This window comes from Salvelinus sp. IW2-2015, linkage group LG31 (assembly GCF_002910315.2).
Source record: "Salvelinus sp. IW2-2015 linkage group LG31, ASM291031v2, whole genome shotgun sequence".
NCBI lineage: Eukaryota > Metazoa > Chordata > Actinopteri > Salmoniformes > Salmonidae > Salvelinus > Salvelinus sp. IW2-2015.
Window position 1 is genome coordinate 9979171 of NC_036870.1, and position 72089 is coordinate 10051259.

Below are 72089 nucleotides of genomic sequence, written 5' to 3' on the forward strand. Positions count from 1 at the left end.
CAACAGCTCTGGTGGACATTCCTGCAGTCAGCATGCCAATTGCACACTCCCTCAAAACTTGAGACATCTGTAGCATTGTGTTGTGACAAAACTGCACATTTTAGTGGCCTTTTATTGTCTCCACACAAGGTGCACCTGTGTAATGATCATGCTGTTTAATCAGCTTCTTGATATGCCACACCTGTCAGGTGGATTGTTTATCTTTTTGTGTTTATATTTGTATTCAGTATAGAATAGATGTGACCTTTTTAGTCTCGAAGTTACTCAATAGTTTATTATGATAGTCTAGCATGAGTATATCTTTATATCTTTGTGTATGTAACAAAGATCACACATCACATGACAGCCACTAAGATCAATTTGTTTATGTATTCGAAATCTATGATGAATATATTATAATTCTGACCAGATTTCTCTTGTACACATAATGATTCAGACATTTATTAATTAACTTGTGACTTAAGGAACTCAGTTGGTGACCCCTGCTCCACAGAGTCCATTCGCACGGTCAGAGCAGGTAGAGCACAGCGTCACGCTAACGTCAAAATGACCCACCTAACCTTCCCTCTATCCACAGAAGCCAGCTGCCCGCTGAAGTTCCGGCCTGGCTGCTGTTTCATACCCTCACCACCAGCAACAAATGGAATAGTTTACATACTTGCTGCCTCTCATCTTTCATCCTTCACAATGGAAACCCCTACAACAGGATTGTTTTTCAGTACAGCATCATTTAATTCTAAAATGCTACATTCATGTTGGGAACATGAAAYGGTCTCCCGTGCTACAAAATGTAAGTGTACACCAATGACAACACAAACGACACAAATGACAAAAGCAAAGTAACAACATAGCTATCAAACACCACACCCAGGCAGTAACATAAATGACTCAGAATTAGGCCCTATCCCCAGTCACCAAATAGCTACCCGGAATATCAGCATTGACCCTTTCTGCACAACAGTTTTTGACTAATCACATACGCTGCTGCTACTGATTACCGTCTATCTTGTTGCGTAGTCACTCTATTCCTAGTTAGAGTGCGTTCAGAAAGTATTCATACCCCTTGACTTATTCCATATTTTGTTGTGTTACAGGCTGAATTCAAAACGGATTAAATTCATTATTTTCCTCACCCATCTACACAAAATACCCCATAATGACAAAGTGAAAACATGTTTTAAGAAGTTTTTGCAAATGTATTGAAACTTAACACAGAAATATCTCATTTACATAAGTATTCACACCCCTTTGCTATGACACTCCAAATTGAGCTCAGGTGCATCCAATTTCCTTTGATCATCCTTGAGATATCATTACAACTTGATGAGTCCACCTGTGTCTCATTCAATTGTTTGGACATTATTTAAAAAGAAACCCACCTGTCTTTATAAGGTCCCACAGTTGACAGCGCATGTCAGAGCAGAAACGACACCATGAAGTCCAAGGAACTGTCTGTAGATCTCRGAGATTTATGAGGAGGCATATATCTGGAGAAGGGTATAAAACAATTTCTKGWGTGTTGAAAGWTTCTKAAAAGCACAATGGTCTCCGTCATTGGGAAAAAAKCAAGCCATGAGTTCGAAGGAATTGTCTGTTGAGCTCTGAGAAAAGATTGTGTGGAGGCACAGATCTGGGGAAGGGTACCAAAAGATTTCTGCAGCATTGAAGATCCCCAAYAACACAACACAATTAAATTGAKGAAGTTTGGAACCACCAAGACTCTTCCTAGAGCTGGCCACCCGGCTAAACTGAGCAACCGGGCCAWGAAGGACCTTGATCAAGGAGGTGACCAAGAAACCAATGACCACTCTGACCGAACTACAGTTTCTTGGCTGTGATGGGAGAACCTGCCAGATGGACAGCAGTCTCTARAGCACTTCACTAATCTGTGCTTTATGGGAGAGTGGCCAGATGYAAGCCACTTCTGAGAAAAAGGCACATGACAGCACYTCTGGAGTTTGCAAAAAAAGACACATGAAAGATAGAGAGCATAAGGTAAAAGGTAAAAGACTCTYTGGTCTGATGAAACACCCGTCTAGCACCATCCCTACTGGGAAGCATGGTGGTGGCAGCATCATGCTATGGGGATGCTTWWCAGCGGCAGGGACTGGGAGACTGGTAAGGATAGAGGGAATAATGAATGGAGCTAAATACAGGCAAATCCTTGACGATAACCTGCTAAGAGAGTGCAAACAACCTTAGACCGGGGCGAAGATTTAGTTCCAGCAGGACAATGTCCCCAAGCATACAGCCAAATCAATGCTGGAATGGCTTCAGAACAAGAATGTGAAATTCCTTGAGTGGGTCAGCCAAAGTCCAGAGTTAKATCCCATTGAAAATCTGTGGAAAGACTTGAAGATTGCTGTTCACCGCCGCTCCCCATCTAACTTAACAGAGCTTGAGTGAATCTGCAAGGAAGAATGGGAGAAAATCCCCAAATCAAGATGTGCAAAGRTGATACAGACATACCCAAGACGAGTCAAAGCTGTAATCGCTGCTAAAGGTGCTTCTATAAAGTATTGACTTAGGGGTGTGAATACTTATGTAACTGAGATATTTCTGTATTTTATTTTCAATACATTTGCAAAAATMTATATTGTGTGTAGATYGGTGAGAGAAAACATTTATTTAATTATAACAAAATGTGGAATAATTCAAGGGGTATGAATACTATCTGAAGGCACTGTATGTGTACATTTGTACCTCAATTACCTTATGCCCCTGCACATCGACTCAGCACTGGTACCCCGTGTATCTAGTCACGTTATCGTACTTATTGTGTATTTATTATTAATTGTATTACGTGTTATTACTTCCCTATTATTTCGCCACTTTTTTTCTCTCTGCATTGTTGGGAAGGACCTGTAAGTAAGCATTTCACTGTTCGTCTATACCTGTTGTTTACGAAGCATGTGCCGAATAACATTTTATTTGTGTATGTTGGGACAATAATCAAGGAAACAACTGAGGGCCACAGTTTACAGGAACAGGTACTAGGCCTGTGTTGAGTCTACCTGAGACACTCTAAAGGTCCACCATACTCAAGAGTGGACCTCTATGGTTCTGTTCTCATTGAGGTGAAATAGGTACTTCCCAATGGGACTGGTCAATATGGAATGCGATAGGGGAGGAGAGGGAATGTACCACTGGGGTGTTGTGGAAGGGGGTGGGGTGGCAGGGGAAAGGCAGGGAAAACAGAAGGGCCTTTTGTGAGGCAGGGCGCAGCAGAGACGGACCCAGTGGTACAGTAGAACCTTGGAGGAAGGGGAATGTAGAGGAGGAGAGTGACGAGAACTGTGGAGTCTTCATCCCATACAGCCTTACCCAAGACCAGCTGTACACTGGAAGTGTTCATGATTATTCAGGTGAACAACGTATATTGTTTAATATATGCCACATATTAAACAGCCTGATAAATTAACTTTAAGGGTCATTCCACCCACAGTCTACAACTTAATAACTTAACAGTGTTTCCCAAAGGGCCGGGGGGGGGGGGGGGGGGGGGGGGGGTGTTAAATAGTCTTCAATTCCCCCTTCACACATGATTTGAGGCTATACAGTCGAGCAAGAATTCGAAAATATTGGCAAAACAGGGACAACAAAGCAACTGTGAACAACGGATGAAATAGTATATAAAAACACGATAAAATATGAGGAGACCGGTGCAATTCCCACAGAAAAAAAGCAAATGTACTCAGCACCACAAGCAGCCAAAGTTCGTTGGTTTCAACACTCCATTCAAATCTAAATGAGATTCCACCTCCCCATTCAGTTTTGATCCTGCAAGGCCTGTTGGCAGCATTTGACAAATTAAACCATCAAATATCATTATTTTATTAATTAAAATAGGAAGCCGCTGAGACGGGCCCAGTGATCATGCTTGATGATTAGTTAATTATTTGAATCAGCTGTGTAGTGCTAGTGCAAAAAACTACATGTTTGAGAAACACTGATCTAAATGAAGTCCCTGGAGGCTATGGGTTGTTTTTGGACTGGGACTTATCTAGCTCTTAATAGGTGGCCAAGGGCAGGAATATTTCCTTACAATCAATGCATTTGACGATTGGAGTCCCTCAGGGCTCAGTGCTTGGTACCTCGTTGTGCTCTGTTCACATTCCTATGGTCACGTCATCAATGTTTATTACAAAATAATAACCAATCAGCAACCAGGCAGAGCCTGGCTGTGTGATACTAGTCACGGCACCACAGTAACAGATTATGTCCCATCCCTGGCCCCACCTGGGCACGAACTCGGGACCTTCTGCACAACAATACTTCACACTCACGAAGCAGCGGTCTAACCAATCATTCTACCAAAGCCATGGTTTTGGTTGAGCAAGGGCGACACTACAAGTCTCAGACAGGGTGATGTCCTCGCTTAATGCTCGCTCTGGTGCTCAGCTAAACTGCTAGTAATACTACATCTGCTACACATACCTTCATAGCCTCAACTGAGCTTTTCATACCACAAAGGCCTATCCATTCAAATAACTCTCCAATGCAAAGAACCTGAGCTTGATCTTGGACAACTACATTTCAGGGGATATCACTGACTTGATGTCATGCACATTCTTTCACTACAAAATCAATTGAATTTGACCAATCCTGACACAAACAGTACTCCTTCTGACTGGACCACCAACAAAACCCATTTTACCTTTGGAGCTAATCCAGCTGCTGCCAGTCTGGTCCTGAAAAGTCCTGCCTCCCGGTTCCAGCTTGTGTCAAAGTAAAGCTATCTACAGTCCTGCACACGGTGATCCGATCTTACAACCTAGAAAGACCAAAGTATAAATATAAATGAATTGAAGTGTACTGAAATAAATGGGTAACACAATGAAGCCACTTGAATTAATAAGACATTCATAATCATCACTCATTCCCTAATAGAATGTAAACTATACATATCTTATGAGCGCTTTGTCATTAAAGTTACCAAACAGCAGGCAAATTATTGGCCTATAAAATATCTCCTCAGTGATCCAAAGTGGTGAAACCCACAGTAACAAGAAATAGAGATTGGGTATGTAGTTAATCAGGTCAGGGAAAGAGCACAATAAAAACAATCCCAAAATTAAAGGAACGTTTGAGGTCAGCAATTCCTCCTAATGTTTGCCTTTGGAAAGCCATCAAAGCAGTTCCTTGCTTGGTCTCTGTTTGATTTTTGTTTGGCCGCATCCGGCCTAGGCTAACACACACAGAGAGCCAGTTAGATGAATACATAACTATGATGATACAGAATAATAATCCCTCACTTTCTTCCTTCCTTCCTGTTTGTCCTCTTCCCTTCCTTTCCCCATTTCCCCTCTGTGACACATTTCACCCCTCTCACATTCACTCCTGGCAAGGATCGATGTACTGATATCCTAGTGTTCTTTGCGGTGACAGTGCAATACATGATAGGCCTTCATGCCAAAATTATGTTTATTTCCATCTATCTATCCTGAAGAGAAATATAAACGCAACGTGCAACAATTTCATTGATTTTACTGCCTTACAGTTCATATGAGGAAATCATATTTTATAGGCCAAATTAACATTTCATTCTCTGGCAACAGCTCTGGTGGACATTCCTACAGTCAGCATGCCAATTGCATGCTCCCTCAAAACTTGAGGCATCTGTGGCATTGTGTTGTGTGACAAAACTGCACGTTTTAGAGTCGCCTTTTATTGTCCCCCAGCACAAGGTGCACCTGTGAAATGATCATGCTGTTTAATCAGCTTCTTGATATGCCACACCTGTCAGGTGGATGGATTATCTTGACAAAGGAGAAATGCTCACTAACAGGGATGTAAACAAATTTGTGCACAAAATTTTAAAAAAATCAGCTTTTTGTTCTCATGGAACAGGATCTTTTATTTCAGCTCATGAAACATGGGACCAGCACTTCACATGTTGCGTTTATATTTCTGTTCAGTGTATATTTTAGTCTACACCAGAATCTCATTGTTATTTTGTATAATGGGATGTTCATCAAGACAAATTCAATGTCGGTCTCTATGAAATTTCTGGTATTACTTAAAAAATATACATCATCACCCCATGGGCTCATTTCGGCAACTTCATCACATTGGATGGTATAGCCTCTAACTACGGCTGGCTTTGTGATGTGTGTACTTTTCTTTTTGGAGCAGAACGGTATTCTCTCAGATCTAGAATTATACAGGAGCAATTAGGGTTAAGTGACTTGCTCAAGGGCACATCGACAGATGTTTCACCTAGTCGGCTAAGGGATTCAAACCAGTGACCTTTCAGGTGCTGGCTACCTGCTGTTCCCCATGCTTTAACATATCATTAATTAAATGGTAAGTGGCAAAGGAAACATTGTTCAGTCCCTATCACTGTGCTGAAAGTGTTCCTACTCTTTCCAAGTATACTGAACAAAAACATAAATGCAACATGCAACAATTTCAAAGATTTTACTGAGTTACAGTTCATATAAGGACACTTAAATAAATTCATTTGTATTGCTTGTGTAACGTAACGTTTGACTCGGTATAGGGCAGAAATAACGCGAAAATAAAAAGTACAGAGCAGAAGGAATTTTTACAATTTCAGTCATAGCTGCTGTATGACAAAGTACTTTTTTTGGTATTTTATTGGGATCCCAATTAGCTGCTGCGAATGCCAAAGCTACTCTTCCTGGTGTCCCCACTAGACTTGACTCCATTGCCTAAGACGTTTACACTAACCTACCGCCATTTTTCATTAGGCTACTGGTTGTTACACTGACCAAGCCTGCAAAACGTGACTTTGAACAAGACATGTTAGAAACTATAATTTATTTTAATGGGGAAATCAATTATAATACTGTCGATACATCTGAAGAGAGGCTGTAGCCTCAATAACTGTGGACGATTACTGAATATGAGCTGTCTCTTATACACATCTAGATGTGTATAAGAGACAGGCACAAGATGAACCTGTGTAATGATCATGCTGTTTAAACAGCTTCTTGAAATGCCAGACCTGTCAGGTGGATGGATTATCTTGGCAAAGGAGAAAAGCTCACTAACAGGGATGTAATCAAATTTGCGCACAACATTTGAGAGAAATAAACTTTTTGTGCCAATAGAACATGGAGTATTTTTTTTATTTCAGCTCATGAAACATGGGACCAACACTGTACATGTTGTGTTTATATTTTTTGTTCAGTAGAAATCCAAGTCACTAAAGGATACTCCTTACATGAAGCCAAAAGCTACTATAAAACCCACTTTACTGCTTCAATTGTGGATTTACATTTGACTTCTGCACCCAACTAAGTGATCAAACAACATCAAAACAACTACAACCTTTACATGGGTATTTCTTTCAATAAAGATCGCATGTCTTTCTGTGCAACTGTTATAACAAATGCCTACTGCGTCATACTCCACAGCAATAACGGAGTATTAACAATAAAATACTCCATAATAACAAAGTCATAACTTGTCAGAAAATATATATTTATTTTTAAAGGACTATGATTTCAGATCACAGAGCTTGTTTTGAATCTAGGAAACAATTTCCCGTTACTCATTTTAGCTGAAGCTCATTTTGTTTTGGGATTTAGGGATCGTGTAAATATGTGTAATTGCACAAATCTCACAAACACGGAGAAGTGACAGGGTGTTCTGTAACAAACTGACCTACCAACTCTGTGAACTGTGATGGAGTGACAGAGACATGCCATCAAACACCCTAAAACACAATACATACTTGGCCTCATCGTCACCTTATAAAGCATAATGCATACAGGACCTTCAGAAAGTATTCACACCCCTTGACTTTTTCCACACATTTCCACACAATCCAGGTGTGCAAAGCTCTTAGAGACTTACCCAGAACAACTCACAGCTGTAATCATTGCCAAAAGTGAATATATCACGTATTGACTCAACGTGTGTGAATACTTATGCAAATCAGATATTTCTGTTTTTCATTTTCAAAAGATTTGCAAACAATTCTAAAAACAAGTTTTCACTTAATCATTGTTGGGTATTGTCTGTAGATGGGTGAGGAAAAAAATATTTTTTATCCATTCTGAATTCATATTGTGACACAACAAAGTGTTGAATAAGTCAAAGGGGTATGAATACTTTCTGAAGGCACTGTACCTTCTCCAGGTCTACCTGCATCTTTCACCTTTGACCATATATAGTCATAGAAAGAAACAGGATGGGACCGAAAGAAGAAAAAAACATGTAGGTTATGTGACCAATAACTGTATAGAATGAAGGAGGGGTTAATACTGACAGGAGAGGAACGGAGCCAGTGTTTTAAAATCGGATTATTTAGACAAGATGGAAAGGAACATGGGGTGATAACAGAAAAAAAAAAGATTTTAAAAGACACAGACACGCTGATTAAAATAGATTAGAGCATGACCTTCGAACCAAGTTCTTCAGTGATAGCGTGTTTAACATGCAAACATATGCTTTAATATCTTAAAAGTGAGTAAAGTGTTTCTTAATTGCACTGTGATTAAAGCAATCAAACAGTACAGAAATCTGAAGCCTTTCCACATGTTAATAGTCTAAGTGATCAGTTCACAAGTTCAATAAAGTTCTGTCTGCATGCAGCTAGGGGTGAGTTCTTTAACCACACATTGCCCACCAAACAAAAACATTTGATTTAATACTCAGCAATAATATTAATTTACAGAAATCAAACATTTGAGGCATGAGAGTTTAAAAAGAACGTGGAATTTTGTCCCTGCATAAAGGCCCCATTATGCCACCCCTAACACATAGGGGAATTGGACAAGGAGGAGACGAGGGAGATGGGTGTGGAGGAGAGGAACAGGATTGGGGAGGGACTGGGAGTTGGAAAGGAAAAGTGTTAAAACCTTTATTTAACTAGGCAAGTCAGTTAGGAACAAATTCTTATTTACAAGACAGCCTACACCGGCCAAACCCGGACGACGCTGGCCAATTGTGCGCCGCCCTATGGGACTCCAATCACAGATTAGGAGTCCCATAGGTACAGCCTGAGGAATGATTCACTGGACTTAACAGCCTTGTATACATTTCCTCATGCAATCATTTCAGCCAATGCATGTCAAATGTGACTAAACGTGAGTCAAAGATACATGGAGGTTCACACATAGGCCTACAATACAATTGAACCACTGCTTGACATCAAGCTCATCATGTCTCTGTATCAGGAGGTCAAGGTACGTACTCCCTCTGCTGGACACAATTGGAACAAACAGACGCAACATCCTCGGCGTTACTGTGCATCTTTGTTGTCGGTACTGAGTACTACTGACTGAGGACAGGTTCCACTCAATCAAAATCCAATGACTCACAATAAAGCTGTACATCTGTATTGCTTGTGTAACGTAACGTTTGACTCGGTATAGGGCAGAAATAACGCGAAAATAAAAAGTACAGAGCAGAAGGAATTTTTACAATTTCAGTCATAGCTGCTGTATGACAAAGTACTTTTTTTGGTATTTTATTGGGATCCCAATTAGCTGCTGCGAATGCCAAAGCTACTCTTCCTGGTGTCCCCACTAGACTTGACTCCATTGCCTAAGACGTTTACACTAACCTACCGCCATTTTTCATTAGGCTACTGGTTGTTACACTGACCAAGCCTGCAAAACGTGACTTTGAACAAGACATGTTAGAAACTATAATTTATTTTAATGGGGAAATCAATTATAATACTGTCGATACATCTGAAGAGAGGCTGTAGCCTCAATAACTGTGGACGATTACTGAATATGAGTTGTAGAAAGTTGGCCGGCTGTATAGGCCGAGAACTAGTTTAAGTAGTTAGGCTATTGACTTGGTCTGTGATTTAAATTCGCCATTTTACCAACCAATGAGTCAAAATCGAGGGAGGAGACAGGGGCGGGGGGAGAGAACAGAAAATATAACTTGTACAGAGAAGCGGTCATTACCAAACAGCGATGAGAGAAGGACGGACACACTTTCCGCGGCTGGGCAGTTTGTTACAGCAGGCCGGGGTAGAAAGGACACAGGTCGGCGCTCCCTCTGGTGGATTCATGGCTAAACTACAGCGCCACTGGGCACTCGAGGCCCGGGGGTCCTGCTGGACTGAGGACCATACCATCCCATTTCTTGACACGGGGGAGGCCAATAAAGAGATTCAATTTATTAGACAACCAGTTACTTTCTCTAAGAAGCCTGTTGAAAATGCTTAAACTGATTCATATCAAATCAGAACATCAGAATGTATAATTGATCTACAGTTGAAGTCGGAAGTTTACATACACCTTAGCCAAATACATTTAAACTCAGTTTTTCACAATTCCTGACATTTAATCAGAGTAAAAAGTCCCTGTTAGGATAGGATCAGTTAGGATCACCACTTTATTTTAAGAATGTGAAACGTCAGAATAATAGTAGAGAATTATTTATTTCAGCTTTTATTTCTTTCATCACATTCCCAGTGGGTCAGAAGTTTACATACTCAATTAGTATTTGGTAGCATTGCCTTTAAATTGTTTAACTTGAGTCAAACGTTTCAGGTAGCCTTCCACAAGCTTCCCACAATAAGTTGGGTTAATTTTGGCCCATTCCTCCTGACAGAGCTGGTGTAACAGTCAGGTTTGTAGGCCTTGCTCGTACACACTTTTTCAGTTCTGCCCACAATCTATGGGATTGAGTTCAGGGCTTTGTGATGGCCACTCCAATACCTTGACTTTGTTGTCCTTAAGCCATTTTGCCACAACTTTGGAAGTATGCTTGTGGGTCATTGTCCATTTGGAAGACGCATTTGTGACCAAGCTTTAACTTCCTGACTGATGTCTTGAGATGTTGCTTCAATATATCCACATCATTTTCCTACCTCATGATGACATCTATTTTGTGAAGTGCACCAGTCCCTCCTACAGCAAAGCACCCCCACAACATGATGCTGCCACCTCCGTGCTTCACGGTTGAGATGTTCTTCGGCTTGCAAGCCTCCCCCCTTTTCCTCCAAACAGAACGATGGTCATTATGGCCGAACAGTTCTATTTTTGTTTCATCAGACCAGAGGACATTTCTCCAAAAAGTATGATCTTTGTCCCCATGTGCAGTTGCAAACCGTAGTCTGGCATTTTTATGGCGGTTTTGGAGCAGTGGCTTCTTCCTTGCTGAGCGGCCTTCCAGGTTATGTTGTTAAATAACTCATTTTACTGTGGATATATACTATTGTACCTCTTTCTCCAGCATCTTCACAAGGTCCTTTGATGTTGTTCTGGGATTGATTTGCACTTTTCGCACCAAAGTACGTTCATCTCTAGGAGACAGAACGCATCTCCTTCCTGAGCGGTATGATGGCTGCATGGTGTTTATACTTAAGTACTATTGTTTGTACAGATGAACGTGGCACCTTCAGGTGTTTGGAAATTGCTCCCAAGGATGAACCAGACTTGTGGAGGTCTACAATTTGTTTTCTAAGGTCTTGGCTGATTTCTTTTGATTTTCCCATGATGTCAAGCAAAGAGGCACTGAGTTTGAAGGCAGGCCTTGAAATACATCCACAGGCACACCTCCAATTGACTCAAATGATGTCAATTAGCCTATCAGAAGCTTCTAAAGCCATGACATCATTTTTTTGAATTTTCCAAACTGTTTAAAGGCACAGTCAACTTTGTGTCTGTAAACTTCTGACCCACTGGAATTGTGATAGAATGAACTGTATCTGTAAACAATTGTTGGGAAAATTACTTGTGTTATGCACAAAGTAGATGTCCTAACCAACTTGCCAAAGCTATAGTTTAACAAGAAATTTGAAAAACAAGTTTTAATGACTCCAACCTAAGTGTATGTAAACTTCTGACTTCCAACTGTAAATCAAAATGTTGAATCCAATAGTGCATGGTTGTCAAGCTTCCAACAAGTCAAATGTTCCACATTGTTCTTTGAATGCTTATTTTGAAACATACACTGAAAAGCATGGACAGACAAAATCCACCAAGACAGGAATGGTACAGTATTAAAACCTTTACTCGGACATGATACAACAGAAACAGATTCKAAATTAAATGACAAAAAAATGCCTTTCCTTCCCCAAAACACACAAAACAGTCAATCATTTCCACATGTATGCTGGAGTCAGAGATAAAAACATGACAAAAAAAATAGACATGAGAAAAAGGAAGTTGAAGATCCCATGTGATATAACAGTTCCTGCATGTGTTTAATAGTCCTGAATACAGACAGATGAATAGCGCGGTCAAAGGAAAGAGTCAAGCACAACAAAGAAGCGGTGTATTTTGGCGGGAATCAACGACAGGAAATCTCGAGATCTAACGAAAACAGCTTTTCTTGATCAACAAAACAACATCTGATCAAGTGAAACCACCCTAAGCACTTATCCCACTTTGAACGCATTCTCCTCTGAGCATGTTGAGTTGGCCCTCCCCTCAAGTTCATCCGCGTAATGGGACACTATCCAGAGCCGTGACTTCAGCGCGCACCTTTGGGATCTATGCATTGGCTCCAATGTTTTTCTCAGCTTAAGCCAAGGTTTGCTGGCAGTGTCCAATGCATATTTTTCTACGTAAACACACTCCTGTTTGCGTTGGACACGGAAGACAAAACCGGGATCCAAATAGCCAAATTATCGGTGCACGTTCCTAGCTTGTAACTCTGCTCTCTTGGCCAGTTAAAAAAAACACCAATGCACAGTATAATCACCATAGGGACCACCCCGACTAGTGCCCTCCCCCTTGCTGTGGCACCTTTCTTATAAAAGGGGAGTTCTTTAGTGACAAAGCACAACACTCTGAATACTAAACAGTCAGCCATGGGACCTCAGCGTGGCACAGCATCAACGCTGGCCTTCACACCTGTGTTACGTCATCACAGGGGTGACACCAACCAACCGCATGGGGTGTTTTGATCATCACAGAGTTGACCTTTGCACCAGGGTGCCTATTAAATAAGTATTGCATCCCGCTAGATACCAACACATGACAGCTTCACAGCCTGCAAAATTTTAAGAGTTTTTAAWTTTTTTAAAGCAACTGATTTCAAAAGTAAGTTGAAGATAAATGAATGTAATCAAAAGGTCCAGGCGTCTGCCTTGAGTGCACGCGGTCACGAGGGACACGCATCTTTGGGCCGCACGCCGGCGGTCTGTCTCCAAGGGCGAAGACCGCCGCAGCACTGCCATCAAGTAATACCAAAGGGACACTGCACTCGGTTGGCAAGGGAAGAGAAGGGCTCGGGCAACGTGTACGCAAATTTACGCCCCACTTCGCTTGCGCCCTGCTCTTCTGTGCATCTTTCTGTGTTGTTGAAAACCTCTCTCCATGCTGCAGCACACCCGAGCTTGCTGGTATAACCAGATCAAGACTTCATTGTACACAGTGGATATAGTGACAAATCAACACAGGCACATAAACATAGTGTACAGGCAGTTCAAAAAAAATCTTCTGATAAACTGTCTGCCTGAACAACCTGAAAATGCTAGCTTATAGAACCTGTAGAATTCTTATAGGGCTGTTATACGTATACTGTAATCGCTGCTCACAGCTAAACTGAATTTTACAGGACAAGACACAGCATAACAAGGGATCTTTAAAATGCACTGTTACAGCACTAGAAGAGGCAAGTAAAGTCTTTTGGACTAAATATGAAATTTAAATATCTCTGCCATTTTAAAAGTCATGCCTCCCTCAGTCTGACTTTTCCTAAATACGTCTATTTAACACACGCATGTTAGCATTTTGTGTTATAAGCAGTTCTAAAGAGGATATATATTTTTCGGAGCGACAAGTGACTTTTTGAAATCCTCCTACACTCACATGCAGGTAAGACTGATTTCTATATAGTATTGGCTCTATTTCAAAATATCCCTTTTCCAATAATTACCTCTGTTCCATGAGCTCTACACTTGAGCATGAGAAAACAAATAGCCTACAGTAACAAACTAATGAAAATGCTATTTTGTTCTTTGAAATAATACTTTTTTGGCATTCTGTTACCTAAGTCCTTCATAAACACAAGCAAAATATTATTTTTCCAATAGCACATATGAAATTAATTTATTAGACTGTTAGAATGTTGGAGTCAAAGACTCGTTTTGGCTTGAAGAGGGGTCCCTCAAGGCCAGGCTTTTCTAATGTTAAGAAATGGGAGATTGAAATGCGTTCACATTCAACTGAGGAAGCTCCAACAAAAAAACGAGGGAATTACATGAGGGATTGTTGCCAACATCGTGACAAGATCGTGGTTCACACTGGGGATACACAGATAAGATACTCTACCCCGTGGGACTAAATTCCTTAAGACTGATCTCGAGTTCTAATCGTTCATTTTATTCTGCAGCGACTGATTCCGAATTCGATTCATCGCTCTGAAATCGGGATGCGACAACAAGCGACGCAGCTCTTCTCTGTACATTCACAATCTGGACACTGAGGAACAGAGCATGTGCATGTTCACATGTATAGACGTACATAAACCCGACGGGCATGTAAATGGTCTACAGTGCTCCCACGGCCTGTTCACAGGCTTGGAGTAGGACACCCTGTTAGACAGGTATCATCCTCCATATACACATTACATGGGGGAGGTGTTCCTCTCCCGCCAGAAAGGGCTGACTGCAAGTCAATGTAGGGGATCGGCTGAAAAGAGTACGGCCGAGTGGGAATCCTATTTTAAGTAGACCTCAGTTTCAAGAGGGAAAAAAGGTGGAGGGTGTGTACTTGCACACTCTTAGCGTTTTGTTTGTGTACTGTGTTTGCATTGGTGGGAGGAGCTATAGGAGGACGGGCTCAATGTAATGGCGGGAATGGAGTAAATGGAATGGTACCAAACACTTCAAACACATGGAAACAACGTGTTTGACAGCATTCCATTGAACGGGCGGCAGGTAGCCTAGCGGTTAAGACAGTTGGGACAGTAACCGAAAGGTCGCTGGTTCGAATCCCTGAGCCAACTAGGTGAAAAATCTGCCGATGTGCCCTTGAGCAAGGCACTTAACCCTAATTGCTCCTCTAAGTCGCTCTGTTTAAGAGGATCTTCTAAAATTACTAAAAATGTCAATTCCATTCCAGCCATTACAATGAGCCCATCCTCCTATAGCGCCTACCACCAGCCTCCACTGGTGTAAACAAGCACATCTATAATTGTAAGACCACATGAGTCGTGTAGCACCCAACTTTAGGACAGCTGAATTTCTGTCCAGTAAGCGATACAGCAATCTCTATTCTACATCCTAATTTCTGTTCTGAATCTCCAAATACTTCATAAACGACCAACACATCTAAATCCTTCTATGCACACAATATGGTCTCAATCGTTATGCATCCGCCAATACTGCTCACGTTGTGTGTAATGATGCTCTTTTAATATTTCAGTTCAAAGTTTGTATCTAATGTGTTGACAGCTAGTTCTGTTATGGGGGAGCTGAATCGGCCCCTATTGCTTAGCTTTGTGTAAGCAGACCACACAATACAGTCGCGGTAGATGGCTGGCAGGGTCATCGGCTGAAGCCAACCAATCAGCTCCACAATAAAATACAAAGTATTGTCACAGGCTGGGCAGGCTAAGGGGGCGGGGTCTATCGCCCTGCCCGTGACACAGCAGCCCTATAGAATACCATCCCTATAGAATACCATCGCGTCAAGAGTGACGGAACTACTAGCACAACAACTAGACCTAATAGACAGTGACAATGAGGTGAGGTTTTCAAGCTTAAAATCCAGTCTATGGGTAAAACCCTTTTACGATTATATCTATATTTTTTTACAGTACATATTGAATGTGTACAATATCTGTTCATATTGCTATCGGGGAATTTTTTGTTGTTGTTTGCTAACATGCTTGCTAACCCCTGTGTTTTCCCTACTGTATGCACATATTGGGATTGCCCAGTCGTGCTCTAGTGAAGGAGTAGATGTGTCATCGTATTTACATATTGTTAAAAAGTTAACGGAAAGAGGCTGCAAGCACTTGAATGACACAAACTGAGGATTCAGAAGGGGAGTTGTAGGGGTACAGTAGACCACTGGAACAAGATATCGAATGATATCAAGGCTTTCTTAGACCGGATGGCCATTTCACAGAACGAAGCACGGCCATTAACACCTTGGCTCTTAAGACTTTTAAGATGAGATGGAGAGATTCGMTGTGGTTGCCACAGTTTCTTAAAGATGGGCAGATATTTGTTGCAGAAACCTGTTTACTTACACAGTAATGTTTCACAGAGTGCAAAAATGACCATTAGCAAAGTAGAGGGTGTCAAACAAAAGAAACATCTACAACAGCACCAATGAACGCAGTGCTCTTGAACCAGGTTGCACTTCCTGTGCCCAATGGCCCTTGTTTGGAGAACAAACAGCTAAATGCAACAAAGAACACATCTTACAAGTCAGTTTCTCTCTTTGAAAGCCTGGTGTGAGCTTTAAGGGCCAACCAAAGTGCCCCCTCCTTGGATTTCAATGCCTTAAAAAAGGTCTCATTTTAAGAGTACAGTACTTCAGAATGAATTCAGCGCATTTAAGCATGATTAAAGCATAGTATTCAAATCACATTCGGATTGGTGAACTCAGAGGGGCGTGTCTGCCTCTATTGGCWGTGTCCTGACCAATAGAAGTTGGGTAACAGTTGATTGAAATATTACGCACCTGATCATGACGTGTTTGGGTTAATCCCAAGAGTAAAGCCTAAGACGGAGTAAGCCACTCGTCATATCTATGCGCACAGCAATGTATCTGAATAACTTACGAACCCCACAAGAAGCTGAGAGGTCTACCGGATTCGCAGAAGCGTTTACACTCAAAGCTGGAGGATACCAACTGAAGGCTAACTCATGATAAAAACTTGTTTAAGCAGTTAAAAAGGAGATATTTCAATGTGTCTTAACCCCTACTGTGAAAAAGTGTTTGCGCCTGTGTGTTTGACAGCATATGGTCTTTCGGAGCTGTATAAGCTTGGGGGGGTTATGGGTGAAGGGGTGGTGGGGTTGGTGTGAGCGGGACATCAAAACCAGCAGACATGGTGAAGCCCCAGAACCAGGGTGCCAGAACTAGAACCCCTGGTGCAAAATGGACCAGGGCAGAACCTGGTTCTTAGGTCAGCTGGTGGGGCGCCTCTAGCATCTCCATGAGGAACGTGTCGATAGGGGTGTCGCCAATCAGCTTGAAGAAGAACAGGTGCTCCAGGCACTTCAGGCCAATGGAGCGCAGCGCTGGCAGCCGAAGGAGGAGCTTAGCGAACCTGGGGCGATGGGGAGAACGAGTGAGGTCAATCATGGCGGTGACGTGGGAGTATTGTGTGGATAGGTGCTATAGTATGTCTGTGTGTTTCTCTTGTACCTGCCCTGCTGGTCGGGGTATCTCTGTTTACAATAGGACTCCAGCGATGCGTACACCTTCTCCCTCAGCAATTCCACTTCACTTGGGCTGGACAGTCCCTTGGCATCTGAATGCAGGAACAAACACAGGCACTATAGCACATGACAATAATTAACATGTGATTCTTCCTGACATCATGCTATATCTGGGATGAAATGACTGAAATCATAATCTAGTCTGAAACGGCTTAAATCGTTGTCTTGTCTCAAATCATTATTTGAGCGGAAATCATTACCTGGGTTGAAGAGGATGATGGCTCGGAGGCAGCCGAGCTCGGTCTTGTCCATCTGCATGTCTCTCATCTTACTGACCAGCTCAGTGAGAACTCTACAACCAGGGTCGAGGAGGGGGAGGTGTGACAGAGGGACGAGAGAACGGGAGGAGATGGGTTAGCATCTTCTCTAGGGTTCACCACAGTTCCACTCAACGATGCAGCAGTTAAATAAAMAAATTAACAGAAGGGCAGGGGGGCTGGGATACAGGTTTTACATCCTCTTTACATTATGCATTTAAACGTTACACTACAACCACACAATCTATAACTTACATCCAAGCCCAAACCACACTTTTCTTATTTACAAACTACTGCACATCGCAAAAATGTTGGGTAATGCAATAATTCAATAAGGACAGAAAGAAGATGAAGGGAAGGAAGTTAGCAGCTGGTGTTTTGTCGACGCTGCGCCAGCGACCAGTCGAGCCTGCGCTACGACAGAGAAGAGGAGAAACAGAACACAACACTCACTGAAACACGAGCTGACAAGATACACACGACCCGCTCTTTTACCTGGGCTAATTACAGCACTTTCTTTGCCAGATTCTCTCACTCAACAACTGGGCCAAGAAAAGCGTTTATTTTGTGGCGTTGTTTGTTTTGTTTTGTGTTCGTTGTTGATAGGGGAAGGTAGGCGTGTAGTGATGTCATTACCTGTCAAATATGGCTCCAACCTCTGCATTGTGCGCACTCTCCCTGTGTATTCAATTACAATGTGTTATTACAATGTTATTACACAGTTACATTGTTATTACATTGTCCCCCCCTGCGTTGGTTTGGGCCCAGAGGAACAGGTAAGTTAGACTCTACATTGCATTTTGGTGCCCAGTTCCACTTCTGGGAGTAACAAGCTACAGGCTCTTGTTGATGGAGACTTGGCCTGATGAAAATGTTTTAGATAGCATTAAAACTACGGGAAATAAAGCTTGAGGAATGACAAAAATATGCCAGTGTAACACAGCAATAAATAGATCCGAGACATTTGAGCACAGACAAGATTTAGAGGAGAAGATATTGGGTCTCATTGATATTGGGTCACATATTGGGTCTCATTGAAATAGGGCAAATAGTTATTTTTTATTTAATGTTGTTTTTTAATGAACCTTTATTTAACTAGTTCTATACAGTATTACCCAAGACCTCTGCTTATCTTCACTACCGTAGCGTTTTAGGCATACTTCATTGTACCCTCGATAATTAGCATATAAAACTTCCTGGGTAAGTACGTATCATTTAAAAAAATCCTTCATGTAAATGGTTTAACCAAATCAGCACAAAAGGGTTATAAGTATTAGCACGGGCCAATGACAGTAGAGCAGAGAAGCATAAGCCAATAGAGGAGCGTAATAAATAGTCAAAGGAACAATGCAGTAATATGATTTAATCATCTTAATCAAATCGATTTGGCATAAATCATAAATGAATGAAAGAAAATTATGTTTTTTTTAGGAAACAAAAAAGACACGTGAAGATAAAAAATGAGAATTGAGAGATTTCACACAACAACAAAAAAAACATTCAGCGGACCACATTTACGCAAGGATGTCTAGATGAATCTGAAACAAAAGCCTGCAACCAGTTAATCCAAGAGATGCTTAAGTTCCTGTGGGAATTGGGAGTCTTGCAGTTTACGAGCTATTAATAACAATGTAATTACTGTGTAATAAACAATGCATTCACACCATGTGATGTGGCGACCCTATTGAGTTGGGGTGGGCACGCTTGTTCCTTGAGAGCTGCGATGAGCGCAGGATTTTACTCAAGACAGGTGCCATGCCGCTTGATTAAAGGCTATTTTCTGCTACTGAATAAAATACTGACATCTGCCAAAGTAAAATGGAATAGATGAGTGTGCCCCGTGTGGGTGTGGCTGTGTTGGGGGGGGGGGTATCCTAGTGAAATCAACAGTGACSTCTACAGTACATTAAGCATTAGTCCCCAGCGTTCTAGCATGCTGCATTATTCTAGAGGCAGACTAAAGGCGTCAGCATGCTTCAGTTCGGCTGGCACCTGACCGAACTCAGCTAGTCGAACAGAACGAGTGTGCTCGCATACTCCCTTAAAAAAAACCTTTGCTTGAAAAATGAGGGGGAAAAAGCGCGCAATAGCACTGTTTGTCCATTTTGAGACGCCGTAGCCAGTGTACACTTCCTCAAAATAGTCCAAACTAATCTAAGATAACTCAAGAAATCTGTCATTAATTTAGACGTTTTTGCCCAAATAGATGTTAGTCTCGAATTTTACATCTAACTAAGATGTTTGGTGCATTTTCAATGAAAAAATGTACATGAAAACAAGTCGTCTCTTGTTGAATGACAACAAAGACTTTACTGAATAATCCCTACTGTTGACCAATTACCAATGAAAGGGCGTAGACTTCGTCTCCGAACTTCGGCTTGCCTCCAGAAAAAATGCTGGGTGTTCGAACAGCCGAAAAAAATCCTCACCGTAGTCCAAAATGAACAAAAACGTCACAAAATGTAATCCTAATATATGCACGAACTCTACCCGAAAGTGCTCCATTCTCCCTTTATTCAGGAAAATGATTCAGCTCATTTCAACAAACTCATCTGGACTCCAAAGAGAAATGGCCATTTAATGAATAATAACTGTAACAGGCATGACCATGACTGAAAATTATGTTCTACAAACACATGTATGGTAAAGTGTTTATATGACGGCGTGTATGATCAAATCAAATAAACTGCCATTACAAAAACACTAGACATTAAGTGTTGACTGTTTATGGAAAACTGAGCTTAAAACCAATGCAGAACGCTTAAATCCTTCAGGGGCACCTTTCTTTTTTCCAATCTTTCTCCCTGCAGTTTATAAGCTTTTCTTTGAAAATTAACATGTAAAAGGTTGCTTCTATGTGGTTCACCGAGGTCCATCGCACGTGTGTGTGTTACCTGTCGAAGATGGCTCCCACGCCGGCACTGTGGGCGCTGTTCCTGTGCACGTGTAGGCCGGTGGCCAATAGGATGCCGTCCTTCACACTGATGGAGCGGTGAGAGAAGGAAGCGATCAGCAGCTCGTTCCAACCTGGAGGGAGACAGGGTCATCAGCCTATCCATGTAGGGCTGTGAACAGCTTGGATTTAATGAGGTCAAAGCTGAGCAGGGCTGTGTTCATTAGGGTGTATGACAAAAAACTTTTTCCAACTAAAAAAAAGTAACGTTTTATTGGACATGTCCAGGTTTCAGTTTGCTTTCTTCCGTTTGGTGCCGATGAACATGAAAAGGCGAAGGCTTTTTGAGCGTACCGGCACGTAGCAGGATGACCTGGTCGTCCAGGGCCAGCTCAGAGAAGTGGGGGACCCTCTTGGCCCACTCCACCAGGGTAAACAGCTGCTTGTCTGCAGCCTGGCAGATGTTGGTGACCGGGTCATTGGGCTGGAGAGGAACAGAGGGAGGAGAGACTGGCTTCAACATAGGGCACAAAATAGAGACTGGAGACCTTAGGATCACATTTAAAACTAAGCGGGTCTGTTATCTCAGAATATATTCACAAATTGTTGGCTCAGTCGCACAATCAAATCTCTAGAAATAATAACAGACAGTGGAGTAAGAGAAGTTGGTATGTGTGCGTCGCGGGGTCAGACGGTGGGTCACACACACACATTTACCGAGCTGTCCCCGGAGCTCCCGTCGGCATGCAGCTCGGTCTTCTGCTCCACGGCCATCTCGGCCTCCAGGATCTTTTCCACGGGCATTTCCTCGTTGACGGCGCTGGTCGACTCCACCTCGCTCTCCCGCTCCTTGTTCCTCTGGCGCTCTTCCTGCACGGCTGCAGGGGCACAGGAAGGGCAGAGGGAAGGAGAGAGGGAAGGAGGGGACGAGAGAGTCGGGGAGCGAGAAGGAAAGAGGCACAGGAGGGGAGGAGGAGAGGGGAAAGTAGGGAGAAGGATGGAGGGGTAAAAGATAAAGAAAGAGCAGGACAGGGAAGTGAGATGGAGAGAGGGAGAGAGCAAATGGGAAGCAAAGTGAAAAGAAAAAAAAGAGAAAGGTGAGAGAGAAAGGAGGGGAAATTAAAAAAAGTTGAGAAAGAGAGGAATGTGAAATGAGGAAAGTAAACAATGACACAGGTAGAGGAAAAGGAGATACACAGATATGTACATTTCCCGTTTAGTTCAAACGACAAAGCTTTTTTTTTAACCTTTCACACCAGGTCTCAAACTCAAGGCCTAGGGGCCACATCAGGCTCGCAAGCTGCTTTCCTGTGGCCCCAAGACTGATATCTGATTCCCATCAGCCATCAAGAAAATGTTATATTAGAATCACCCCACAATAAGGTTTATTCCTATGGCACATTACAGGTTATACATCATTGAAGTCACCCCAAACCACATAAACTGGCACAATACCAATCATCTGTGCACCACTATCAGCGAATGCAGGGAAATATGTGAAATCAGCCCGACACCACAGTAATATGATGGTAATACGATTTTACATAATGTCAGCGATACTGAGAACAGTAACACTAACTCCACGATAAGCGTTGCGTTGCTATCAGCGGTGTGTCAATGTGATGTTCTACCTGCTACACAGAGCATGTTGTTTTGAGAGCGGAGAGGAACAGAGGGGAAGAACATCTTTTCTCTATTTTCCCCTACTGTACCTTACCATATTCATCAATTATGCGGAAGTACAATAGCTTTGGTCCAGTTTTACGCAAGTACTCATTAAAGTGTTGGTAGTGGTTGTACTAAATGATCCTCTAATTGCACAAGTTGCCTTTGTTTACATTGTGAAGTGTATAGTGGAGGCTATATGCAACCAAAATCAACTTTATTTCTCATTATTCCAATTTACAAGACGGAATGAACGCGGCGTAAAGAATTGAACCTTTGCGATTCTTGAGCTTGGGCGCTGCCATTGGACTTGACGCAACGTGAGCACAACAAGGGTAGTGAAGCAGCTTTCATTGATTTCAAAGGAAGCATTTCCTCAACGGCTGATGGCAATGTCGTACGCCCGATGGCTATAGTATATCAGGGCCTTAAGACTTACATTGCGCCTGGTAATTAGAGTTTCATACCAATACATTCTGCAACATACCTCACCCAGAAATAGACCATCACAACAAAACAACATAAAATATTGTTGTTTTACCTCTTGACCAAATAAAACATTTGAAAAATGCACAAACATTAGAAAAAGGATGATTGTTTCAAAGTCTTGTAGGCAAGAGAGCGCTGTCTTCCGTGTGGTATGGTCCATTTCTGAGCATTGACATAAAACTACATAAGTACTCTGCACTATTCCCCACCAACTATTTAAATGCCATTCTCCTTACATCTCTGTCGTTCATCTTGGACCACTACAGATGGGAGAGAGAAAACGAGGGGAAACAAGAGGGGAGAGAGAGGGGGACAGGGGTTAGTGTTTACAAGGCTCTCCATCCCCCTCTCTCTACCTCTTTCTCGTTCTTTCCATCCCCTTTGAGTACAATCAATACTCTCCCCTTAGAAATTCATATTACAATATTCAAAAAATCTTAAATGCTCTTAGAGAATCTTTATTATACATAGATTATTTCAGTGGATTTAAAAACAGCATTTGGAAATAGTTTTATAGCAAGTAGGCTATACAATCTTTCGGCAACAATGTCAACCAGTGTTATTTCAGCAGGGCAACAGGACGGTTGGTGAGTGGGGGTCTTTGGGTTAGGAGACACAAGGGGCCCCATCCCTCTTACTTCTACATTCTTACTGCAGCAAGTCAGACCCAATTTCAATAAGGATCCTAGCTCTCCCTCATTCTGTCTGTCTTGTCGCGGTCTCGCTCCTCATATCTCCAATTGCATCCCTCTCGGCCTCTCCCTCCATTTCAAGTCTTACCAGGTGATAGCGTTGCCCTTTAATAAGCCATATTGAATGCTAGTTGAGGACAGCAGACTGCTAGGCTCCCCCCTTACCTTCCCTCTTCATGCCCATAGCCAGACACTTCTGGTAGCGACAGTACTGGCAGCGATTGCGCTGGCGCTTGTCCACCAGGCAGTCCTTGTTGTCCCGGCAGGTGTAGCTCAGGTCCTTGCGCACCGTGCGCTTGAAGAAACCCTTGCAGCCCTCGCAGCTGTGCACTCCGTAGTGCTTACCTATAGAGAGAATGACAAGAAAGATGAATGTAAATTAACAACAATAGAGAGGGAATAGGGGGATAGCAAAAGGAGGGAAGGTTACATCAGTAACAAACCCCTTTCAATCCTTCAGGCACTAAGCCTAGAGCGCATAGTTTTTCAGGTGTGATGGTAATGAAAATACATGGAAGTGTTTCGGTCCCTTTTAGTAGAAACTGAACTGGTACAGACAAGGGATAGATGAAAAACAATTCCCTACTGTGTTTTAAACATTTTATGCAGATTTTTACAATTTTCTACACTACGGAAAGGTAACCCCAAATCTAGGGTTATATGACGTTTCCATACCACAAGGCTATAAGTCCATGTAGCCAATGCCATGTTGTGTAGATCCCACTATGCACAACACAAATCTCAGAGTGTCAATCCCAAATTCATGAGAAACATCCACACCACCTAACTAAATTTCATTCAACGCCTGTACAATTTTGGACAGAACTATCCTTTAATAAACAAAGCATATTGCACTACTGCTTCTCTCTCAGTCCCCCCCTGACACAGACCCTAAATCATCCCCCAGTCTGTACCATATAGATGGAAGAGTATATAGTTCAACTTGTCTTCTTACAGGCTGGGGTGGGGTTCTGGCCATATTGCATACACCATTCAATTCATCTCTGATCTCCACAAGAGCATAGGGTCTAGGGGCCAGTTTGGGATTGGGCCTAGACTTACCGGAGGAGCGGTCACCACAGATGGCACACAGGCGCTTTTGGGAGAGCATGGGGCCCCCTGGGCTGTTGCCTCCCAGCCCGAACGGAGGCTTCACGTCATCCGAGCTGCTGACCGCGTGCAGGCCCGACATGGACACTGTGGAGTTGATCTGGAGGCAGAGAAAAAGGGGGGAGGGAATAGGGACAGGAGTGAGAGGGGAGGATGTGTCATGAACTGACAGCACATCACTCCTTAGTTTAATTATTTGGAGTCATAGATGCAGAGCTGTCATATTTTTTTTTTTAAATGACAAAAAACATCAGTACTTTCATGCATCCAACAATCACAGCTATCTTTTTGAGTGGGCTGGTTGATCAGTATTAAAGCCACATTCAGTTACCCGTTCGCACGCCCAGGCATCATTGGTCGGAGAAAAGAGCCTCCCTCGCCCTCAAAGCAATAGAGATTACAGAGCACTTCTCGCCCTCACCAGTTCAAGCAGGTTAAGTCTCAAGGCATCCTCATAGCCGGATTAATTCGTGAGGACGTTTGAGGAGAATCAGAGGCAAAAAGTGAAATGGGGGGAGGGAGGAGAAAGAAAGAGAAAAAGCAAGGGAAGGAGAGGAGAAATAACACTGAAAAGGACCATCTGATGTGAGAGGAGATAGAGGAAATAAAACAACCAATATAGAGAAAGGCAGAGGTGGTAATAGGGGGGGGGGTTCTTACCTCTGCACTCCTGGTATACATATTGATCTGTGAAGTAAAAAGAAAGGGATGAAGTAGAGGGCAGGGGAGGAAAGAAAGAGGGATGGGTGGGCACACTCAGGGACGGACAGTACGGGTATTTGTTTGGATATTCACTACTATGCTGCCACTACGAGCCCCTTGGACAAATCAATTTGTGCCTGGAAGAAGAAAAGAAATCTACATAAAATGTTCGCAAACGCAGATAAATTAAATGTAGATTTAAAAACTGTACTTTGTGCATGTGAATTTATGGATTTTATGTACAGTACTAGTCAAAAGTTTGGACACCCCTACTCATTCCAGGGTTTTTCTTTTGTTTGACTATTTTCTACATTTTCTACAACTATGAAATAACACATACTGTCTTCTGTATACCAACCCTAGCTTGTCACAACATAGCTGATTGTCTCAAACGCATTAAGAAGGAAAGAAATTCCACAAATTAACAAGACACACCTGTTAATTGAAATGCATTCCAGGTGACTACCTCGTGAAGATGGTTGAGAGAATGCCAAGAGTGTGCAAAGCTGTCATCAAGGCAAAGGGTGGCTATTTGAAGAATCTAAAATATAAAACACATTTTGATTTGTTTAACACTTTTTTGGTTACTACATGATGTGTTATTTCGTAGTTTTGATATGTTCACTATTATTCTACAATGTAGAAAATATTGAAGATAAAGAAAAACCTTTGAATGAGTAGGTGTGTCCAAACTTGACTGGTACTGTATATATTTAATGGAAATATTGCAGAATGTGTTCCCTATTTTCTAGTCATACGCAGGAAGAGGACAGGGAGAGTTTGATCTTTTGATGTGTGGTTTTGAGGGCAACCAATGATTCATCCACTGGTACCCTTGATCTAAAATGTCAATTTAATCATTACTCAATTAATTTAATATTTTGTGAGGTTTTTAAAGTCAGAACACATTCAAAGAAAAAGGGCAACATGTTTAAAAAAGTACCCAAATAATGCTATTTCGTGGTTGATTTCACAGATATCAAATCAATGATTTACAATATTTAGATATGTATGGTTTCACGTTTGCCTTTGGTAGTTATCCACAACTTCACTTGACCTATAAGGCTGGGAATTGCCAGGGACCTCACAATACGATATTATCACGAGGCTTAGGTGTCGATACGATATGTATTGCGATTCTCACGATTGGATATGTATTGCGATTGGACACTGTGATTTTATTGCGATTTGATGTTCCAAACATATTGCTCACCATATGTCTGCTGCAGAGGGACAAGAGAGAGCCATGATAATAATAGTTTTGATCAACCATGGAAATAAAAGTGCTGAAAACAAATTGGCTCCCTATTTAAAAAATAATATGGAAAACAAGCTTTGAAGGGAAAATACTAGAGTTGATGCAGGTACAGCTAGCTCAAAAATAATATTGCGATATTGCCTAATTGCACATTTTAGGGGTCGTAAAATAGCAGCCAATTGTTTATTTACAATAAAAGTGAGCTCAACAAGTGATACTCTTCTCAACCAATCACCAGAGGATGATACTGGCAGATACACGCATGTTGACTGCAGCCTATGAAGTCACACTTGGTTCACACTGGCCACTACTGTAAAGCAGCATTTATTGACCATGGCGCCAACTTCCCATCTCTGAATGACCCTGAAAGGTGAAAGATGAGGCAGGAGAAGAGTGGTAGAACAGAACAGTGTTAGCTACCTGTCTGGAACTCAGGGCTCACCTGGGGGCTGCTGATGGGGCCGTAACCCACTGAGGGTGTCCCGGGCAGGCAGGGCGACCCCAGGGAGGAGCTGATGACAGAGAAGGGCGAGCCCATGCTGCTGATGGGGCTGTTGACGGCCGAGGTGGCGGGCGGCAGAGAAGTCATTGCGGCAGCTGTGGGGGTCAGGGGTGGCGAGCGCTGGCCAGAGGGAGGGGAGGACACAGAGGAGCTGTCTGGGCTGCGGGAATCTGGTGAGAAACGACAGGGATTATATGCCAGAAAGTGATGACACCCTACATACAACTCAAGTTTAAGAAAAAAATGATTGATAGTTCCCCTAGCTACAATGAAGTTAGTTTTGTGTGTGCTTACTTTTACCAGGGTCATGCCCAGGGGTGTCAATTGGGTATGGCAGGTGCAAACCCTAGATCAACACCAATTTAAAATAGGTCACTAAAATCATTCTAATCCCGATTAAAACGCAAATGCAGTGTAGCAGTATCAGAGAGATGGCTTTGGGATCATGCAGACGGCTCAGAACCAGGGCAGGAAGGCTGCATTCGCGGCTGGCTGGCTTTGGGACAGCGCATCAACGCAGCTCCGCAGTGAACAGCACAACTTTTTTCTCAAAACAGTGCACAGGTGGTAGATGGTTAGTTAACTGCTGTTTGACATAACATGAAACTAGAGTTTTTTTAACCTGGTGCTGGGCTAGTGTGTAGCAGCTAATTGTTGTAAGACAAGTGTTTGTAGAATGTCCCCTATCTACTAAGGTGAATGAAGTTACAGCAGCCAAGGTGATAATGGCTAGAGTCAATTTTGGTTGTTTTTGTTGTTTAAAATTGCATTTAGAGTTTTTAAACTATGTTCGAAATGCAGTAAATGACCCCTTATATAGCACTTGGAATAATTCTGTATAAGCAATAATTAATACCAATAATAATGAATTTGTAAAGTGTATTTCCAAAGTTCAAATGCACACCTTCAGAAAGTATTCACACTCGTTGACTTTTTCCACATTTTGTTGTTACAAAGTGGGATTAAAATCTATAATTGTCATTTACTCTAATGTCACTGTAGAAGAAAATGTTTGAAAAATGTATTAATATAAATAAATAAAACACTATATCTTGATTAGATAAGTATTCAACACCCTGAGCCGATACATGCTAGAATCACCTTTGCCAACAATTACAGCTGAGTCTTTCTGGGTAAGTCTCTACAAGCTTTGCACACCTGGACTGTACAATATTTGGCCATTAATCTTGAAAAAAAAATATTCAGGCTCTGTCATGTTGATTGTTAATTATTGCTAGACAACCATTTTTAAGTCTTGCCATAGATTTAAGCCGATTTAAGTCAAAACTGTAACTAGGCCACTCAGCAACATTCAATGTCGTCTTGGTAAGCAACCCATCTATATTTGGCCTCGTTTTTTAGGCGATTGTCCTGCTGAAAGGTGAATTTGTCTCCAAGTGTCTGGTGGAAAGCATGCTGAACCAGGTATTCCTCTAGGATTTTGCCTGTGCTTAGCTCTTTTCCGTTAATTATTTATCCTAAAAAACAACCTAGTCCTTGCCGATGATAAACATACCCATAACATTTTTATTTTATTTTACTAGGCAAGTCAGTTAAGAACAAATTCTTATTTTGAATGACGGCCTAGGAACAGTGGGTTAACTGCCTTGTTCAGGGGCAGAACGACAGATTTTTACCTTGTCAGTTCGGGGATTTTATCTTGCAACCTTTTCGGTTACTAGTCCAACGCTCTAACCACTAGGCTACCTGCTGCCCCATGTTGCAGCCACCAACATGCTTAAAAATATGAAGAGTGGTACTCAATGTTTTTTGTGTGTTTTTTTTCAGTATTACTTTAGTGCTTTGTTGCAAACAGGATGCATGTTTTGGAAAATGTTTATTCTGTAAAGGATACCTACCCTCTTTTCACTGTCATTTGTTAGTATTGTGGCGTAACTACAATGTTGTTGATCAATCCTCCGTTCTCCTATCATAGCCATTCAACTTTGTAACTGATTTAAAAATAATTTGGTGTAATTGGTTCAGAGTTTGTTTTGATATTTTAACCTGCGTGTCGTGATCGCGTTTGGTGTGGGGGGACAAAATAAATTGATGCTCGATGGCGCAGCCGGTTTGGGTTCCGTGTAAGTCCCTGCGATAGACTAGCGTCTTGTGCAGGGGGTGTACTTGTACATCAAGCTGCCTCGCGCTACAGAAACAGGAGATAGGTTCCTGCCCTAATGAGCTGTTCCGGATCGCACAAGCCAAGGCTACTTACTTACCGGTTGCCCAATACCATGCTGGTCGAAATTTGAAACAAATTATCCACAGGAAAGTATTGTTTAGCTGACTTTTTAGAGCGCCGGTACTAAAGTTTCTATCATCACCTGGCACATGCGCAAAACCATGTAAATACCTGCTGACTTCAGTATGCATGCCTCGCGTGTTTGCTCATGACCGAAAGGCACGTGCACAAGACGGAAGTACATGCAGGCCAACTAACTGAAGTCCAGTTTTATTAGTCGTATGTACGGGATACACATGGTATACACGTCCAACTAAATGCTTACTTTAACAATACAACAGTAAGAAATAATAAAATATAAGAATATGAAAAAAGTAAATGGCTCAGTAGAGTAGAATAAACATTTTAGCATAATTATAATACAGTATTTAGCAATCATCATAAGAGTCGGGTAGCAGCAGTTGTGATGTGTGTGTGCCAAGGTGTGGAGAGTCAGTGCATGTGGTCAGTCCAGTTCAAGTGTTCAGTAGTCTGATGATGGATGTAGATGGAAACTGTCTGAGCCTTTTGATATCAGACCTCATGCTCCGATACCGTCTGCCCTGACGGTAGGGGAGGGAACAGGTCGTGTTTGGGGTGTGATGACCGCTGCAGGCCTTCCTCAGGCACCATTTTGAGTAGATGTCCTGGATAGGTCCCAGTGATGTACTGGTGTCAGCAGGTGTTGACATGGTTTTGAGCATGTGCCAGGTGATAGAAATGTCAACTTCGGTACTGCCGCTCTAAACAGTTGAGTAAACAATACTTTCTTGTGGATATCAAATTTCGACCTGAAAGTCCAACACCACAGAAAACTAACTGGTAGTCATTTCAAATGATTGTATTAAACATTCTGGCTTGTAAAGAACATTTAAACAATCATTTCAAGCTGTATATACCAATAAGTGTGTAGTAATCAGACTAAAAACTGGGGTGATGTGTTTTTTTTTGTGTAATTTGTGAGTGCATCCTTGTAGCTATAGCCAACTAGGCTATTCAGTTTGGTAGCTTAGTAACTTGTTATGCCTTGAGCCATTGCAAATATTGTGAACAAGCATCTCTAATGCACCAACTATAGTTGACCACTGCAGCTGGAACATTTAAAAAAATGCCGAAGTGGCTTGATAGCTAGCGAAATTCATTCGAAAACACCAGTGGCATTCTCTTACCTCTGCTGTCACCCATTACTACCTCCTTGGTGGAAAAGACGTGCTGGGACACCGATAAACGTGCTTCAATCACACTCCGCTATCTAACTCAAGACCGCGGACTGGGGCCCGGGCCAGAGTCGTTTTCGGATGACCAAAAACAGGACTGAAAAAAATGAGGGGGGTGAAATTCATGAAATAACAGACGCAAACGTCAACATTTGGCATCAGGCCCGTGCTTTTGAGAGGCACGGTTTTCATAACATGAGGCATAAGCATCCATTCTCATTTGTTTTTTGTCTGTGCATTTTGGTCAAGAAGATGCATGTCGTAAACTAACGTTACCTAGCTAGCTGACATTATATATCTCAAATAACTAGCTACCTAGATTGTGACAAACGCGGAGTCAACAAAATTGTGGCCTGTAGACAGTGCAGCCACAGATAGTAGAAGGACGTTTTGTATCAGTTGTGCAGTTAGCAACCTAGCTATCTAGCGTAGTGCAACAACCGACCAGAGAAAACTCGCAAGTGATAGTTGGTCAGTTTGTAAACAATTCAACATTCTAGCTATACATTACCCCAACAGTAAGATATAACGTTAACGCTAAAACAAACTATGCATCAACAATAATTATACCTAATTACTAACGTTTTTGACAGTGCCGTTTCTTCGCATGAAAAGATGTGGTGGTCAGGCCCCGAGTTCTTCCTCTCCTCTCTCCCCACTTTGCCTCGCCGTCAGCCCTCCCTTTCCCTGTACAGCCCTTCTGCCTGTGGCTGACGGAGTAGCTACCGTACCAAAAACAGTACCGTTTGAAAAGGTTTCTGCATTATGATGCATTTACATGCCACTTCAACATTCTATGGCAGCCATGTTAGCTCCCAATTAACATTACATGGGGAATATTWAAAAAATACTATAAAACTGAGTGTCTGTAATGAGCATTATGATGCATTTACATGACACTACCACATGCAGCCATGTTCCCCATGAACATTACATGGGGAATATTTAAACAATGTTATGTAACTGAATGTCTTGAATTAGAACAATATCCCAAATTCTAAAAGTTGTCCCAACTCTAAATACACAGAACCCAAATATAAACACAACATGCAACAATTTTCAAGATGTTACAGTTCATATAAGGAAATAAGTCATTTTAAATTAATTAATTAGTCCCTAATCTATGGATTTCCCGACTGGGAATACAGATATGCATCTGTTAGTCACAAGATGCCTTAAAAGGGAGGGGTGTGGATCAGCAAACCAGTCAGTATCTGGTGTGACCATTTGCCTCATGCAGTGTAACACATCTACTTCACATAGAGTTGAAAAGGCTTTTGATTGTGGCCTGTGGAATGTTGTCACACTCCTCTTCAATGGCTGTGCGAAGTTGTAGGAACTGGATCATGCTGTCGTAAATGTCGATCCAGAGCATCCCAAACATGCTGAATGGGTGACATGTCTGGTGAGTATGCAGGCCATGGAAGAACTGGGACATTTTCAGCTTCCAGGAATTGTGTACAGATCCTTGCAACATGGGGCTGTGCATTATCATGCTGAAACATGAGGTGATGGCGGCAGATGAATGGCATGACAATGGGCCTCAGGATCTCGTCATGATATCTCTGTGCATTCAAATTGCCATCGATAAAATGCAATTGTGTTCATTGTTCGTAGCTTATGCCTGGCTATACCATAACCCCACCGCCACCACGGGGCACTCTGTTCAGCAAACCGCTCGCCCACAAGACAACATACACCGTTGAAACCGGGATTCATCTGTGAAGAGCACACTTCTCAAGCGTGCCAGTGGCCATCGAAGGTGAGCATTTGCCCACTGAAGTTGGTTACGACGTCGATCTGCAGTCAGGTCAAGACTCATGTGAGGAAGATGAGCATGCAGATGAACTTCCTTGAGACGGTTTCTGACAGTTTGTACAGAAATTATTWTGTTGTGCAAAACCACAGTCTCATCAGCTGTCCGGGTGGCTAGTCTCAGACGATCCCACAGGTGAAGAAGCCGGATGTGGAGGTCCTGGGCTGGTGTGGTTACACGTGGTCTGCGGTTGGACTTACTGCCAAATTCTCTAAAAAGATGTTGGAAGCAGCTTATTGGAGAGAAATTAACATTCAATTCTCTGGCAACAGCTCTGGTAGACATTCCTGCAGTCGGTATGCCAATTGCACGCTCCCTCAAAACTTGAGACTGTGTTGTGTGCACATTTTAGTGGCACAAGGTGCACCTGTGTAATGATCATGCTGTTTAAACAGCGTGTTGATATGCCACACCTGTCATGTGGATGGATTATCTTGGCAAAGGAGAAATGGTCACTAACAGGGATGTAAACAAATTTATGCACAACATTTTAGAGAAATAATATTTTTGTGAGTTTGTAACATTTCTGGGATATTTTATTTCAGCTCGTGAAACATAGGACCAACACTTTACATTTTGCGTTTATATTTCTGTTCAGTGTATATGGCTCTGGGCACAAACGGCTTCTCCAATAGACATGTTGGCTGGTTAGCAACAAAACAGAAGGTGTTTGCTTAAATTGTTGACATGTAACTATAATTCGTCTCCAATGTTTATTGAAAACATACATTTGCACAATGAGCACTTGTCTCAAACACATCGTTACAGTTGTTGGCTAGCTAGCTAGCGAATTTGAACAATATTAGCATAGACGTCACGTGACAGTCAAAGCGCCTCAAAATAAGACATGGCATCAAGTACAAGATCAAACTAGAGGGTGACTTTACAAGTAAAGATGCGGGGCTTGCTTTAATTCTTTAAAATAATTTTTGTGGTAACGGAAAAGTTAAAAAGTTTTACTATGATACTTCAAGCAAAGCAGTTACATACACAGTGCACAAAACATTAGGAACACCTGCTCTTTCCATGACATAGACTGACAGGTGAATCCAGGTGAAAGCTGTACTCCCGTATTGATGTAACTTGTTAAATCCACTTTAATCAGTGTAGATGAAGGGGAGAAGACAGGTTAAAGAAGGCTTTTTAAGCCATGAATTGTGTATGTATTGTATGTGTGCTATTCAGAGGGTGAATGGGCAAGACAAAAGTTAAGTGCCTTTGAATGGGGTATAGTATTAGAAAGGTGCACCGGTTTGAGTGTGTCAAGAACTGCAATGCTGATGGATTTTTCACACTCAAGTTTCCCATGTGTATCAAGAATTGTCCACCACCCAAAGGACATCCATCCAACTTGACACGAATGTGGGAATCATTGGAGTCAACATGGGCCAGGATCCCTGTAGAACGATTCCAACACCTTGTAGAATTTAGTTGGTTCTGAAGGCGAAAGGGGGTGCAACTCAATATTAGGTGTTCCTACTGTTTTGTACACTTAGCGTATGTATGTATAAGAATACAGCCACACTTAGCCTGCGTCTTGTGTTTGTGATCGGTTGTTCTTTTCCCCTCTAATATTTAGCCTAGGTTGGATTATAAGCTAATCAAGTATTGGATTGCTTGTATTTTTCATGTTCTCTTGCATTATCTGAGAAACAGGGACCCAGTAAAATATAGTGTAAACATTAAGGGAATCATAATTGTTTAATGAAAAGTCAAGAAAACAAAGTAACAAAAAATTCCACCATACTCACTCACTGAATCTCCCACCCACCACTTTAACATTAGTCCTTTACTTGGTCCCTCTGATTAAAAGCTCTGATTCCAAATCAAGCCATTGCACCCAACTATAGGCCAATGTTGACAACTTAAAGCATCTGATAAGACTGTCGATGTAAAGGAATACATTGGAAGGAAACAACCTACGTATCACAGATGCCTAGGTAAAGCAGCTTACAATATTGACAATACAAGCCATTTCAGATACGCAACAAAAAAAGTCAACAAGGTAATGGGGATAGCAGCATGGGGTTGGTTTGGAATCAGCCCAGAGATGCAGTCGTGTACATACAGAATGGTTTAGGGTGAAGGAGCTCTTTAACCACATAACAGCTACAGCATTGATTGTCTTTGACACAAGGCCTACTGTATTATTCAAGAGTGGAGGGAGAGCAGACACCCATTCAAAAAAAAAGAAAGAATAGTACACGTGAATAAAAACGAATAAATGTTACAATTCAACAAAACCTGCTGCCGCAGCTTATTAACACTAAACAAAAGTGGAAGAGGGTTCATCATTCAGTTGTTCAAAAGGTAGGTCAAACATTCCTTCCAGACACATTAAGATGAATTAGGGTGGAAGAAATGTTTGTTTTGATGGACTGTATCTATTTCCTCAAATCCTGTCACTCTGGATAATCGGTTCAGTTTCCAAATGGCTAGTCCACCCTAAATACATTAATTTACTGTACTTCCACATTATGAAGGTACTTCATGTGAAGGGCACATTTAAAGCAATTTATTCACTACTTTAAAGCAAATCATACTCCAATGGTCCTCTAAGCACAGCTTACCTGTTGATTAATAATTCAATTAATATATATTGTCACATACTGGTACAACTCATGATTTACATGCAACTTGAAAGCAGCCAACAGTTATGATAACAGTTACAAACAAGTGGCTTGGTCAGTAACTGCTGTGTGCTGTAGACATCTAAAGCAGCTTAGTCATGTTTCCCAATAAGTCACATTCCAGAAGCTGAAGCCTCTTGGCCTACATGTCAAGTATCTTTGATGGCTGCTATTTGGGGACCTGGTTTATGGACTATACGTTACAATATTATGCCCTTTTCATTTCATTGGAATGTTCCAGTTGTAGACTAACATACTCCGATCCAAATAAACCCTTAACTTAAATCCAGGAAAATGCCCTAACCACTTAACTGTCTAGTTCTATTGTGTTCAATCTGTGATCTCTGCAAGTACAATTAAAGGCAAAAGTAAGCATTAAACATATTGGTGTGATTGCAATTCTTGATTTTAGTTTTAACTATAGTTCACGGCAACTTAAATGGACATTGTTTTGGTTAGCCTTTTTATGACCAAAAGGGAATAACTCTGCAATTATAAATGGACGATGAATTACAACTCCCAAGTCATCTGCGTAGCTTGCCTAAGTCTCAGTTTGATGACCTATCTGACTTAGACATGCTGATGAGGACTTTGTACAGTTCAAATCTTATTGCTCATCATCCTGCAGATGGTTTGTGTTGAAATGCTACTCCCCATTCAAGTCCCCTTTGGAACCTAGTCCAGTCCTGTGTCACTTGTCTTCTCACCCTCTCCTTTAAACTCCATCAGTATCTTTCCCTCCAATCGTATAAATCCATCTCTCATTCGGTTTCTGCTCCTCCTCTAAATCCCTCCCTCCACCTCCCTTTCTTATTGATGCCTCGCTGTCTCACTCATACTCTGCGATTAGCACCATCATGTAAATTCCAACCAGCATCGCTAGGATCTCCATCACTGATTGGCCCAGACTGGAGCGGCCAACCAGCAGCTCAGGCAGAACCGTCACAGTGGCAATGTACACAAAGCCACCCGCAGTGAATGGTAGGATCCAGGCTGTGGCGGCCGCACCCACCCCCTCAGCCAATAGGGAGCAGGCTGTGCCGGCAAGAGCCCCCAAGGCTGTCAGCAGCTGTAGACACATGGCCTGATGGGAAAGAGGAAGTTGTCAATGGACATTTCTACCTACAGAGACCTTCTCATTGGAACAGAAAAGACACGAATCCTACTGCTGCCACCATGTGTCAATAGGCGTTGTGTTGTCGTCACCGAGCATGTTTCAGTACATAGTCAAGAACATTGACGTTTTCTGTCTGACATCAGTATGTGTAACATCAATCATTATGAAAAGCTGAAGCTTGTGCATTACCTTCTTCTTGGTGCAGCCAGACTGGACCAGGATGGCAAAGTCGCCAATCTCGTGGGGCACCTCATGCAGCAGGATGGTGAGAGTGGTGACTGTGCCTACTGCTGGGCCCACCAGGAACGATGCCCCGATGGCCAGCCCGTCAGTGAAATTGTGTGTGAAGTCAGCAGCCAGGTTCAGGTAGCCCGATACCTTGATATCTATATTGATAGGGACGTCAAACATTCAGCCTGCTGCACAGACCCTATGGACTCTAGTCTAGAGCACCTGGTTAAATTGTGCTTAGGAGCATTTGTTAACTCTCCATGGTTGAAGTACAAATAAATATGTAATTTTTGTAAAAATGTCTAAGTGTGCTACATTCACCATTGTATAAAAGTTGAGTCATCACGAATGCATTAAATCGATTGCTTTTAAAAAATATTCATATATTTGGTACCGTTGATTTTGTTACACGTGCCTGTCCGTCGCAGGACTTTTAAGCTCAAATGGCAGACAATTTGGGGCGCTCTCTGTATAAAAGTTGATGGTCTCACGCCAATACACCAATTTCAGAGCCAAATTATCACTTAAATAACAGCCAAACCTGGTCCGTGTTAATATCTAGAGCGCTGAGCCATTACTGCTTTTAGAGGTCTGTTCAATTTCGGTCCGATTTTAAAAAAGGATCACAAGTTACGGTTTCGATTATAAAAATAAAAAAAACATGAAATGCACTATGCATTGTGTGGGTTGAATGCTGTAACACAGAATAAAACAAAATTCCATGATGGTAGTGACTGCCCATGACTGCTTATCACTTATTAACCTCTTTAAATCAAATATTTCAGTTACTTATATTACTTGTTTTATTTGATCACTATTATTTAATTCCAAGTCATCATCTCACCTCTATAGAGCTGCTGCCTGTGCGGTCTGAAAAATCACTATTTTGTAGTTCTTCAAAGTAAATAAGGCATACTTTTATGACTACTGAATACCAACTATCAATCACTTAGATCATGTATTTTCAGGTAGAGATACATCGCAAAGAAACTGCTCTCTATGGATCCCCTCGATCGCGCATTTTCCTGTCTCTTACGTAACAGGTGTAAAAGAAACACAGACCGGACAAGCTGGCTTCCGGGTTAAGCTGGCAGGTGTTAAGAAGCGCGGTTTGGCGGGTCATGTTTCAGAGGACYCATGATTCCACCTTCGCCTCTCTCTAGGACGTTGCGGAGTTGCAGCAATGAGACAAGATCGAAAATTGTGGAGAAGGGGGTAAAAAATATATTATATTAATGAAACAAAATAATTGTCATTTTGGTTAATTGCTCAGCACTATTGATATCCTATGCAAGGTCGTGATTCGTTGAAGTTAAAGCAAATTTGTTTCTGCCCTGTTTCAGCAGACTCCCTGAATCTCGATCCGGCATTCTAGAATTTAGATGAATCAATAAATTCTCTTCTAACCAGCGATGTAAAAATTATTCTCAGATGTGTGCAGTTTATAAGGTGCTCGTTTAAAAAAAATACAAGTAATCTGATTACTATTCTTGCACATGTTCTTTTTTTTAAAAACTGTTTATGTTTTCAATATATCAGGAACTGTTGAATCATATTATTTGTTGATTTGGACACATGAACTGTGTTTTGACATTGGGCTCTTTATCAAAATGTCTTGTCAACAGGAAGCAGCGACAGCATCATTTTCAATTGAAGTTTTAGGAATATAAATTGACCCTTCTACATACATTTGGAAAGGTATTGCACTTAAATCAGGTTAAAAACTTCTGAATGAGTCCAGAAACATGCTGTGATTGATTTAATTTGATATACCAGAAATCCCCAAAAAGAGTTTGCCCTGCTTAATATTGAGAAGGGAGAGTGGACAATGATCACAACATTGCAATAGTTACATACAACAGAGAAACTGGCTTGATGGGACGCTGGTAACTGAAATGTTGTCATAAAGTAAATATTCTCATGGAGAAAAAGTGGTTTTGAGATTTTAAAAAGAGCCATTTCAGTGAAGGCAAACTGCCCACTAAGAACTTAAGTGGCAATTATTCAACTATCTTACCTGTAGTTTTCTCCTCCACTTCTTTTGGAGTCGTCTCATCTTTCTTTTCTTTTAAATCTTTCTCACCCTCGTTCTTCTTTTTTTCCTCCCCGTCACTCTCCTTTGCCTTAGGAGCAGCTGAAAATAGGAGACGAGAAAATAGGGAAGAAAATAAAAATGCCGTGCATAACTCTTTGGTTTACTGACCCTGCCTCATTCCAAAAGTAGAAGAGCAGCATCAAATCACCCAACCATACAGCAGCTCTCAGCTAGAGGAAAATCTCATCAAATGCCAGATTTCAAAATGGACCCAGAGGTCGGGTTACGAAACCAACTCGCTAGCCTAATGATTTGGCTGCATTCACTAGGTCTAGGGGTCCTAGGCACATTTATGTGAGAGGATAGAGTATGAGGACCATGTTATATGCATGTGCCCAGGAGACAGACACTTTACCTGTTTTCAGGGCCAGCTCCATCCTGACACCGGAGTCAGCCAGCCCAAGCGGATAATCATTTGTTCATGACAAAATAAATATATACAAAAACAAAAAGTACAAAATAGCCTGAACCAAAACTAAAGATAACAAAAAATTCACTGATTACAGATCCTTCTTATCAAGGCTTCACAAGACTTCTTGGCAGAGCACCTAACCAACCAGCTGCTGTCCCCCGGGGGTGGAGTGTGGTAGTGTAATTATGCTCCTAAGACCTAAACTAGGAGCGTTGGTTAAGAGCTAGTAACAAAAAGGTCGCTGGTTCGAATCCCCGAGCCGACGAGGTGAAAAATCTGTAGATGTGCCCTTAAGCAAGGCACTTAACCCTTATTGCTCCTGTAAGTCACTCTGGATAAGAGCATCTGCTAAATGACTCAAATGTAAATGTAACTACCTAACCTATTCCAATACAATTGACATGCATTACATAGATATATAGACAAAGGCAGAAGTGGGCAATAGGCAAAAAAATGCATTGCATACAGAGGGATCATTTCAAGGCATATGAGTTATGGTAAAGAAAGCTCATATTGAATGGATGTAGCCTTGAAATAGCAGGGGCACATACATCAATTCAAATTGTTGTTCTTTTTCCCCCCACGCTACAAACTCAAATCAAAATGTATTACCTACCCTGAGAGTGGGAGTGGGAGTGTCCGTGTCCACCCTTCAGGAGGCGAACAAATTTCTCCACCACCAGGAAGGCCACGATTCCACCGAGAACCCACAGCCCTACTGACATCATGTGACCATGGGCGGCACCTACAGGTGTGATAAGGAACACCGTCAGGGACATGCTTTTTGCCAAAATGGGGCCAGACTCAATAAAAAAAATATAGAGTAGAAGAGTGAGTCAGTGTCATTCTCAAGCATGCTAAATAATGGTATGTAATGGATAAGCTGGATAGTATGGTGATGGTAAATGTAGCGATCACGACGGAGCTATACCATGTGAATGGCCATGATACTGTGATTCTTCACTGTCAGAGTGGCCTTGTCCCTCGTCTCCATGGTGAGAGTGAGGCTCTGTGAAAACAAGCAAGAGAGAGAATGAAAATGAGAGAAAGACAGACAAAGAAACAGACTGGCATGACTACATCCTTTCAACTATAAACCAATAAATCTTTTTTTTTTGTTGCTGATCTTAAGAGCTTAAATTTGCTTCACTGATTATTGCGTAAAGATGAAACGTCAGAATCATACCTAAACATATTCAAAAGAATAGATAGGCAATCAATTATTTTCACTTAATTAAGAAATGTACTGTGACAATACTTGCGATACATTCACTAACCTAGGGCGTGAGGGATGAGGTGCAGGAAGGCGTCTCCCAGCAGGCCACCAGAGGCGAAGCTCAGCAGCACCTTCAAGAGGTTCTGGTTCTGGTCTGTATTGGACTGGACCGGGATCAGGAAGAGGATGAGGAAGGGAGCAGCACTGATCAGCAGAGTGGCACCGATGGCCTAACAATAAGAGAGAAACATAGACAGCAGGTCATAAGCGGCCACTTTAACAGTGTGCTTGTGTGTGGTAAAATAATCTCACACTTGATAAGGATGGCTGTGCCGAGTTCCAAGGGTCTCAAATCAATCTAATGAACTTCATCAAATAAGGAAAAGATATTTCCTGTCTACAAAAGTTCTTGGATTCCAACCTAATCCTGTTGAACATAGCAAATAAAAATGCAAACGTCATAAGAGACATTTCGCTCTGCAGTCAAAACCAACAGAAAGTTATTGGCAGTACACTGCTGTGAGGTTGTCTAGTCCAGTTGTCAAAGCCAAACTAGTCAATAGAACTCGACATCAGACTTAGCAACAGACTCACTGGCAAAAGGGAAATGTCTGTTGAAAAGTGAAAGCAGTAATTTTGTACCTACAGTAGTGATCCGTTAAATCTGGAGAGATAGGTAGCCTATGTTTGCACAGGGAAAGTCAGGAGGTTGTTGGAACGAACAGGAGGGATACCGACAAAGATATTACATTTTGCATATGATTTGATTGAAGGTAGGCTATGAGCACTAACGGACATCTAAATGTAGCACAGGTTCTGGACAAAAATAATGTATCAAATATCCAGAACACATTCATGGCCATTCATGTATGGCTCCAAGGTCTCCACTGACAATACCTGCATCCAGAGCTCCACTATGTCCCTCTTCTCTCCCTCCACCTGCCTCTTCACCCTCTCCCCTCCTTGGGTGTGCCTGTGTCCACTCTCCTCCTTGTGCTCATGAGCATGACCGTGGTCATGAGCATGACCGTGGTCATGAGCATGACCGTGGTCATGTGCATGACCGTGGTCATGAGCATGACCGTGGTCATGTGCATGACCGTGGTGCGACTCCTCTGCTGGGGGCAGGTTGGCCTCAGCACTCCACTTGCTCGCCCCCTGGTGTAGCTTCTGACCGCCATGGGAATGACCATGGCAACCGCCACCCCCATGCGAATGTGCATGCCCATGGTCATGAGAGTGACTGTGAGCAACAGTTAGCTGGGCGGCTAGCAACAGCACCGCTCCTGTGAACAGTGCTAGCAGACGTCCATGGGCCATCATCTCACCTGGGACAGACACCCAAAGGGAAAATCTATGGTTACAACAGGCTGCTATAGTACAGCAATACTAGCTTCATACAGCAACATCTTATTGTTTTTATATTGTGGGTAGTTACAGTGGGTGGCTTTAGCTAGCTAGTTATGGAACAAATATTAGGCTAACTAGTTAGACAACAATTAACATTATCAACATCCCATCTGCTATACCTAACAGCATTCCCATGATGGCCCTCTGCTAAGGCTATAAGCGTACACTTTTCAAGGGGGGTTATGAGGAGTCAAACACTGAGGAAAAGGGGCAGGGTCCCAAATGGGGTTAGTAGCCTAGTTGAGTAACTAACTTAGCTAGGCCGTGTTATTAAAGTGATGGCTTGAAACATACTGTATGTTAATTGTTGTTGTACCTAACACCTAGCAAGTTAGCCACTAACTGTTTGGCTACCAGCTAAGTTAGCCACATCAACAATAGCTGCCTATGAATGCGATTAAACGAATGCAGATGTCGCAGTTTAGATTTGCATGCAAAATCAGTTGGCGGGATACTTAACTAGCAAAGTACAATAGCAAACAATTGGTAACGCTACCTAGATAGGTATTTGGAGTTGTTAACTGTGATGACAACAATGCTGCAGTATAAACGAATTGCCCTAAACTCACCTGTCTGCTATAATTATGCACGGATAGACAGTCTGCGATGTTGCGGGTCAGTGATAACGGTTTATCAGATAAATTATTCCCAACAGATGATCTGAAAAGTGTCTATTCGTTATCAGACGTGGCATTTAGTCAAATAAATAGAAACCTCGCGTGATTTCATTCGCTGGTGAAACTAAAGACTACGTGTCATAATATCGCGAGACTTATGTTTTTGTAATCTCATCCTGCATAAAAGCAGGATGCGGACGCAAATATGGTGGATGAATGAAGGCGTCCCACTCAGGCCATTTCCCATTGAATTTTTTTTGTCACAGTACTGGTCTGCTTAAGGGAGTAGCTCTCACATAGGCACCAGTGCATTAAGCAGTTGGTTCTGTTTTGCTTAGTTGATTGACTGTGTATGAACCTGAAAAAAAATAGGGAGTGGTATCTCTTGCTTCCTCTTCTGTATCTCTCTGACTACTATTTTCAGGGAAATTATTGCAAAGTTTACTTTGGAAAAGACAACGACCAATAATGGAATTATCTTATTTAGGGGAGGTTTACTTTCAACTGAGAGTGTGTTGTATTACAGTTTACATGTATTGTTCTCTGAGATTCCACATAAAGACTGGGGGGAAATGTAGGCCTAATTAAATGAAGCATTCTAGGCTACCCTTCTACACTTGTACTATTAGAAATGGGAATATTTCACAATATCAGGATAAGAATACCACATTTGATGTTGAAGTTTCCCTATGAAAAGCAATGGAATTCCAAATAACAAAACGTGTATTGAGATGGAATGGAAATACTGTATCATTCTATTCAGGGACAGAGAAAAAAAGGATTAGGGTTACAGTTGAGCCATGCTTACATTCATCTGCCATGTCTCTGCACACTTTCCTCTTGTCCCATGTCCATATCTTGGCTCAAACCTGACCCCAGCCATAACCCTAACCATGGCTTCATGTCCACACCACAGGTGGCTGATGAGGGGAGAACAGCTCATAATAACAGAAAGGCGCAAATGGAATGGAAACCATGTGTTGGATGTATTTGATACCATTCCACTAATGCCGCTCCAGCTATTACCACGAGCCCGTTCTCTCCAATTAAGGTGCCACCAACCTCCTGTGGTCTACACCCTGGCTCAACCCGAACCCTAGCAATAACCCTAACCTTAGCCCAGCCTTATGTTCAACCCTAACCCTAATCTTAGTTTGTCATACTTTTATCCTACTTTTCTAAGTTTCGAGAGCTCAGACAGTAGTGCCTTTTGCGTCCCTTTGATATTTCAAGTAGAAATTTTGCACCAATATTGCATTTTAAAAGCCTGTTATATTAAATTAAGTGCCCTTTAATATAGACCACATGGATAATTAAATAAATCAAATTTTCTATATGAATAAAGACACGCTAAAGTGCCAAAATCCAGCATTTTGACATGTCCCTCCGTGCACCCTCTGTCACTTAAACCACACAATTGTCCAAGTTTTCACCATAATTGAAAAGATCTAGTTATTTTGTTGCTTAAAGTCATTTAGTGTAATTAGTGATTCATTTACATCTGTCCCTCATTTTAAGGTCAATCCTGTTAAGTGAACTGAACTCTCTTTTTAGGTAAAACTGTTCCTTTTAAAATATTTTTCAAAACAATCATTGAACATCTAATAGTCAAATCATAGTGTAAAAGCAGGTGAGCTGGTTCTACTGTTTTCGGTGTTTTGTGGTGGAAAACTGAGCTGGCTGAGCATGACATGTCAACCCTGTTACCCATAGATAGACAGACTAGAAATATTCTAACAATAAAAAAAAAAAAATTGTGAAGCTTGCATTCAATTGCTACTCCCTGTTGCACACAACAAGCTTCCATTCCCCCAATCAAAAGGGGATTTGTAGCTGATTTAAGATGAAATCGTCAACCATGTTACGGTCAACCTGTTACTATATTTGGCACTTAATAGGCTCTTACTATAGCATTTTTTTTTATGGGAAAACATATTTCTTTAATCAGTTGAACACGTGCTCTTTATGACAGAATTACAAAAATGTGTGAAATCCAACGTTTTTTTCATGAAGTTACACTTCTCAAAAGGCACCGAATTGGTGGAATGGCCCAGCTCCAGTTCAATTTAAAAGTCAAATGCAGACAGATTTGAAAAAATCTCAATATCAAATGATTCTGAGTACCTTACTGTGATTGTTTTCAATTAAAATGGTCAAAAAGAAACAAAAATAGCTTCTTAGCAAAGAGCAATTTCTCAAGAAAGAATTTAGATAGGACTGTCTGGTAGTGGTCTGAGTGGGGTGGGGAAAACGTACAATTATTGACAGAGAGGTTTGGAACTCTTTTTCTTATTGGTCTAATTTACTAATTTACTGCCTGGTGATGTCACGAGACAGGCCAAAACTCTATCCCACCAAAACAGGTTGACATTTCAGGTGGTCTTTTCAAACAGCTCTAACACTAAAAGTCCATTATCATAATTTTCACAATTACACAGTATTATTCCAACCTCATAGTGTGGAAATATATATACACTGCTCAAAAAAATAAAGGGAACACTTAAACAACACAATGTAACTCCAAGTCAATCACACTTCTGTGAAATCAAACTGTCCACTTAGGAAGCGACACTGATTGACAATACATTTCACATGCTGTTGTGCAAATGGAATAGACAACAGGTGGAAATTATAGGCAATTAGCAAGACACCCCCAATAAAGGAGTGGTTCTGCAGGTGGTGACCACAGACCACTTCTCAGTTCCTATGCTTCCTGCTTTCACTCTAGTGGTAGCATGAGACGGAGTCTACAACCCACACAAGTGGCTCAAGGTAGTGCAGCTCATCCAGGATGGCACACATCAATGCGAGCTATGGCAAGAAGGTTTGCTGTGTCTGTCAGCGTAGTGTCCAGAGCATGGAGGCGCTTACCAGGAGACAGGCCAGTACATCAGGAGACATGGAGGAGGCCGTAGGAGGGCAACAACCCAGCAGCAGGACCGCTACCTCCGCCTTTGTGCAAGGAGGAGCAGGAGGAGCACTGCCAGAGCCTGCAAAATGACCTCCAGCAGGCCACAAATGTGCATGTGTCTGCTCAAACGGTCAGAAACAGACTCTATGAGGGTGGTATGAGGGCCCGACGTCCACAGTTGGGGGTTGTGCTTACAGCCAACACCGTGCAGGACGTTTGACATTTGCCAGAGACACCAAGATTGGCAAATTCGCCACTGGCGCCTGTGCTCTTCACAGATCAAAGCAGGTTCACACTGAGCACATGTGACAGACGTGACAGAGTCTGGAGACGCCGTGGAGAACGTTCTGCTGCCTGCAACATCCTCCAGCATGACCGGTTTGGCGGTGGGTCAGTCATGGTGTGGGGTGGCTATTTCTTTGGGGGGCCGCACAGCCCTCCATGTGCTCGCCAGAGGTAGCCTGACTGCCATTAGGTACCGAGTGAGATCTCAGACCCCTTGTGAGACCATATGCTGGTGCGGTTGGCCCCTGGTTCCTCCTAATGCAAGACCATGCTAGACCTCATGTGGCTGGAGTGTGTCAGCAGTTCCTGCAAAGAGGAAGGCATTGATGCTATGGACTGGCCGCGCCTTCCCCAGACCTGAATCCAATTGAGCACATCTGGGACATCATGTCTCGCTCCATCCACACAACGCACGTTGCACCACAGACTGTCCAGGAGTTGGCGGATGCTTTAGTCCAGGTCTGGGAGGAGATCCCTCAGGAGACCATCCGCCACCTCATCAGGAGCATGCCCAGGCGTTGTAGGGAGGTCATACAGGCACGTGGAGGCCACACACACTACTGAGCCTCATTTTGACTTGTTTTAAGGACATTACATCAAAGTTGGATCAGCCTGTAGTGTGGTTTTCCACTTTAATTTTGAGTGTGACTCAAATCCAAGACCTCCATGGGTTGATAAATTTGATTTCATTGATCATTTTTGTGTGATTTTGTTGTCAGCACATTCAACTATGTAAAGGAAAAAGTATTTAATAAGAATATTTCATTCATTCAGATCTGGATGTGTTATTTTAGTGTTCCCTTTATTTTTTTGAGCAGTGTATATAAAACACAGAAAAATCTAGTTTTTTGACTGCACTGGGCCTTTAACCACTGGATACAATATCCCTTAATCTGATATAACACAAGCCTATAGGAATAGAGATATATTTAAAATAAGAGCGACAGATATTGCATTTATAGGAAGTATATCCCATATATATTTAATTCTGTGTCTTCCCACCAAGCAGCAGTATGCTTGCTTTATGAAGTTCACACCTTTTCAGATGCTGCTTATTCCATGCAAGGGACTCAGTTGACCCCTAAACCCAAGGCGGGATGGGAGGGCTATTGTATTGATGCAAATCAGTGGTACCAATTTAACATCCACAATTCGATTAGACATCTGCATATTGAGCATCTGCCTCCTAAATCTGCCAATACCCCCCCCCCTCCCCCCACACCCCCCGGGTAGCCCCCACGACCCCAGGGCAGCCTCTGTCCCTGGTTCCTCCCTCCCCCTGACCCTGTCAGACCCTTGCACAATTGTTGACCCCGCCCTAGAGACAGAGCAGCCGGAGTTCAAGGTAAATGTTATTTTCTCTGTCCGTCTGCGGCCTGCCCAGTCCAGCCCTTGCCCATAATCATATGCACCGCTCTTTTCACTTTCTCACAGTTTTGTCATCCATTGGACTAGATTTGACTGTCTTGAAAATGAAGCTTTTCAGTCAATTCACTGAAACGTTTTTCTTTTCTAATTTGGACCCCACAGATTGCTTTTCAATGGTGGGAATGATACAAAAGTGTGTCAAAAGTTTAAAGCAACATACAACACACAGCATAAGTGGTGCGATTTTATGAAAATTCAACCCTAAAAACATATTTACACAGTATGTAAAACCTTTATACATTTTAAGACATTACACAAACGATACATGGTTTGTGCTAGTGATAGCAGATCACATTGCTTGTCTATTTCTTATGAATAACCTGAAGGTAGCAATGTTAATTTATTTTAACAAAGCAGGAAAAACTAGCTGGGGTTAGTTCTTTTTTTTGTAACTCGTTTTCAAAACTTGACAGAATCATGCACCTAAAATTCTACCTTCACATCTTAAAGGTCAACGCAATTACTCACAAACACTAGTCTAATATACTAATTTAATACATGATTTGTATGGTAATCTCTTCAGTTTTAATAGCTGTTAATAGGGGAATCATTATTCAAGTGGTGGGATTTAAAAATATATATATACAGTACCAGTCAAAAGTTTGGACACACCTAGTCATTCAAGGTTTTTTCTTTATTTTTACTATTTTCTACATTGTAGAATAATAGTAACGACATCAAAACTATGAAATAACACATATGGAATCATGAAGTAGCCAAAAAAGTGTTAAACAAATCAAAATATATTTTAGATTTGTAACGGTCGTCTTGTGGTGAATGAGCGGACCAAGGCGCAGCGGGTGATGAATACATAATTAATATTTATTTAATAGACCAGACGAACACTGACACGAAAATATACTTGAAAATACAAAACAACAAAARGAACTAAACAGACCTGAACATGAGAACTTACAAATACACGAAGAACGCACGAACAGGTACAGACTACAAACAAACGCTACAGTCCCGTGTGGTACGAACATACCTACAGACACGGAAGACAATCACCCACAAAAAAACAGGGTGAAACAGCCTACCTATATATGATTCTCAATCAGAGGAAATGAATAACACCTGTCCCTGATTGAGAACCATATAAGGCTAACAGATAATGACCCTAAACATAGAAACACATAACATAGAATGCCCACCCCAACTCACGCCCTGACCAACTAAACACATACAAAAACAAGAGAAAACAGGTCAGGAACGTGACATAACCCCCCCCTCAAGGTGCGAACTCCGGGCGCACCAGCATAAAGTCTAGGGGAGGGTCTGGGTGGGCATCTGTCCACGGTGGCGGCTCAGGCTCTGGGCGTGGTCCCCACCCCACCATAGTCAATCCCCGCTTTTGTAGCCTCCTCAAGGTGGCGACCCTCGCCATCGACCTTGGACTGGGAACCCTAGACATGGGTCCCGCTGGACTTAGGGGCAGCCCCGGACTGAGGGACCGCTCCGGACTGGCTGGCTCTGGCGGATCCTGGCTGGCTGGCTCTGGCGGATCTAGGCTGGCTGGCTCTGGCGCGATCCTGGCGCTGGCTCGGCTCTGGCGGCTCCTGGCTGGCTGGCTCTGGGGCGGCTCTGGCTGCTCATCGGCTTGCCTGCGGTCTGGCTTGCTCATGGCTGGCTGGCGGCTCTGGCTGCTCATGGCTGGCTGGCGGCTCTGGCTGCTCATGGCTGGCTGGCGGAAGGCTCTGGCTGCTCATTGCTGGCTGGCGGAAGGCTCTGGCTGCTCATGGCTGGCTGGCGGAAGGCTTGGCTGCTCATGGCTGCTGGCGGAAGGCTCTGGCTGCTCATGGCTGGCTGGCGGAAGGCTCTGGCTGCTCCTGTCTGGCGGAAGGCTCGGGCTGCTCCTGTCTGGCGGAAGGCCTGGCTGCTCCTGTCTGGCGGAAGGCTCTGGCTGCTCCTGTCTGGCGGAAGGTCTGGCTGCTCCTGTCTGGGAAGCGCTCTGGCTGCTCCTGTCTGGCGGAAGGCTCTGGCTGCTCCTGTCGGCGGGCGGCCTGAGCGCGGGACAGACGGGCGGCTCTGAAGGCTCGGGACAGACGGCGGCTCTGAAGGCTCGGACAGACGGGCGGCTCTGAAGGCTCGGGACAGACGGGCGGCTCTGAAGCTCGGGACAGACGGGCGCCTCTGAATGCTCGGGACAGACGGGCGGCTCTGAATGCTCGGGACAGACGGGCGGCTCTGAACGGCTCGGGACAGACGGGCGGCTCTGAGGCTCGGGACAGAGACGGGCGGCTCTGAAGGCTCGGACAGACGGGCGGCTCTGAGCTCGGACGACGGGGGCTCTGAAGCTCGGACAGACGGGCGCTCTGGTCGGACGACGGGCGGCTCGACGGCTCGGGACGACGGGCGCTCTGACGGCTCGGGACAGCGGGCGGCTCTGAGGCTCGGACAGACGGGCGGCTCTGAGCTCGGACGACGGGGCTTGGGCTGAGAGGCGGTCTGACGGGCTTGGCGACGGGCGCTCTGACGGCGCTTGGCAGACTGCGGCTCTGACGGCGCTTGGCAGACGGGCGGCTCTGACGGCGCTTGGCAGACGGGCGGCTCTGACGCGCGTTTGGAGACGCAGCTCTGACGGCATTGGCAGACGGCAGACTCTGGCCGGCTGAGGCGCTGTATGCTGGTGCGTGGTACCGGAACTGGAGGTACCGGGCTAAGGACACGCACCTTCAGGCTAGTGCGGGGAGCAGCAACAGGACGCACAGGACTCTGGAGACGCACAGGAGGCTTGGTGCGTGGTGTAGGCACTGGTGGTAATGGGCTGGAGACACGCACCACAGGGCTAGTGCGTGGAGGAGGAACAGGGCTCTGGAGACGCACAGGAAGCCTGGTGCGTGGTGTAGGCACTGGTGGTACTGGGTTGGGGCGGGGAGGTGGCGCCGGAATACCGGACCGTGCAGGCGTACTGGCTCCCTTGAGCACTGAGCCTGCACAACCTTACCCGTTGTATGCTCCCCGTCGCCCGACCAGTGCGGGGAGGTGGAATAACCCGCACCGGGCTATGTAGGCGAACCGGGGACACCATGCGTAAGGCTGGTGCCATGTAAGCCGGCCCGAGGAGACGCACTGGAGACCAGACGCGTTGAGCCGGCTTCATGGCACCTGGCTCAATACTCAATCTAGCCCGGCCGATACGAGGAGCTGGTATGTACCGCACCGGGCTATGCACACGTACAGGAGACACCATGCGCTCTACTGCGTAACACGGTGTCTGCCCGTACTCTCGCTCTCCACGGTAAGTACAGGGAGTAGCCGCAGGTCTCCCACCTGACTTCGCCACACTCCCTTTTAGTCCCCCCCCAAGAAATGTTTTGGGCTGACTCACAGGCTTCCTACCGCGTCGTCGTGCTGCCTCCATTCGCCGGTATCCCTCCTCGCACTGCGCCAGAGAATCCCAGGCGGGCTCCGGCATTCGCCCTGGGTCGATCGCCCACCTGTCGATCTCCTCCCACGTAGTGTAGCCCAGATCCTGCTCCCATTGCCATAAATCCTGTGTAGGTGGGTCCTGTTGCTGTTTCACACGCTGCTTGGTCCTTTTGTGGTGGGTGATTCTGTAACGGTCGTCTTGTGGTGAATGAGAGGACCAAGGCGCAGCGGGTGATGAATACATAATTAATATTTATTTAATAGACCAGACGAACACTGACACGAAAATATACTTGAAAATACAAAACAACAAAACGAACTAAACAGACCTGAACATGAGAACTTACAAATACACGAAGAACGCACGAACAGGTACAGACTACAAACAAACGCTACAGTCCCGTGTGGTACGAACATACCTACAGACACGGAAGACAATCACCCACAAACAAACAGGGTGAAACAGCCTACCTATATATGATTCTCAATCAGAGGAAATGAATAACACCTGTCCCTGATTGAGAACCATATAAGGCTAACAGATAATGAACCTAAACATAGAAACACATAACATAGAATGCCCACCCCAACTCACGCTCTGACCAACTAAACACATACAAAAACAAGAGAAAACAGGTCAGGAACGTGACAAGATTTTAGATTCTTCAAAATAGCCAGCCTTCGCCTTGATGACAGCTTTGCACACTCTTGGAATTCTCTCAACCAGCTTCATGAGGAATGCTTTTCCAACAGTCTTGAAGGAGTTCCCACATATGCTGAGCACTTGTTGGCTGCTTTTCCTTCACTCTGCAGTCCAACTTATCCCAAACCATCTCAATTGGGTTGAGGTCAGGTGATTGTGGAGGCCAGGTCATCTGATGCAGCCCTCCATCACTCACCTTTGTCAGATATACCTTACTCAGCCTGAATGTGTGGTTTGGGTGATTGTCCTGTTGAAAAACAAATGACAGTCCCACTAAGTGCAAACCAGATGTGATGGCGTATTTGCTGCATAATGCTGTGGTAGCCATGCTGGTTTAAAGTGTGCCTTGAATTCTAAATAAATCACTGACAGTGTCACTGCACCCCCACACAAAGCACCCCCACACCATCACACCTCCTCCTCCATGCTTCACAGTGAGAACCACACATGCAGAGATCATCCATTCGCCTACTCTGCGTCTCACAAAGACACGGCGGTTGGAAACAAAAATCTCCAATTTGGACAGATTTCCACCGGTCTAATGTCCATTGCTCGTGTTTCTTAGCCCAAGCAAGTCTCTTCTTATTATTGGTGTCCTTTAGTAGTGGTTTCTTTGCAGAAATTCGACCATGAAGGCTTGATTCACACAGTCTCCTCTGAACAGTTGATGTTGAGGTTTTGTCTGTTATTTGAACTCTGTGAAGCATTTATTTGGGCTGTAATCTGAGGTGCTGTTAACTCTAATGAATTTATCCTCTGCAGCAGAGGTAACTCTGGGTCTTTCTTTCCTGTGGCGGTCCTCACGAGAGCCAGTTTCCTCATAGCATTTGATTGTTTTTGCTACTGCACTTGAAGAAACTTGAAAAGTTCTTGAAATTTTCCAGATTGATTGACCTTCATGTCTTAAAGTAATGATGGACTGTCGTTTGTCTTTGCTTATTTGAGCTGTTGTTGCCATAATATGGACTTTGCCTTTTACCAAATAGGGATATCTTCTGTATACCACCCTTACCTTGCCACAACACAACTGATTCGCTCAAACGCATTAAAATTCCACAAATTATATATTTTTTTCTCCAGAAGAGTTACCTAGCTTATGTAAGTACCTCATTTTTGTATTAGTAGAATGGGATGAAGAAGAAATCTTAAAATTGTAGTGTGCGTTCCAAGCAAGTTTAGGAGAGTCTCTCTCACACCTTTTACTTTTACTCCACTACATTCCCAAAGATACTTTTTACTCAAATGCAATGCCTTCAGAAAGTATTCACACCCCTTATTAAATGTATAATTTTTGTCACTGGCCTACACACAACACCCCATAATGTCAAAGTGGAATTATGTTTTTTGATTTTTTTTAAATAATTAATTAAGAATGAAAAGCTGAAATGTCTTGAGTCAATAAGTATTCAACCCCTTTGTTACAGCAAGCCTACATAAGTTCAGGAGAAAAAATGTGCTTAAAAAGTCACATAATAAGTTGCATGGACTCACTCTGTGTGCAATAATAGTGTTTAACATGATTTTTGAATGACTACCTCGTCTCTGTACCCCACACATAAAATTATCAGTAAGGTTCCTCAGTCGAGCAGTGAATTTCAAACACAGATTCAACCTCAAAGACCTTGGAGATTTTCCAATGCCTTGCAAAGAAGTGCATCTATTGTTAGATGGGTAAAAAAAGCAGACATTGAATGTCCCTTTGAGCATGTTGAAGTTATTAATTACACGTTGGATGGTGTATTAATACACCCAGTCACTACAAAGATACAGGCGTCCTTCCTAACACAGTTGCCGGAGAGGAAAGGAAACTACTCAGCGATTTCACCAGGAGGCCAGTTACAGAGTTTAATGGCTATGATAGAAGAAAACTGAAGATGGATCAACAACATTGAATATACACTAAACAAAAATATAAATGCAACATGCAACAATTTCAAAGATTTTACTTAGTTACAGTTCATATAAGGAAATCAGTCAATTGAAATAAATTCACTAGGCCCTAATCTATGGATTTCATGACTGGGAATGCAGATACACTATATGACCAAAAGTATGTGGAAACCTGCTTGTTGAACATCTCATTCCAATATCATGGGCATTAATATGGAGTAGGTCCCCCCTTTGCTGCTATAACAGCCTCCACTCTTCTGGGAAGGCTTTCCACTAGATGTTGGAACATTGCTGCGGGGACTTGCTTCCATTAAGCCACAAGAGCATTAGTGAGGTCGGGCATTGATGTTGGGCGATTAGGCCTGGCTCGCAGTCGGCGTTCCAATTCATCCCAAAGGTGTTCAATGGGGCTGAGGTCAGGGCTCTGTGCAGGCCAGTCAAGTTCTTCCACACTGATCTCAACAAACCATTTCTTTATGCACGGGGGCATTGTCATGCTGAAACAGGAAATGGCCTTCCCCAAACTGTTGCCACAAAATTGGAAGCACAAAATCGTCTAGAATGTCATTATATGCTGTAGCTTTAAGATTTCCCTTCACTGGAACTAAGGGGCCTAGCCTGAACCATGAAAAACAGCCCAAGACCATTATTCCTCCTCCACCAAACTTTACAGTTGGCACTATGCATTGCGGCAGTTAGCGTTATCCTAGCATCCGCCAAACACAGATTTGTCCGTCGGACTGCCAGATGGTGAAGCGTGATTCATCATTCCAGAGAGAACCCATTTCCACTACTCCAGCCGATGCATTGCATATGATGAACTTCGGCTTGTGTGTGGCTGCTAGCACTTAACAGTTGACCGGGCAGCTTTAGCAGGGCAGAAATTTGACAAACTGACTTGTTGGAAAGGTGGCATCCTCTGACGGTACCACGTTGAAAGGCCATTCTACTGCCAATGTTTGTTTATGGGGATTGCGTGGCTGTGTGCTCGATTTTATACACCTGTCAGACACTAATATGATGGGATGTCCACATACTTTTGTATATATAGTGTATTTTGAATACACTTCATTAGCCAAGGGGTCGTGAAACGTTCATACAGACGTAAAGGGGAACCAATAGTATCGATTCATGTAAAAAAATATATTATCACCACATTTAGAGTTACAAGGTTTCCATCTGAGACCAACAATTTAATAATATAAATCTATGTAACTGAAGGGATATGGTCAAATGTAACTGAGTAAAAAGTAAGTTACTTCTTTCAGAAATTACTTGATTTAGAGTACAAGTACAGCTCACAGAGAGTAACTACAGAGAGTAGTACTAGTTCCTCCAAGCTCATTACTACACACCTCTGCCCTCTGGCTAGAAGCTCATTTAGAATTTTTCTTTCACATTGAATCCTACCCTGTGATCCTTGTAGGACCTTATCTTTTTAACCACAGATAATAGAAACGCGCCGTTTTCACATACACTACCGTTCAAACGTTTGGGGTCACTTAGAAATGTCCTTGTTTTTGAAAGAAAAGCAAAACATTTTGTCCATTAAAATAACATCAAATTGATCAGAAATACAGTGTAGACATTGTTTATGTTGTTGTAAATGACTATTGTAGCTGGAAACGGCTGATCTTTTATGGAATATCTATGTAGGCGTGCAGAGGCCCATTATCATCAACCATCACTCCTGTGTTCCAATGGCACGTTGTGTTAGCTAATCAAAGTTTATCATTTTAAAAGGCTAATTGATCATTAGAAAACCCTTTTGCAATTATGTTAGAACAGCTGAAAACTGTTGTCCTGATTAAAGAAGAAATAAAACTGACCTTCTTTAGACTAGTTGAATATCTGGAGCATCAGCATTTGTGGGTTCCATTACATGCTCGAAATGGCCAGAAACAAAGAATTTTGTTCTGAAACTCATCAGTCTATTCTTGTTCTGAGAAATGAAGGCTATTCCATGCGATAAATTGCCAAGAAACTGAAGATCTCGTACAACGCTGTGTACTACTCCCTTCACAGAACAGCGCAAACTGGCTCTAACCAGAATAGAAAGAGGAGTGGGAGGCCCCGGTGCACAATTGAGCAAGAGGACAAGTACATTAGAGTGTCTAGTTTGAGAAACAGACAACCTCACAAGTCTTCAACTGGCAGCTTCATTAAATAGTACAAGCAAAACAACAGTCTCAATGTCAACAGTGAAAAGGCAACTCCGGGATGCTGGCCTAATAGTCATTTACAACATTAACAATGTCTACACTGTATTTCTGATCAATTTGATGTTATTTTAATGGACAAAAATGTGCTTTTCTTTAAAAAACAAGGACATTTCTAGGTGACCCCACACTTTTGAATGGTAGTGTATGTGGATGGTGCTGGTGATAATGAATATGAGGTTGAAAACTGACGGAATTGCCCTTTAAGTATATTTTAGCGGTGTCTTTTACTTTTGATACTTAAGTATATTTAAAAGCAGATACTTTTAGACTTTTATTCAAGTAGTATTTTACTGGGTGATATTCACTTTTACATTAGTAATTTTCTATTAAGGTATCTTTATCGTCATGGACTGGTTATGCTAGTTAATTAATGAGTTTCGGTAGCCTAAAGTACAGATAAACCCTAGACGGAAGAGGAGGTGTGCTTGACAACAGCATAAACAAACATCCATGCAATGGTGGAAAAAGTACCCAATGGTCATACTTGAGTAAAAGTAATTTTAAATGAAATACAGAGTTAGTTTAGTTTATTTTGTTGAAAAGAGTGCACATCAGCAACAACCAGACGTACACACACATGGTGACTCACCTCTGCTAAACTGACAGTCCCAGAATACCTGATCTACACACAGAAAACCATTTGTATAACCCCCAAATGATACGCTGCAAGACATTCAAATGTGTACACACAATATAGTGTGTTATTGTTTTGGTCATATGTTATACTAGATGTATGGAGGCATCAATACAGTAAATCGTGTCTTCTGTTTTTACAAGAACTCACAACAGGCATCCTCCCAGATACAGTATGTACAGCCGTGGCCAAAGGTTTTGAGAATGACACAAATATTAATTTCCCCAAAGTTTGCTGCTTCAGTGTCTTTAGATATTTTTGTCAGATGTTACTATGGAATACTGAATTATAATTACAAGCATTTCATAAGTGTCAAAGACTTTTATTGACAATTACATGAAGTTGATGCAAAGAGTCAATATTTGCAGTGTTGACCCTTCTTTTTCAAGACCTCTGCAATCCGCCTTGGCATGCTGTCAATTAATTTCTGGGCCACATCTTGACTGATGGCAGCCCATTCTTGCATAATCAATGCTTGGAGTTGGTCAGAATTTGTGGGTTTTTGTTTGTCCACCCGCCTCTTGAGGATTGACCACAAGTTCTCAATGGGATTAAGGTCTGGGGAGTTTCCTGTCCATGGACCCAAAATATTGATGTTTTGTTCCCCGAGCCACTTAGTTATCACTTTTGCCTTATGGCAAGGTGCTCCATCATGCTGGAAAAGGCATTGTTCATCACCAAACTGTTCCTGGATGGTTGGGAGAAGTTGATCTCGGAGGATGTGTTGGTACCATTCTTAATTCGTGACTGTGTTCTTAAGCAAAATTGTGAATGATCCCACTCCCTTGGCTGAGAAGCAACTCCACACATGAATGGCCTCAGGATGCTTTACTGTTGGCATGACACAGGACTGATGGTAGCGCTCACCTTGTGAGCGCTCCGGACAAGCTTTTTTCCAGATGCCCCAAACAATCAGAATGGGGATTCATCAGAGAAAATGACTTTACCCCAGTCCTCAGCAGTCCAATCCTTGTACCTTTTGCAGAATATCAGTCTGTCCCTGATGTTTTTCCTGGAGAGAAGTGGCTTCTTTGCTGCCCTTCTTGACACCAGGCCATCCTCCAAAAGTCTTCACCTCACTGTGCGTTCAGATGCACTCACACCTGCCTGCTGCCATTCCRGAGCAAGCTCTGTACTGGTGGTGCCCCGATCCCGCAGCTGAATCAACTTTAGGAGACGGTCCTGGTGCTTGCTGGACTTTTTTGGGCGCCCTGAAGCCTTCTTCACAACAATTGAACCGCTCTCCTTGAAGTTCTTGATGATCCAATAAATGGTTGATTTACGTGCAATCTTACTGGCAGCAATATCCTTGCCTGTGAAGCCCTTTTTGTGCAAAGCAATGATGACGGCAGGTAATCATGGTTGACAGAGGAAGAACAAGGATTCCAAGCACCACCCTCCTTTTGAAGCTTCCAGTCGGTTATTTGAACTCAATCAGCATGACAGCCTTGTCCTCGTCAACACTCACACCTGTGTTAACGAGAGAATCACTGACATGATGTCAGCTGGTCCTTTTGTGGCAGGGCTGAAATGCAGTGGAAATGTTTTGGGGGGATTCTGTTTATTTGCATGGCAAAGATGAACTTTGCAATGAATTGCAATTCATCTGATCACTCTTCATAACATTCTGAAGTATATGCAAATTGCCATCATACAAACTGAGGCAGCAGACTTTGTGAAAATGTATTCTTGTGTCATTCTCAAAACTTTTGGCCACGACTGTACAATGAGGAATACAATTGGCTTGATTCAATTTGAATTCCATAAGACCAAAAGGGAGGACAGAACTTGAGTTACATTTTTTGAACTCCTTGGAAACAATTTTTTGATCTACATCCAGCTAGCAAGTTTCTTAGGATGCTGTGTCATATCAGTCCAGCATGTATAGAAGCTATAGGTGAGACTCAACTCCAGCTCAGTGATCCTCCTGGCTACAGAGACATTAAATGGGCTCTGAAAATGGAGGCGTAAAATATATTTGTGTACCGAATACTTTGAACTCTGTCCCTATGTATCTTGGCAGGAAGTGACTATCACATTGTGTAAAATGACCATTTTTGGTCCTTCTCCCAGCCTGCACTGGGGGAGAGGACGGAGGGGCAGAATGGCTCTCTGGGTCACATCAACATGGGTAGAGATTTAAAGAGATTGAACCCAGGGAACTTACCATTTCCTAGAGATATAGCCCTCTTTTCTTTGCTTCTGTAAACTCAAAAGAGCGGGTGGAAGTGGCACAATTTATGTGGTCATGGCATTGCTGCATCTAGCATGAACAAAGGTCAGTAAGCGACAATCCCAACTTCCACCCTAGTCAAATGTTCACTTAGTAGCGACGGACACATTTTTATCAAGAGATTTGACAACTCAATCTTAGATTTCTGTTAGTGTTCGGCTATATCCCATCATTTACAGAATAAATAAGGAAATATGGGAAAGTCTGGATGCATCTGTAATGAAATGCCTTAGTGTAGTTTGATCATTCAATGATTATTATTATTAATGTTATTTATACCAAAAACTACTTTAATTAAACATTTTGTACTGTGTGTTTTATTACATACCTTTTTTAGCATTTTGAAAAGGTATACTTGAATATTTTACTCGTTCAAATGGTAATCATTGGAATGGAGATACACATCCTGGTATAATGAAACAAAAATCTGTGACACAATCTATCTATAACAAATCAAGTTCATTGAATGATCAAACTACACTAAGGCATTTCATTAAAGATGCATCCACACTTGCCCATATTTCCTTATTTATTCTGTAAATGATGGGATATAGCCGAACACTAATAGAAATCTAAGATTGAGTTGTCAAATCTCTTGATAAAAATGTGTCCGTCGCATATCTTAGCCACCGCTCTCTCTTTGGGCATATCTGTAGCTACAACGCAACGTTAAACGCTTTGGTCCCTCATCTTCTTGCTCTGAACAGTGTTTCTGGCGATTCACAAAAGGTGTCAAACGGGGACTTGGTCTGCCATGTTCTCCCATGACTGCCTTCAATCCTATTACTGTCAGCCATGGCGCATGGATCATGGCCTTTCATCCCCTCCTCATTAGGGTCTTTGGGCTGTGCTGTTTACTATCGGGGTGTTGGTGTAGCTTTAATTGCATTGTAAACTAGTCACCCCATCCGTGTGTCATAACGTGTTGTCCTCTGATTCAGTTAAGACCTGCCGTTTGGATCGTAGTGCTGAATGGGTTCGCTATTTGGGCCAGTGGGTAATTTTCTAGCTTTTTCTCACCATGTTAGTTTAGACTGAATTAAACATTTCAAATTTGGCACTTGAGATCTGTACCATTTTGAACACTTGAACGTTTAGCTTGGCCTGATAAGGTAACTGCAGATTTAGAAGCAGTTGATATGAAATGAATTAATCTTAAGGCCTGTGGGGGAATGGAGATTCAGGCTTTGCTGTGGTGGTTTGGTGTTCAAACCAGTTCCATGCAGTCCATGTGTTCCAGGTTGGAAACACCTGGAACTTTTTGCTACGTTGAGCAAATGGTGATAAATTGGCCTTCTCATTCTTTTCTATTGTCTGTGAGGATTTTTGATTCAAACGCGACCTGAATGAAATGTCGCAAATACCCAATTGTTTTCCCTGAGCATCACTTATCTAGGCACAGATCTGGCACACACACAACCCTCTGTGGCTCTCAATAGCCACATTTGCGTGGACATTGGCCAGAGTCAATTGCCTGTCAAATGATATGCACGATTAGGCACCAGTGGATATTGGGCCTAATGCGCCGAGCCTCCTATAGAGCCTGGACAGTGGGCCCCCTCACTGAACCCCTCACCCTCCTCGCCCCCTCCCTCGTCCCCTCCCCTTTTGTCTCAACACTCAGTTCAATGTTAATGTCCAGCAGTGTCCAGTCAGCCAGCTCCCGCGCAAAACCGTTCCTTCCCTCTTTTCTCACCCTCGCCTCCTCTTGTGTGCTGTCCAGCTGGCTGTGACCTCTGACCCGGAGACCCTCACTCCTGACCCTTGGACCCGTTCCCACGCCACACCCTTTTGTGTGGACCTCGCCATGGCAACGCCGCGGTCACTGCTGCTACGGTAACAGATGGACAGGCTTCTGGAAATAACTTAATTCGAGCCGCTGAAAATCGGACTTGTGTACCCCCTCACACACACCCCAAAGCCCCTGCACTCTGCGCCCCACAACTCCTTCGATTAATTTCAATGCAGCGCTTCTGGTCATGCAATCAGATAAATTCATTACCGCGGCAATCTCCGATTTATCCTGGCATGTGCACAGAAAATATACATAGGAATAAGAAGAGCATGTTGTCAGTGCAGTAAGCTGCAATAGGGACTGACTACATACCAAACATCCTATTTCACAGTGCTGCTATTTATGGTAGGGAGTGGGAGTGGTAACTAACTTAGTTAGTTGTAATTATTAGCTAAACAACTTTGATTAGCCATATTGTTTTCTCACATAGACAGACTGGAGCAATAGGGATTTGTATGCTAGTCCAAATCAAATGGAAAGAACAATAGTATCATTAACATAACCAATAAGGTGCTTGCAGAAAATTAAGTATCACTATTTTTTTTTTTAAATGTACTGGACAAATTAAATAAATTCTAGGGCAAATGTGTTTAGTTGTGTTGAATGGGCCTGTGACCATGTTGATGTTGAGGACAAGTGTGTGTTGTCAGAACACACACGTGTCCTTAAATAAAGCAGTCTGATCGTCAGTGCAGTTTCACCTCACACTCAGAGTAAACAAACAAACAAAATGACTCCTATTGAAACTGTCGAATCCCTCCAAAACCATCATATTTCACAAATCTGTACAATTAGGTTTGTAAAAGTAAATCTCATAGGCTGCATCTACACGGGCAGCCCAATGCTGATATTCTTTCCACTAATTGGTCTTTTGACCAATCACCTCAGATCTTTGTGTGTCAGATCTTTTGCAGAGCTGACCTGATTGGTCAAAAGACCAATTAATTAAAAAAGATCAGAATTGGGACACCTGTATAAATGCAGCCATATAGGCCTAGACGAAAACAACACTATGAAAAACGAAATTATCTCTCAGTTTTATATTATATTATTATATTATTTATATCAGTTTTATATATAGATATATTTTTCAAACACTTTGATATAGGGAGAGGTTAGTTAAATATTCAGCATAAGATTCAAAAGTGGGAGATGTTTTCAGCACAGCTCAGCCCAACAGGCTGACCAAGGGGCGCCAATGGTGACCCTCGAAAAATGGACCATTGAGGTGAAATCACACAAGCGCAGCCACTTATTCCATTTTGGATTTTGTATTCCTCTGTCCCGCATCTGCATCACTATCTTCCCCTCTCATTCCACCCTTCTCTCCACCTGCCCCCCCCCCCACCCCCCTTCTCCCCTTCTGCCTCTCGCCCAGTTCATTGTACCAAAAGAGATTTTCTTCATTGAGGCCCAGTCTCTTAGGTAACCCCAGTGCTGCATGAAATGAGGAGAGAGAGAGAGAGAGAGAGAGCGACAGAGAGAAAGAGAGGGGGGAGGGAGAGGGAGAGGGAGGAGGGAGAGAGTGAAGGAAATCGAAAGACAGAAGGAGGAACGGCAGAAAGGGTTGGAGAACGCGAGGGAGAAGGATGCAAGAGCAGAGAAGGCAAGAGTTAAGATGCTAAAGTAGGACAAGTGTGCCAGACGTCAAAGGCAACACAGCTAAAACAAGAACACATCTGAGGGAGACAAGAGAATTTCTACGCTTTTGAGCAACAGGGTTTTATTTCACTTTTTTTTCTTTCTTTTTTTAATAACTTTTCAAGGTTTTTAGGCCTCAACTAGGTCTTGTTGCTTTTTTTGTCTTTAAGGTACATTCATGTATCTCAACATAGCTTGGACACATCGGTACACTTTCATTGTTGTACAAATGTGAACGCAACCATGCTTGAGGTGGTCTATAGTGACCTGTTATGACCTATTATGATACAAGAGCTGTAGTTAAGGCTGAATTCAGGGCTAGAGGTCGTATCTGTGGCACGGAGCCACTTCATAGACCAGATGCAGCAGTTGGACTCTCGTTGGATTCCTTGCCAGGACAGTGGAACAACCTACCTGCTACTCAACAGCTAACTACCACTTTGAAGAAACCTCTCAAGATGAATGGGTGAAAATGGGTGACTAGCTTATATTTTCCAATAGTGGCTGATATTCAGGAAAGGAAACAAACTTTATTGAACCTTCTAAACATCCTCTGTGGGGGAAAAGTTTACGAAGTAACTGTAAAAATACTGATTTCCTTTTTTATTTTTGTAAAGATAAGAGGCTAACCACCATTTTCCGGAATCAAATGTCAAAATGAAAGGGCTTTTTCTGAATTCAAAAGAAAAACAAGTCTTTATAAGACTTTTAAAGATGACTTTTTAGTTCAATAGTATCTACTCAAACAAATAAATGTAAACTTTAAGTATATTAAATACTTGAATTCTCTTTGTGGGGCATGCTGCGCTGGTCTTCAGTTGTGAGCAGCACATGGAGCATCAATGAATGGCTGAGGTCTTTCGAAAGCCGCACATATTATTCGTTTTGAGACGGCTCACATAGAGAGACAAATGTTGCATTGAGTAATTCAGTTTGGGGGGTTACTTTTGTTTCAAATTCTCACTTTTGTTTCCGGCTCTTACCTTGGCTGCTCATGTGTTAACACTCGGCTGCACTAAGTTATCATAGGGAGCTTTTGTCTCTTTGATCCGTGTGACAATGGGGACTGCTTTTGTATTGGTCACGTTACTGCTGCCTTGGGATGCTGCCCTGCGTTCATCATTGTGTCACGTACACACGGAAAGGGTGGATGAGTTAGGGGTTCAGAGGCCTTAACATCCCTACACGTTTCTCTGTGTCCTCTGTCTATCCAAACGTCCGCCCCTCCATCCCTGCTATGTGCTGACCCAGGGGGTCCGGAGCTGATTGTCCAAACGCAATTCTTGTGTCTGTCTCCATGAAACCAGGAGTTGTGGATGGACATCACGCCCCTGACCTCGTGAAATCTCCGGTAATGCAGACATGGAAGGGACAGAAGGAAACATTTTGGTGTAAATGGCCAATGTGTTCTTTTTTTTTTACCACACTGGGCTTTTTCTGCATACTTATTTTCACCTCTACTATCCTCCAGCTTCTAAATGTGGCTCACGGTGGCGGCTAAGAGCCAGAACAAGAGGTTGAGTCTACTTGGAGGCTGAAGTCGTGAGATGGAGAGATGAATAGCACTTATCATGTTAAGTACAGTTGAATGTGTCCGGTTTGCACTTCGGTCCTTGTTTTCTAGGTTGCTTTTTCTTTCACAGCTATTTAGACAAGGTCCTAAAAAGATACGCACTTCTAGCAGGAACGGGGAGAGAGTGAGAGAAAATTTGATTGAATGAATTGAAGTGTGTGTGTGTGTGTGTGTGTGTGTGTGTGTGTGTTTGCATTTGCCTGTGTTTGGCAAAGTTCAGGGGTCAGGCTACGGAAGAATAGGGAAAACGAGAGCGAAAGTAAAGGATTTGGAGAAGGTGGGGAGAGAGGGGGCTTGGGGCGAGAGAGGGGGATTATCAGGGAGGGAGAGATTTCGGAAGAGAAAGAAGAAGGAGGAATAGAGGGCAAGATTACATTTTTGGAGGGAAAGACTAGAGAAAGAGAAAAAAAATTGGTAAAGTCGAGACAGGCCCAAACCCAGTGCACACTCTTAGAAAATAGGGTTCAAAACGGGTCTAGAGCTGTCCCCAAACGATAACTATTTTTGGTTCCAGGTAGAACTCTTTTGGGTTCCATGTTGAACCCTCTGTGGAAAGGGTTGTACATGGAACCAAAAAGGGTTCTACCTGAAACCAACAGGGGTTCTTCAAAGGATTCTCCTATGGGGACAGCCGAGGAACCCTTTTTGGTTCTAGATAGCACCTTTTTTCTAGGAGTGCATAGAGAGAGGCAAAATAATGAAGTTGAGAGAAAAATGGTCAGGGAGGAAGTTCGAGTGAGACTCGGCGCAATATGTATAGAAAGAAAAGAGAAAGAGAGAGCGAGCGAGGGGGAAAGAGAGAGGCAGAGAGCGAGAGAGATCAAGAGGGAGGCAGCATTAATATGCTAATGGCCTGAGTGAATGCACAACAGGCCCACTGACCAGGCTAATCACGGGTGGACACACACTGGGGCTAATCCTTAACGCAGAGCTTTCACACACACAGAGACGCGCAAACACTACAACACACACACACACACACACGAATTCAAACCCACCCACACATATACTATTTGCACTGACCCACACAAATAACACAATTTCTGAATGCAGATGCTTATTGACCACATTTTGCTTGTAATAGCAAAAAGTCACAGGAACATGGGCGCACAATGCTCTCTCTCTCTCTCACTTACTCGCTCACTCACACACACAGTTGTTAAGTCACTATCACCATGGTTATTGAGCTCTCTGAAGCCATGACTGGATTCTGTGGACAGAATGTGTCCTCTGATGGGGTTTCTACCACTCGTTTTGTGAGGGTTTTCTCTTCACTCTTCACTGCTCTGAGCTGGTGTCAATGAAGCCCCTAATATTTCCTGAAGAGATTGGCTGCAATATGTGGGTCTAACCCAGGCTGAAGGAGTGGAAGTTTTGAGTGAGCACAGGAAAGTAATGTCCGTTATTCAAAACAATTCCTGTAATAAATACTGTGTTCATAACTATGAGCTTCCATGTTACATGTATTATCAAGTCTTTCACTTAAATAAACACTTATCAAATTAGTTGATGTGACTTTTTCTGTTTTTGATTAGTAGCTATATATGAATGGAATCAAAATGCTTTACATGAATAAAATTAAGTGTATTTGTTATTAATCTGAAGAGTTGAATTCAAAACAGGCACACTAAGACTGATATCTACAGTAACACAGATGTAACCTGACTAAGATTAGGATTTAGGTATTGTATCTTGAGCGGTCAGTTGGCTACCCAGGGTTAAGCACAAGCGGCCACTCAAGTCGAGTGGGGCTTAGAGGGGAGCAGTGGAGACAGCTGGTGGTCGATATTAGAGCAGCACCTAGGGGCAACCTAGCCCGACACTGACATAATGATCACATGGCTCAGCTAAGCTAGGCTAATGCTAACTGTGCTCTTGCCAACTCTTACGTCTGGCAGCAATTATGACAACAGTACAGTTGGAGTGACACAAAACCTTTATTTATAAAATGTATTATTCTACATTGCACAAATAGCACTCTCTAGGCAAACAATAATAGTACTGTACTGAGCAATTGTTTATGAAATAACATGAGAAGTATCACATAATGCAGTTAAAACATGATGATAATAATAAAATAAATTGCAAGGAAGTGCAGCCATAGCACAACCAATAGAAACTTAACACTCATTTAATTTCATTGGGTTTGGATAAAATCCCATCAAGTCTACACCAGTCCCATGGTATCTGGAAAACAAAAAACGGACCTAAGTTCAGCGTCTCTACGGTCAACTTCAGTTCGTGCTATCCGGGAATCTTGGGACGCCTACCCTAACCTAACCATTATCCTAACCTTAACCTTTATACATTTGAAATGACTTCAACTACATTTGAAACATTTTACATTTCAACTTCAATGGGGTGARGTCAGAGTTGGATGTGCCATGGACCCCACTTTGACTTTTCAGTCAACTTCACCCTAGTCTGTCACCTGGGCTGCTCTCTCCAGGTCCGGCTTCAGCTCTGGTCCTCAGGGAAACCATCTCCAAATTCACCCCTTCCACTCGCCTCCTGGTGGTCTCAGAAAACACACACCAAGAGTCAGTAATGTAAAAAAATCCAACTGATTTTTTTCAGTGATTAAACCAAGACTTCTAAAATATTAATTTTGTTCACCTGACTTGTCACTTTTTCATGTCTTTACCTTGATGTACAGATAGATGGCGGTGTTGGCTGTCAGTGACATCAGAAGTACTACAACCAGTCTGATGATGAAAGCTGTCAGAGGAGAGGCTGCAGCAGAAACACATTTAATTAGTGGATTGCTAAGCATCAGATTCATCCGTGGAAAATCTGTTAATGTCAAAGTTCTAAGTATGGTTCATGTTCAGTTACCTGTGACAGTCAGGGAGAGGAGATCACTCTCGGAGGAGAAGTTATGAGAAAAAACATAAATCTCATAAACACAGCTGTAGTTCCCTTGGTGGGAGTCATCTGCAGCAGGGAAGAGGAAGGCAGCAGAGTGATTGACAGCTGGCTAAGTCTGGGTTATGTTGGAGTCAGGGTATGTGATGAGGGAGCCTCCTGGGTACTGTGGCTGAATGGAGCAGGTGATAGTGAAGCTGTGGCACCTGAACACCTCTAGAGTCCCCTGGTGGCCCCTGGAGAACACTCCCATTGAGATGGTCAGGGAGATATTAGGCTTAAGCAGGAACTCTATAAAAAGAGAAAAAGAAAAACCTCTTTAAAGGGGCAATCAGCAGTTGCTACATCCATTTTTTTCACTAATAAATTCATGCTATGTACACATTGATTCTTGAAGAATATGACTTTTAAATGCCTCATGAGCTTAGTTCAACAGACAAACCCCATCAGAACCCAAAATATAAGCTTGTTTTATTCCATTGTTTGTAAATAAGATTAACGCAAACAAACACTATATAGCCTCAAAACATGGTTAAACTAACATTTTGATATCTTAGACGGTCAGTCCTTGCATCCATAGCTCTGTATAAGAATTTGAAAGTGGTTACATTTCCCCAAACCTCATCCCTCAGTTTTTGATCGAAACAAGTGAGGGAGGAGGTTTGTTATTGTTTAAACTGCTGATTGTCGCTTTAACTAGTTTCATCATATACTGTAGATATAACCATAACATCAGCATGTAACCGTGCTAGCCAGCCTCCCTTACAGGGCAAAATCTGTGATGAGCCTATAGTGACTGAAATTACATTCAAATACAAAAGCATTGTGTGTGATACTTGAGGTAGCATTGCTATTGAATTATTACGAGTTCATCATTATTAGCGGCAAAGCAGCCATACAAGTTCAACCGTGAGAGGTGTAAAGTAAGTTGMATGTAAACATATTAAAAATCAGCTGAATACAACAACTTTAGTATTACCGGAGCAGATCACCTTTAATGGAGTCACCAAGGTTGGCCTTGAGGCTTTGCTCCCGATGTGCATGTTCAAGTCCATTACAGTAAACTTCAAACCCTCCAGTGCGGTATCTAAGCAGTGTTGAAACAGTGGAACGACAGCCCAGCTGTCTACAAACTACATCAGCGACACCCTTCAATTTCCAGAAATACACAGCCGACATATTCCCCTCTCCCAGTTTGTCCCACTCCACTCTACCAGCACAGCGACTGCCTCCTCCCACTAGCCTCACATCAGCAGGTTCTGGAAAGAAAATTACATACTGTTTATTCATATATTCTCACCAACAAAACACCCCGACAGCGAAGTCCAAACGTTTTTTGGACATTGACACATTTTTTGTTGTTTAGGCTCTGTACTCCAGCACTTCTGAAATAATACAATGACTATGAGGTTAAAGTGCAGACTGAGCTTTAATTTGAGGGTATTTGCATCCATAACGGTTGAACCGTTTAGAAATTACAGCACTTTTTGCACATAGTCCCTTTTAGGGAACCGAAAGTATTTGGTCAAATTCACTTGTGCATTAATGTTGTCAAAAGTTTAGTATTTGGTCCCATATTCCTAGCATGCAATGACTATATCAAGCTTGTAACTCTACAAATGTATTCGATTCATTTGCAGTTAGTTTTGGTTGTGTTTCAGATTATTTTGTGCCAAATAGCAATTAATGGTAAATAATGTATTGTGTAATTTTGGAGAGACTTTTATTGTAAATAAGAATAGAATATGATTGTAAACACTTCTACATGAATATGGATGCTACCATGATTACAAATAATCATGAATGATGAGTGAATAATGATGAGTGAGAAAGTGAGAGGAATAAATATCCCCCCCTAAACGCTAACCTCCCCTGTTATTTGTAAAGGTACATGTTAGGTTAGCATATCTTGGGGGTATGATCTTTGAGCCTCTGTAACTTTCTCACTCATCATTATTCACAATTCATTCAGTATTTAACCTCATAGTCATTGTATCATTTAAAATCCAAAGTACTGGAGTACGGAGTTAAAACACCCAAAGATGTGTCACCGTCCAAATTAAGATTTTCTTTCCAAAGCGCTATATATACATTTTCAGAATGTTGGTCAATTTGATTTTATTGTTTAAAGAACTTAGAAAAGAGATTGGTGGGTTTTTCATTATCTAATCATGATGTGGGGTTCAATGACAGTCATCCCAGCTAGTACATAACGTTCTGAGAACCATAGGTTTCTTAGAGCGTGGTTATCCTATGCTTATACCTTCCCACAACTTTCTGCGAATGGTGCAGGATAGTTGATTGCCTTTTGAACATTCTCAGCACATTTAAGGAACTTGACAAAAATAACGTTTCATTTCATTACTTTAACAGAATGTTTCCTAAAAGTTAAAACATGGTTACATTTCATTCCAATCTTGGTAATGTTCTAGGAATGTTCTCCAACTAGTTTGACACTGGGTATGTTCTCAAACAGTTTAGAGAACGTTAAGAAACAACGTTCTTCTGTGGGAATGTCAGTAATTCAGGACAATGTTTTGGTTCTATTTAAAGTTATGTTCTGAGATCATTAATAAAATKTTTCCATATAAACCACAAAAAAACATTAGTAATGTTCAAAGAACGTTGTAAGAATGTTATTTAAAGACATATACATTCTGTTCTCTGTGTTAATTAATTGGCCACACCTGATCTTAATGAGTGCTTGTTTCCTTGAAATAGAGTCTGTTTCAATAGGATAAAATGAACAGCTTCTCACTAACGCCATTCCACACAAAAAAAATACATGTGTTTGCATGATTAATGCCTAAGCAAATTCAGTTCCATGTCTCCTCTCTATGCTTGGAGTTCAAAACAGTAAACCCAAACTGAGCTAGCAGTGTTATTAAAAGTCTTGTTTAAACATTCGGTAAAGGTTTTAAGTTATTCAAAAACCTCAAAATAACCTATAWTTTCCATTCTTAGAATGTTAATAAAACCTTTCAGGAAACCATAGTAAAATGATCTCAGAACCTCCCTGAAACCTAAAAATGTACAGTACCAGTAGGACACACCTACTTATTCCAGGGTTTTTCTTTAATTTTACTATTTTATACATTGTAAAAGAATGGTAAAGACATCAAAACTATGAAATAACACATATGGAATCATGTAGTAACCAAAAAAGTGTTAAACAATCAAAATATATATTAATATGAAATATATTCTTCAAAGCAGCCACCCTTTGCCTTGATGACAGCTTTGTACACTCTTGGCATTCTCTCAATCAGCTTCATGAGGTAGTCATCTGGAATGCAGTTCAATTAACAGRTGTGCCTTGTTAAAAGTTAATTTGTGGAATTTCTTTCCTTCTTGATGCATTTGAGCCAATCAGTTGTGTTGTGACAAGGTAGGGCTGGATACAGAAGATAGCATAATTTGGTAAAAGACAAAGTCCATATTATGGCAAGAACAGCTCAAATAAGCAAAGAGAAACGACAGTCCATCATTACTTTAAGACATGAAGGTCAGTCAATCTACAAAATGTCAAGAACTTTGAAAGTTTCTTCCAGTGCAGTCGCAAAAACCATCAAGCGCTATGACCGCCATAGGAAAGGAAAACCCAGAGTGACCTCTGCTGCAGAGAATAAGTTCATTAGAGTTACCATCCTCAGAAGTTGCGGCCCAAATAAATGCTTTACAGCGTTRAAGTAACAGACACATCTCAACATCAACTGTTCAGAGGAGACTATGTGAATCAGGCCTTCATGGTTGAATTGCTGCAAAGAAACCACTACTAAAGGACACCATTAAGACAAAGAGACTTGCTTGGGCCAAGAAACACGAGCAATGGACATTAGACCAGTGGAAATCTGTCCTTTGTCTGATGTCCAAATTTGAGATTTTTAGTTCCAACCTCCATTTCTTTGTGAGACGCAGAGTAGGTGAACCGATGATCTCCGCATGTGTGGTTCCCACCGTGAAGCATGGAGGAGGTGTGATGGTGTGGGGGTGCTTTGCTGGTGACACTGTCTGTGATTTACTTAGAATTCAAGGCACACTTAACCAGCATGGCTACCATAGCATTCTGCAGTGATACGCCATCCCATCTGTTTTGCGCTTAGTGGGACTATCATTTGTTTTTCAACATGACTGACCCAACACACCTCCAGGCTGTGTAAGGGCTATTTCACCAAGAAGGAGAGTGATGGAGTGCTGCATCAGATGACCTGGCCTCCACAATCACCCGACCTCAAACCAATTGAGATGGTTTGGGATGAGTTGGACCGCAGAGTGAAGGAAAAGCAGCCAACAAGTGCTCAGCATATGTGGGAACTCCTTCAAGACTGTTGGAAAAGCATTCCAGGCAAAGCTGTTTGAGATAATTCCAAGAGTGTGCAAAGGTGTCATCAAGGCAAAGGCTACTTTGAAGAATCTAAAATACAGTCTCACTATTATTCTACAACAGTGGTTCCCAAACTTTTTATAGTCCCGTACGTACCCCTTCAAACATTCAACCTCCAGCTGCGTACCAGGGTCAGCACACTCAAATGTTGTTTTTTGCCATCATTGTAAGCCTGCCACACACACACTATACGATACATTTATTAAACATAAGGATGAGTGTAAGTTTTTGTCACAACCCGGCTCATGGGAAGTGACAAAGAGCTCTTATAGGACCAGGGCACAAATAATAATCAATAATTTTGCTCTTTATTTAGCCATCTTACATGTAAAACCTTATTTATTCATCAAACATTGTGAATAACTCACCACAGGATAATGAGAAAGGTGTGCTTGAAATGATGCACTTAACTCTGCAATGTTGGGTTGTATTGGAGAGAGTCTCAGTCATTTAAATCATTTTCCACCCACAGTCTGTGCCTGTATTTAGTTTTCATGCTAGTGAGGGCTGAGAATCCACTCTCACATAGGTATGTGGTTGCAAAGGGAATCAGTGTCTTAACAGCGCGATTTGCAAAGACAGGATATTCTGAGCGCAGCACTATCCAGAAATCTGGCAGTGGCTTCTGATTAAATTCCATTTTCACAGAACCGCTTGTTGCAATTTCGATGAGGCTCTCTTGTTCAGATATCGGTAAGTGGAATGGAGGCAGGGCATGAAAGAGATAACGAATCCAGTTGTTTGTGTCGTCCGTTTCGGTAAAGTACCTGCGTAATTGTGCACCCAGTTCACTCAGGTGCTTCGCTATATCACGTTTGACATTGTCCGTAAGCTTCGGTGGAAGAAACATTATGTACAAAATAAGTTACAAATAAAAAACACACAATAACACAACTGGTTAGGAGCCCGTAAAACGTCAGCCGGCGCCAGCTCAAATTGCCACATAGATGATTGTTGACAATTGATAATTTGGAAAACAAATGGCTATGGCTATAAAGTGAAGACAATGAAAAAACGAATCAGTCTTTTATAGTTTTCAAAATTCTTAACTTAATTGATTGAACAGTACAGCCTTATTGGCACCAGCATCAGCCATATTCTAGGCGAGTGCGCATATTCACTCTTTATCATTGTTGGGTCAGTGCCACATGAAATGTAATTTCGCTGAACACTAGATGGTTTAATTGTATTTTTGACAGTGAAACGAGGCTACTCAGGCAAGAAAAAAACATCACCCAAATGTATAGCCCCGTTGGAAAATCTAAATGGACTGTTTGAAAATGTGATTAACATTTTTATTTGGCGTACCCCCCACGGCTTTGCGCATACCCCAGTTTGGGAATAGTCGTTCTACAATGTAGAAAATTGTAAAAATAAAGAAAAACACTTGAATGAGTAGGTGTGTCCAACCTTTTGGCTGGTACTTTATTTTCCCATGACAGGCAATTTTCTTTACTTCTGTGGTCAGAACGTTTACAAAACGTTCAGTTTTACCAGTGAGGAAACGTATGGTTTCGTTGGGAAACCAAAATTGTACGTTCCCACAACTTCAAAGGAACCAAATCTGCTAATTGAGATGTATTTGTTTTAAATCTATCACTTAATGGTTTCATTTCAGAGAGACAAATAATCCTGTTTTTTTTTGTTGCAAAACGCTATACAGTATATCCGCCTCACTCTCAGAGAAATAGGTAGTACTGCTAGGCTTGAAAAATGATTAAATTCAGTAATATGAGATCTGTATTTAAGACATTTAAATGTAACAGTTTAGTCATTTAGCCGATGTTCTTATCCACAGCGACTTACAGTTAGTGCATTTATCTTAAGATAGCTAGGTGAAACAACCACATATCACAGTCAAATATACAGTATAAAAACATTACATTCCAGCCAAACAATGGATATATAGCGTTTTGCAAAAAAATAACATTTTAATACAGACCTAAAATCTATTAATACTTTTTGTTGTTGTGGATATAGSATTTTAGAAATAAACTCTTCATATACTTTTGGACTTTAAATACTTCTCATATTCACTCCAGGTGAGAGAAAAAACGTGAGTGTGTGATTGACTGACTGATAAACAAATTCTTACCTGAGCAGGGGAGTCCAACAGCATTACCAGGTAAGCAGGTTTTACATTAGCATAATTARGACAACCATCACCTGCAGTAAAGGTGAAGTCACACTTCTCAAGAGTAGAATCCAGTGGTGAGCAAGCAATAAATTCTATTTGGTATCCTTCAATTCCCTCTC

At 42.3% G+C, this 72089-nt stretch overlaps 2 protein-coding genes and 1 long non-coding RNA gene across 13 annotated transcripts; all 3 read right to left on the minus strand.

Moving 5' to 3' along the window:
* Nucleotides 1-11931: 11931 nt before the first annotated feature.
* LOC111955635 (retinoic acid receptor RXR-beta-A) lies at nt 11932-31239 on the minus strand. Of its 11 annotated transcripts, XM_070436297.1 has the most exons (15): nt 30936-31237; nt 30306-30450; nt 27207-27258; nt 26853-27082; nt 25111-25137; nt 24403-24550; nt 23506-23685; nt 22885-22908; nt 21206-21372; nt 20849-20978; nt 20496-20628; nt 18238-18279; nt 17545-17636; nt 17271-17376; nt 11932-17172 (listed from the first exon to the last, which is right to left on the minus strand). In XM_070436297.1, exons 4-15 carry the CDS (start codon nt 26997-26999, stop codon nt 17025-17027), a joined length of 1344 nt encoding a protein of 447 aa, XP_070292398.1. In that variant the 5' UTR covers nt 27000-27082; nt 27207-27258; nt 30306-30450; nt 30936-31237; the 3' UTR covers nt 11932-17024. The 11 variants fall into 11 exon arrangements, with proteins under 11 accessions (XP_070292398.1, XP_023831629.1, XP_023831630.1 ...); XM_023975861.3 differs by lacking the exon at nt 27207-27258; XM_023975862.3 differs by lacking the exon at nt 27207-27258 and having other exon boundaries at nt 21212-21372; nt 30936-31234.
* Nucleotides 31240-33851: 2612 nt separating this feature from the next.
* On the minus strand, nt 33852-42014 carry slc39a7 (solute carrier family 39 member 7). The gene is made up of 8 exons (XM_023975874.2): nt 41850-42014; nt 40768-41198; nt 39932-40100; nt 39586-39663; nt 39271-39399; nt 38165-38281; nt 36106-36302; nt 33852-35883 (listed from the first exon to the last, which is right to left on the minus strand). The coding sequence occupies exons 2-8, from the start codon at nt 41191-41193 to the stop codon at nt 35629-35631; spliced, it is 1371 nt and encodes a 456-aa protein (XP_023831642.1). The 5' UTR covers nt 41194-41198; nt 41850-42014; the 3' UTR covers nt 33852-35628.
* A 22515-nt stretch (nt 42015-64529) lies between these two features.
* On the minus strand, nt 64530-66696 carry LOC112067881 (uncharacterized). Its single transcript, XR_002893449.2, has 4 exons — nt 66442-66696; nt 65420-65740; nt 65229-65317; nt 64530-65095 (listed from the first exon to the last, which is right to left on the minus strand). It is a non-coding gene; the product is annotated as an uncharacterized lncRNA (long non-coding RNA).
* Nucleotides 66697-72089: the final 5393 nt, after the last annotated feature.

Excerpts from the sequence above, each read along its gene's own strand:
- LOC111955635 (XM_023975861.3), bottom strand. Across the intron at positions 24,551-25,110 it reads TGTATACCAGGAGTGCAGAG|ATCAACTCCACAGTGTCCAT; the intron begins GTAAGAACCCCC and ends CTCTGCCTCCAG. Across the intron at positions 17,377-17,544 it reads CATCATCCTCTTCAACCCAG|ATGCCAAGGGACTGTCCAGC; the intron begins GTAATGATTTCC and ends TCCTGCATTCAG.
- slc39a7 (XM_023975874.2), bottom strand. The coding sequence starts at position 41,193 with ATGATGGCCCATGGACGTCTGCTAGCACTGTTCACAGGAGCGGTGCTG. Across the intron at positions 39,664-39,931 it reads CCTCATCCCTCACGCCCTAG|AGCCTCACTCTCACCATGGA; the intron begins GTTAGTGAATGT and ends TTGTTTTCACAG. Across the intron at positions 38,282-39,270 it reads CTCCCACTCCCACTCTCAGG|CTGCTCCTAAGGCAAAGGAG; the intron begins GTAGGTAATACA and ends TCCTATTTTCAG.